General features: G+C 46.8%; 3 protein-coding genes and 1 long non-coding RNA gene across 12 annotated transcripts in view; 2 read left to right on the top strand and 2 right to left on the bottom strand.

Moving 5' to 3' along the window:
* Positions 1-7,222, top strand: part of Gsto1 (glutathione S-transferase omega 1) — an 11,772-nt gene extending 4,550 nt beyond the window's left edge. The window contains exons 3-6 of one of the 2 annotated variants that reach the window (XM_069993997.1): positions 2,252-2,511; positions 3,551-3,649; positions 5,913-6,019; positions 6,758-7,222. In XM_069993997.1, coding sequence (XP_069850098.1) covers positions 2,252-2,511; positions 3,551-3,649; positions 5,913-6,019; positions 6,758-6,911 — 620 coding nt within the window. In that variant the 3' untranslated portion in view covers positions 6,912-7,222. The remainder of the gene's footprint in view (positions 1-2,251; positions 2,512-3,550; positions 3,650-5,912; positions 6,020-6,757) is intronic. The other variant, XM_069993992.1, reaches the window with a different exon arrangement.
* LOC138808078 (uncharacterized) overlaps positions 1-7,656 on the bottom strand; it is an 8,290-nt gene extending 634 nt beyond the window's left edge. The window contains exons 1-2 of the long non-coding RNA XR_011366385.1: positions 7,568-7,656; positions 7,178-7,471 (exon numbers count right to left, since the gene is read on the bottom strand). This is a non-coding gene — a long non-coding RNA (uncharacterized lncRNA). The remainder of the gene's footprint in view (positions 1-7,177; positions 7,472-7,567) is intronic.
* A 512-nt stretch (positions 7,657-8,168) lies between these two features.
* On the top strand, positions 8,169-27,185 carry Gsto2 (glutathione S-transferase omega 2). 2 transcript variants are annotated; one of them, XM_069993979.1, is made up of 7 exons: positions 8,169-8,253; positions 14,981-15,148; positions 15,393-15,501; positions 18,011-18,233; positions 19,060-19,161; positions 25,339-25,445; positions 26,920-27,185. In XM_069993979.1, the coding sequence occupies exons 2-7, from the start codon at positions 15,112-15,114 to the stop codon at positions 27,074-27,076; spliced, it is 735 nt and encodes a 244-aa protein (XP_069850080.1). In that variant the 5' UTR covers positions 8,169-8,253; positions 14,981-15,111; the 3' UTR covers positions 27,077-27,185. The 2 variants fall into 2 exon arrangements, with proteins under 2 accessions (XP_069850080.1, XP_069850073.1); XM_069993972.1 differs by lacking the exon at positions 8,169-8,253 and adding an exon at positions 8,274-8,470.
* An 8,952-nt stretch (positions 27,186-36,137) lies between these two features.
* Itprip (inositol 1,4,5-trisphosphate receptor interacting protein) lies at positions 36,138-69,212 on the bottom strand. 7 transcript variants are annotated; one of them, XR_011366359.1, is made up of 3 exons: positions 69,012-69,212; positions 67,711-67,899; positions 65,260-65,502 (listed from the first exon to the last, which is right to left on the bottom strand). XR_011366359.1 is itself a non-coding variant. In XM_069993875.1 (2 exons), exon 2 carries the CDS (start codon positions 39,992-39,994, stop codon positions 38,336-38,338), a length of 1,659 nt encoding a protein of 552 aa, XP_069849976.1. In that variant the 5' UTR covers positions 39,995-40,007; positions 69,012-69,206; the 3' UTR covers positions 36,138-38,335. The 7 variants fall into 7 exon arrangements, 4 of the variants coding, with proteins under 4 accessions (XP_069849976.1, XP_069849994.1, XP_069849983.1 ...); XM_069993875.1 differs by lacking the exons at positions 65,260-65,502; positions 67,711-67,899 and adding an exon at positions 36,138-40,007 and having other exon boundaries at positions 69,012-69,206; XM_069993893.1 differs by lacking the exons at positions 65,260-65,502; positions 67,711-67,899; positions 69,012-69,212 and adding exons at positions 36,138-40,007; positions 62,783-63,860.
* Between the last annotated feature and the right edge of the window lie 866 nt (positions 69,213-70,078).

Here is a 70,078-nt window from a genome sequence, read left to right as displayed (position 1 = left end):
GACATTTCTTATACTCATGGAATGACAAAGTCCAGGAGTAGGGCAGGGCTGGAGTCAGAGGTACAAAGTCCTAGGTTATGTCCCTCTCTGGAGCTCTGGAGCTCTAGGTTGAAGTTACCAGTCTCACTAGGACAATCTTTTAAAGGAAAATTGAATTTATATTACCATAACAATGCGGAGGGCTTCTGTGGGGGAAGTAGTACCTTTCAGATAATGGCAGTCCTTCTATGTTCATGGATCAGTTTTAACTTTGAACCTCAGAAAACCTTGGTGGATGAAGTACTCTAAGTTTACCACATGTTGTAACCTAGCCAAGCAGTTTTCTGAACATGGTGTGTCTTTTAGCCCTTTGGAGCAGGTATGCTGGTCACTGGCTCCCAATGCTAAACTGCATCAAAATACGTGTGTACTGAGAGGCTTTGATCGAAAAACTCCACAAACTACATTCAGTTTTCAGGCTATAAATTTTCAGAAATGTTGATCATTTGGCAGGGGGAGGTCTTGTGGGTTTTTTTTTTTGTGGTTATTTACTTTTTCTTTTTTTGTAGTGGCCGGGTTGTATCTCGTATTCAAACTGGCTAGCCATTTGTTTCCAGGAGGGATTATGTATTTAAATTCTCAAAGTAAATGTCATAGCTACCATTGTAGATGAGAAATAGGAAAGACCAGGTGTCGGTATAGATTATACGTAAGGAATCTGTTCCATTGGACATTATATACAGCTGCAATTTAAGGATTATGTAACACTCTTGATTTCCTGTGTAATCACCCAGGAAATATACAAGGAAGATATAATTACAGTTGAAGCATAGCCTAACTTCAGTTTTTTTTTTTTTTTTTTTTCCTTTTTTTTGGTCCGGTCATGGGGCCTGCACTCTGGGCCTGGGCGCTGTCCCTCAGCTCTTCAGCTCAAGGCTAGCGCTCTACCACTTGAGCCACAGTGCCACTTCCCGCTTTTTTTCTTTTTGCTTATGTGGTGCTGAGGAATCGAACCCAGGGCCTCATGCATGCAAGGCAAGCACTCTACCACTGAGCCACCTTCCCAGCCCTTTTTTTACTTTTTTGGCTTACTTTGTAATTTTTTTAAAAAAAATTATGCAACACTTAAAGAACACATCAACACACGAGGATTTAATTTGAAACTTTTGTGAATGGCTTTTTGAAAAAAATCTTTTCTTACTATCCTTATGAAAATCTGGGCTTTTTAAAGTCATATTCTCAAAGTCAATCAAATTGAAATAAATTTCACATTGATGTTCATATAGTGGATAAAATTCAATTTGTTGCTTCATATGAACAGCTTATGAGATAATAGCACTCTTGTGTTCAATACAGCAGTGTTTACATTAGTGCAATGTCAATATCCATTGGTGTTAAAGAAACATACTATTTCCCCTATAAAAAGAAAGAAATTCTGGGGCTGGGAAGGTGGCTCAGAGTGCTTGCCTTGCATGCCAGAGTCCCTGGGTTTGATTCCTCAGCACCACATAAGAAAAAAGCCGGAAATGGCGCTGTGGCTCAAGTGGCAGGGCGCTAGCCTTGAGCTGAAGAGCTGAGGGACAGCACCCAGGCCCAGAGTTCAGGCCCCATGACCGGACCAAAAAAAAAAAAAAAAAAAAGAAAGAAATTCTTTGAGAAAGAAATATGTGGCAACATATATGGACTTTGAGGACTTTATGCTAGGTGAAACAATCACACTTGAAATATAAATGTGGGGGGGGAGGGGGGAGGCTGGGAAGGGAGGTGAAGGGTAAACAAAGGAGGAGGCTGCAATGCTTGGTAAGAAATGTATGCATTATCCTGCCCATGTAATTGTAGCCCCTCTGTACAGTATGTTCTCAAATAAAATAAAAAAAAATTAAAAAAAAAGAAATATAAATGTGGCACGATACTAGCGGTATCTAAAATAGTCGAATTCTTAAAATAGAAAACTAATATCGAGAGAAGCAAGGCAGAGGTTCGATTAACTGAGTGGATGATTTCTTCAGAAGTTCAGGCAGTGGACTGGGCATGGTGGTATACACTTATAATCTCAGCACTCAGGAGATGGAGGCAGGAGAATTTTGAATCCATGGCCAACCTAGACTGCATAGCAAGACCTCCTCTCATAACTACAGAAAAAAAATGTACATATCACCCAATGTGGAAAAAATAACTATTGTCAAAGCTCACAGAACTCATAAACTTTATAGACCATGATAAAAAAAAATCTTACTTTCATATAAATCTTTGTTTCTCACAAAAAATACAGAAAAAAAAGAGATGATTCTCTTGTATGTGCCTTTCAGGCATGAAGTCATCAATATCAACCTGAAAAATAAGCCTGAATGGTTCTTCACGAAGAATCCTCTTGGTCTGGTGCCAGTTCTGGAAACCAGTCAGGGTCAATTGATCTATGAGTCTAACATCATTTGTGAGTACCTGGATGAGGCATTTCCTGGGAAGAAGCTGTTGCCAGAAGACCTGTATGAGAAAGCATGCCAAAAGATGACTCTTGAGTTATTTTCCAAGGTGTGTGTGTGTGTGTGTGTGTGTGTGTGTGTGTGTGTGTGTGTGTGTGTGTGTGTGTGTGTGTGTGTGTGTGTGTAAGAAATGTCACTCCTATTTGAAAAAGTTTTTTTTTTTTTTTTTTATCTTCCTGCCACATCTTTTGCTGGGAGAAAAGTCTTGGTCTGATTATCAATGAGGCATAGTTGATATGTCTGTTCTAGTACTGCTATCTTCCAAAAGCTTGCTGGAGCTGGTCAGTGCTCTAGATCTGTGTTCTCAGATGTGGTAGTTTTATATCAATATTCTATATATAATGTACAATATATAATAAGTATGTAATAAATAATTATGCTATGATATATAATTGGATGTTTGAAAAATGAAGCTTATGTAAACATACATTATAAGGGAAAGCAGAAACTACTACAGGGAAAGTAACAAGGAGCGGTACTTAAGCTGGGGTAAGGAACTAGACAAAGATGGAAATGTGCACAGAAGGGCTGCTTGCAAACCTTCAGTTCCATTGAAGGCAAACCATATTGACATGGATGGGTTTTACAAGTACCTGTGAACTTAAGCTGGAATGAATGGTCTTCTCTTACAAAGTGATCTCAAAGACAGAACTATCAGAACACAAAACTACCTCCACCACAGTAATGATGGCGGATGATGATGGTTAGATGATTTAATAATCATCTGACAGCACATCTGTCAGGTCTTCAGGTAGTCAGTCCCTTTTAAATAGTCCTTCTGCAGCTTCTTCAAGGCAGAATTCAGAAAAATTCCCAATCACCCTTTGCAGCTGGGTCCAGGCCTGTGACCTGGGCTTTTGTCATAGCTATGAAAAATTAAGAAACTTTTTGGTTTAAAGATTCCAGTGACTTCTGTTACCACATCTTAGTTCTAAAAGCATTCCATGTCTTCTGTGAATACAGGAACTGGGTGCACCCTGCACTTTGGCAAAAGCTTCATGCCAGTGCTACTACGGTTCTGTCATGTTTCAGTGGAAGTGAGCTGATGTCAGCCTCAAACTACTATATTATGATATTATTCTTTCTAGGTACCATCTTTGATAGTAAGCTTTGTTAGAGGGCAAAATAAAGAAGACTGCTCTGGCCTAAAAGAAGAATTGCGGAAAGAATTCAGCAAGTTAGATGAGGTAAAGTTTTCTCTCCCAGTTTTCATCACAGTAGATGATTTATGTTGACTTACTTTCTTCATCTTCCCATTTCCCAAGTTACTTTATGGCAGTTAAAATTCCTAATGTCTGGGTGTGGTGGCATATGCATGTAATCTCAGGTACTTGAGAGGCACAAGTAAGAGGAGGTCAGAGGCTGCCTGGGCAAAAAAGCAAAACCCTATCTGAAAAATAAAGCAAAAAGGGCTGAGGTGTGAGTCAAGTGGTTATAGCACCTGTCTAGCAAGTGCAAGCTGTCACTATCAAAAACTAAAAAAAATAAGAAATGCCAAACAAAATTTGGACTTACAATAGATTGCTATGAACCATTCTGCTTATGACACAAATTAGAACACTTGGAAGAACTCTATCATGAGCTTGTTTGTATTTATTTTTATTTTGAGACAAGGTCTTGCTGGGGAACTCAAGCAGGCCTCAAACTCTTGATCCTCCTGCCTTAGCCAGTGCTGGGATTCTGTTGTGCACCAACATGCACAGAGCATAGCCTTGTCTTAAAATCTGGTTGCATTACTTAAAATAACGACAAATGAAAATATTATCTATACTTCCACAACTGGTCACCTGTTGAATTTGTTTGGTATCTACTATAGCTATGAACTTTTCCCCTTTAATCCAGATATGGTGTTACTGGTATTTTGGGTGTTGAACTATCCTAAGGTTACTGGCATAAAACCTACTTAATCTCAGTGGACTTTTATATGTATTGTAGAATTAGTTAATAGTTAAAAGATTTCTGGGTGTTTTCCGAAATGAAACTAACACACAATTTCCTGTTCTGATAGCAACTATTTGTTTTGCATCAAGGATTGCCTAATTTCTTAAATGAGTTGGACAAGTTCCCTTATTTTTTGAATCTCCATTTTATAGGGATTGGCTGTTTCTGTAAAACAGTCAATGCTGGTGTCTTTTGCAGATTTTTCATTACCAGTTCAATTTCTTTACTGGTAACTTGATTTTTTTTTTTCCTCGGGGGAAGGTTGTATTTCTTCTTGAATCAACTTTGGTAACATATTTTTTTCTCCTGGACAGTATGGTATCTAGAAAGTAAGATGCACACATATTCTTCCAATGGTAATAAGTTTAGTAGTAGACAGAAAGCCATTAGTCCTGTAGTTATACACAATTAATCTCCAATGCAGAATGTTCCATGAGCCCCGAGGAAAACTATGGAGGTGATGCTTGATGGTCTTCTCCTTCTCTCTTCTTCTCTTTAAGCATTTTTGGGTTCTCTTAATAAAAATATATTTTGGTAATGCATCTGCAAGAAGCTGAAGAATTTGTAATTGCTCTGCAGTATTTTCCAAATCACTGTGAGTCAGTGCTTTCTTTTCAACTGTCAGATCTGCAGGAATTGGTGGCTACATATTAAAGAGATCCATGTGCTTACCTATGAACACCAGAACCTCCCGGTTGGATATGGACCAGCAGTGACACTAGCTGCTGCTATCCACACTTGTCCTTGGCCATAGCCAGGTCCTCAATCTTCTTCTTCCCCCACACTCATCATTTTTCTTATTGATTCCCAGGAATTCTTTGTATATTTGATCCTTTGTATCTTACTTGTCCTTTGTTGCTTATTTATCTTTGTCAATTTCCTAGTTTGTCTATTTGTCAGTCATGGGGCTTGAACTTTGGGCCTGAGCACTGTCCTTCAGCTCTTTAGCTCAAGGCAAGCACTCTACCACTTGAGCCATAGTGCCACTTCTGGTTTTCTGGTGTTTTACTGGAGATAAGAGTTTTGTTTTTGCCAGTCATGGGGCCTGAACTCTGGGCCTGGGACTGTCCCTCAGCTCTTCAGCTCAAGGCTAGAGCTCTACCACTTGAGCCACGGCGCCACTTCTGGCTTTTTCTGCTTATGTGGTGCTGAGGAATTGAACCCAGGGCCTCATGCATGCAAGGCAAGCACTCTACCACTGAGTCACCTTCCCAGCACACTTCTAGCTTTCTCTGCTTATGTAGTACTGAGGAACTGAACCCAGGGCTTCATGCATGCTAGGGAAGCACTCTACCATTAAGCCACATTCCCAGCCCCTTAGTTTATTTCTATTTATTTACTTTATGTTAGTCAAACAGGTTCTGAAGCTGTTTACAATCAACTAGACAAAAGTCCAACTTGAATATGTAAGGATAAAAGCTTTTGCTTATCCCTGTTCTATTAATTGGTTTTCATCATTTCTAACAGTGATTCTTATTACATGCACAAGTTCTGCTGTTTAATGTTCAGGTCCTGATTAACAAGAAGACAACTTTCTTTGGTGGAAATTCTATCTCCATGATTGACTACCTCATCTGGCCCTGGTTTGAACGCCTGGAACCATTGGAACTAACCGAGTGAGACCTCTGAATATTTTTGTGCATAATTTAGGACAATAGGCATGCTACTGTATATTAAATTTTTTTCTGGAGAAAATTGGCATGAATGAAGATAAGCAGATTGGAGAGTCCTGGGCTATCCAGGGCACCATATTCCTCTATTCACAACATCTCTTCCTCCCTGGAGGGGATTTCTATGACATGGATTAAAATGTTTTAAAATTTACTCCTTCTACTGGTTACAAATTTATAATGCTAAATATTTTTTGTAAGTTTCTTGTTATAGAATTCTATGAACAGGATCTCTTCCCATCTACTAGTAAGATTTCCCAGGTCATTTTTGAAAGCTCTGTATTTTAAGTTTGGCAGCTAGTCATCTTGGCTTACTTCCTTTTTCTTTAAAAAAAAAAAAATCAATCTCACAGTTTGCACATTTTTGGTCCCCTCCCCCCCTTACTCAGCAGCTCAGGCTGGCCTCAAACTCACAAGCTCCCTTCCTTAGCTTCCTGAAAGCTGGGGTAATACAGGCCTGCATTATCATACCCCCTTTGATCCCTCTTCTGTAAAACAAATATCTCTATACCTTTCAAATGCAATATTCTATGACTACATGCATATTTTAAAGAAATATTTAAAAAGTAACCCTTTTAAAAAGTTAGGAAAAACAATGAAAACCAGTGATCCGATGATCCGTGGGAGACTTCGCAATGCCATTCTAGTTAATGTAGCTCACAACTGTAATTCTTCCTCCTACAGATGCGTCTCCCACACTCCCAAACTGAAGCTGTGGATGACAGCCACGAGGAAAGATCCCATAGTAACAACCTTCTTCATTGACCCGAAGAGCTATCGAAGCTTCTTCAATCTCTATTTACAGAACAGCATTGAGGCCTGCGACTATGGACTCTGAAGGGCACAGGATTCATTGTGAAGCTATGTCTGATAGTTTCTATCACTGACAGGAATACTGATTTCAGGACGTGATTTCATTTCACCAAGTAGTCTCAATCTCATTGGCTCATCTCTGATTTGATATCCTGGCTTAATAGGGACTCCACAGGTTACTCAAATAACTTTTTAGGTTTTATAGGTTTTGCTGTAACACCCCTACCCCAACATCTCTGCTAAGACCTAGACTCTATTCTAGATGGCTAACTTCTTATAGAAAATACTCACTGTGATATTTTGTGTGATCATTCCATGAAATTAATGTTCTCTCAAGTTCTGTTTTGTTGTTTTCTCTTCTGGCTTTTGAATTGGGAAACTATCCATCATCAAGTGAATCGCACCCTTTGAAGAGGAGGTCGAAATCTCCTTAAAACTTGGTGGCTAGTGATCTACCGTTTGGTATTCCAGCCTCCAATCTCATAATCACTTCAAATATTTCCTCCAAATCTCATGCCAGGCACATTAGTTATCTCTTCTAGATAGTTAAATACTGCGGAGAACAACCACATTCACTATATAAGGCTGGATAAAAAAAAATCGATAATAGCTCAGTGAGAAATATTAGTTATATATATGTATATGTATATATATATATACATACATAATATATATACATACATATATATATACATTAGATCACCTCCACCAAGAGAAGGTAGATCAGAAAGGCTCTTTTCTGATGCGACAGATCCCAAGGTTAGGCGAGGCCTTCGGATGTAGGTAGAAAGTTCTAGAGAACATATCCAAGATGCCATCGGCCAGGTTCAGAGCTTAGAGAATCACACATAGTGATGAGAGTCTGGCTTCCTGGATTTCCAGGGAGGAACAACGTAGCATGATTATTTCTTCAGCGTGCATAACAATCGCCGAAGGCTGGGCCCCAACGCGGGGCTGATTTAGGGGACACCCCCACCCCCACCCGGAATCCTTGGTGATGTGCACGCCCTCCCTGGAGGCAGCCAAGAACCGGTTGACTTCACAAACGGCTTCGTTTGCCCATCCCTGGCTATCCCTCGATGCCCTGGCTTCCCTGGCGAGCCCGTCCGTGAGGCCGTCCGCCCGCCAGCCCCCGGCGGCTCCCGCCGGACTTCCGATTGGGTGCGGGGTCCCGGTGAGGCGGGACCACCGCCAACCCCTACCCAATTCCCTCGTTCTTCCGCTTGCTCGCCATTGACTCAGGCTCGGACTCAGCACTTCGATACACCGGAGCTGTAACGCGGCTGCCCATTGGCTCCGCTCTGAGCAAGCGCTTCCAAACGCCTTGGGGATTGGTTGAAGCTCAGGTCGCGGTGGCCAGTTGCCGGGTAGGATGGAGGGTGGTGGTGGAGCAGGCCCCGCCCCGCCCCGCCCCGCCCTTCCCGGTCCCGCCTCCCTCTGTTGCCCCCACCCTTCACTTCCATGTAAAGGTTCCAAGTGTCCAGACCCTTGGGAGTTCTCCCCGGGACGTCTCTTCTGTCACCTCGGCTGAATGGATCAGTGTGCCCTTGTACTGTATTGGGAGGTGGAAAAGAGGACTCTAAGGTTAATTCTGACTTTGGGGGAAGTTCGTGAAGTCTTGACTTTTGCATTCTAATTTTTACATTTGAAGACAAAGCCCCAATCTTTAACCTAAGTTTCATATAATAATTTAACATTAAAACAAAACAAAACTAGGGGAGTGTGATTCAAATGGTAGAACATTTGCCTAGCAAACTTGAGGCCCTAAATTCAATCTCCAACACTGCCAAGGAGGGGGGTAGGGGGGAAGGTGGTGGAAAACCAAATGGAAATCAAGTCAAACCAATACAAGGGGGCTGGGATGTAGCTCACTGGTGGAACATTTGGCTAGTTTGAGAAAGAGCAATAACCCAACTCTGGGGGGGGGGGGGGGGAGAGGAGGGAGGTGGTGGTGTAGAAGACTTCCTAGAAAGAAAAGGAGAATGGCTACCATATTAATAAAGAATAGGCCTTTAAACTGAAACAAGTCTTTTAACTCAAATTGTTTTAATTTTTCTGATTTGTCTGTGGACAGTCAAGAACCCATCCCTCAGGTCATTAGATATTGGGGTCCCCATGTGGTACTTCCAGCTCCACCACATGATTAGGGCACAGACATCGAGGGGAAGTTGATCTGCTGGAATGTCTTTTCTTTTTGAAGACTGAAAGTCTAACCTGCTGCATTCGTAGTAAAATTAATAGCTAGTGTTGAACATTTACTAGGTGACTGCCAGACACGTACCAGTTGCTTCTCATCTGGGTCTGAATGAAAACTTCCCACACAACGTGATGTACTGGAACTATTACCACCAAATCATCACGGCAGAGAAAGTTTTTATAATTTGCGCAAAGCTGCCCAGCTATTAAATGTTGAGTGAAGCTTCAAATGTATTCCTGCTCTGAATAAGAAAGCTGTGGCCCAGATTATTATTCAACAAATCTTAGTAATTGAAGATTAATCAGCACAGTACAGCATAGTCCTCCTTATGACAAAATAGTTGAAAAAAAGAATTTCATCTGTACTGAAGAAATATAGACTTTCCTTGTCATTATTTCCTAATCCATACGAGAATTATTTAATAGCATTCAAATTGTATTAGGTATTGCAAGTAATCTAGAGATGATTTAATGTATATGGGAGGATACCCTTAGGTTGCAAATGCTACACTGTGTCTATTAAGATTTTTATTAGCATACATTAATTGTCCAAGAGATTTATTGTGACATTTCCCTTCATGCATGCAATGCACCTCAATCAAAATCAGTCTCCTTTTCACACTCTCCCTCATCCCTTCTTCCTTTCTCTTTCTTCCTTTCTTTTTCTTTCCTTCCTTCCTCCTTATCTTCCTTCCTCTCACTTTCTTCCTTTTTTTCTTCCCTTCCTCCTTTCCTTCTTTTTTCTTTCTCTTTCTTTCTTTCCTTCCTTCCTTCTTTCCTTCCCTTCCTTCCTTTCGCTCTCTCTCTTTCTTTCTTTCTTTTCTCTCTCTCTCTCTTTCTCCCCCCCCCCCTTCCTTCCTTTCTTTCATCATTGGGCCTGGGAACTGTCCCTAAGGTCTTTTGCTCAGGGCTAGCACTTCCAGCCACAGCACTGCTTCTGGTTTTCTGGTGGTTGCTTGGAAATACAAGTCTCATGAACTTTCCTACTGGGTCTGGCTTTGAATCACGATCTTCAGATCTCAGCTTCCTGAGTAGCTAGGATTATAGTTCCTTCTCCTTTTCTTAAAATAATTCCAACAAGTTTCTTAGTTCTATTTTCCTATACATTGCTATATATACCATTTTACATTCATGGAGTTGGGTGTACAAAGGGAGTCCTTGAACCAATTCTGAACCAGATGGCTGTATCCCCCTTTTTCTAACCATATCACTATTTTTCGGGGGGGGGTCAGTTGTGGGGTTTGAACTCTAGGCCTGGGTACTGTCCCTCAACTCTTCAGCTCAAGGCAAGCATCACTTCCATTTTCCTGAGTGGTTTATTGGAGATAAGAGTCCTCACTGACTTTCCTGCCTGGGCTGGCTTTGAACTGCGATCCTCAGATCTCAGCTCCTGAGTAGTTAGGATTACAGGTGTGAGCTACTGGTGCCTGGTTTGACCATATCACTATTAAGCCTGGAAATTAACAGGAATTATTGATGCTGCTTTTCTAAACTCAGTGTAATTTATTTGATTTTTATTAATATTTGACTTTGCAGTGTCAGGAGTCTTAACATTTTGCCTTTGTTTATCCATATTCAATTGTGCAGACTTTTTTTTTTATCTTTGATTCCTCAAGTAGTAAATAGAAATGGGGGTAGGAAAACAGAAATAAGTACTTTAAAAGAAACTTTTCTTTGACCCTAGTGGAAAATTGAAATTCCCTCCTCTGGTGATTTTAGAAATTTTATTTAATATGTCTCCCAAACATTTTCATTAAAATGCAAGATTCCCTATGATCTTCAATTGTTGGAAACAAGTCCTAAAAACAGGCTTATTTGAGAATGGAGCATACACCTCCCAATTTATAGTATTCTTTAAATTCAGTGAGCAAAAAAAAAAAATTCAGTGAGCAATAAACAGAACACCCACAAATATAATCTTCGAAATAAAGTGGGTTTCTGAAATATTAAGTCTGATGTAACCAAGGAAAAATTGCAAATAGAAATTTCATTTCCTCTCCTCAACACAAACTTGCATAAATACAGAAAGAAATTACTCTTGTGGTGGGACTGTTTTCCTAAAAAGCTTAGGGCACTAATCACCCAGAACTAAGACCCCTATATTTTCAAAATAGATCCAATTGTAATTCAAGTGACAGGAAACTGATTTGGACTAGTCTCACATGACCTTATTAGAATTTTTGTGCTTGAGCAGGTCAGTATAATAGAGGTATAAACATGAAATAATAACACAGAGGAAAGTTTGTAAAGAGGATTTTAGAAGTACCTCTTGGGCCTTCGAAGGGAAATAGGGATGAGCTTAAAAGGTCATCATTAAAATCTTGCTAAGGAAACCTTAGCATTCAGTGTTAAGCCGTGAAACCACATTACTGAAATGTAGCCTGCAGCATTCAGCTGGCATTTAGCCGGGAACTGGTGGAATCAGTATTTTGAATTGAATTTTATCTAATATGCTTGGTGAAGCTGAACAGCAGTATGTTTCATAGATCGAAAATGAGAATTCACTAGGCTATTAAAAACATGTCTCTATTCACTAGTGGTATTCATCAGTTTTGAGGTACACTGAGTTTTACTATGCTGATGATACCTGAATTATTTTCTTCTGTACTTACAATGAACCCATCAAATAGGTTGTCACTTTACAGAGGAGGAAAACAAAGGTCAGAGAGGTTTAATTTTTGCCTCAGTGACAAAACCAGGTTGCGAAATTAGCCCATCTCTTACCTTTTTTCTAATGTCACCAAATAGACTTGTGTTTTAGAACTTGACTTCTCAACATTCAGATTAACTTATTATTTTGAGACAAGATCTCACTGTCCAAACAGGTCCTCACAAATATAAAACTTTTAATGTATATATTGTTTTGTGCTGGTACTGGGGCTTGAACTCAGAGCCTCACACTCTCTTGGTTAGCTTTTCTTTTTTTCCTCAAAGTTGATGCTGTACCATTTGAGCCACCCCTTTACTTCTAGCTTTTTGCTACTTAATTGGAGAGAAGAGTCTTACGGATTTTTTGGGCCAGGACTGGCTTTGAACTGGGATCCTCAGATGTCAGCCTCCTGAGTAGTTAGGACTACAGGCATGAACCATCAGTGTGCCTGGCAGTTTTTATTTTTTTTAAATGGTTGGGAAAAAAACATCAAAATAGAAATCATAACTGTGACATGAAAATTATCAGGAATTCTTGGGAAATAGAGGCTAATGTAAACGATAAACTTTGTCCATTAATGTGTACAATGTTTGGTGATTGTTAACAAAGATAGCAATCTGCGTTGAGGGTGTAGGGGCATGTGGGAAGTCTCTGTATATTCTGCTCAGTGTTGCTGTGAACCTAAAACAGTCTAACAAGCTATTAAAATATATACAAAATTCAAATTCAGTGTCCATAAATAAAGTTTTATTGTCACACAGTGACATCTATTTCTTTGTATTGGACCCATGGCTATTTTTACCCTATAAGGGTAGAACTGTGCAGTTAAGACCATGAGGCTTGAAAAGACAGGAATTTTTCTATCTGGAGAAAACTTCTGATCTTCAGTCCATTGTATCTGGTGGATGACTGTGACCCTGGAGTCAGACTTCAAAGTTCCTAATCCTCCTGCTTCTTCCTTCTAGGTTGTGAGATAAACATGTTTAATCTTTTTTATTGGTGCTGTTGCTGTTGGCTTGAACTCAGGGCGGCTCTGTCCCTGAGCCTCTTTTGCTCAAGGATAACTAAGGTTCTACCACTTTGAGCCACAGCGCCACTTCCGGGTTTTGAGTGGTTAATTGGAGATAAGAGTCTCATGGGGACTTTTCTTTCTGCTTGGGCTTGCTTCAAACCACAATCCTCAGATCTCAGCCTCCTGAATAGTTAGGATTACAGGTGTGAGCCACTGGTGCCTGGATCATCTTTTAAAGCAGGGATAATAAGTGATTATGTGCAGTACCATTTTACACATAAAGCATCAAATATATGTTAAGTAATACTTTATTGTCATCTTGAGATTCTGCTTTCCTTTAAAGACCTTCCTTTTTAGAATCTGGATTTTTTTTTACAGCTACTTAAATTTGCTTTACTTATGTGTAGGACACATTTGTCTTCCCAGATTCCCTCTCTTTATCTACCAGGAGTTCTAACATGACATGGTTAGGTTCCTTGTTTCTATTTTGCCATTTAGTTTGTTCTTCTCAGTATTAGCTCCAGGGTAGTAGTTAGTTATAGCCTTAGCTTTCAAAATGAAACATGCCAGCATAGCAAGTCAAGAACTGATTTGCCTTTTCCAACACCTAATTTGGCTTTGCAAACTGCCGCCGATGCATTTTTAGGCATCTGTGCCATTAGCCAGACATTTCCATTATTCTCCAATTCATATAAAGCAACCCCAAGTTCTATATTGTTATCTTAGCTTATCACACATGAAACCACTAAATGACTTTGTGAAAAATGTAATCAAGTCACTGTTGTATGTTTTTTTTTTTAAGATTCTTATACTGAAGGGGGAAAAACCCTCACAAAACATTAAGACTATTAACCAAGGCCAAAAGGTGCCCTTTCATAAACCCCATAACAAGCCTCCATTGTTTTAATAAAAGATATTTAAATTCAACTAACCACTTTTGAGCAAACATGATGACAGAGATAGAGAACTTTATGTTCTCTTTCTGTTTCTGGACACACAACCTTTTTTCCACACACATACCAGCTTTAGCAGTCAAAACAATGAGTCAGTCTTAGAACTTTCCAAATTCGTTAGCACTAACTAGCTGTTCGCTCTGGGCACATGATTTTATTTTTCTTGGGGGCAGTTTCTGATTTTGTTCAGTAAGAATGGTACTAGCTGCCTGACTGAGTCGTGTGGGGAGCGAAGGAAGTAATCCATGGGAAGAATTTAGCGTGTGTGAGATCCATAATGCTCTCCTTACTTTTATGACTTTTGTCAATCCCATAAAATGCATTTAGAAGCAATTTTCACTCCAGCTCAATCCTGGAAAATTAAAGAGATTCGGTTGCTACCTGCTGAAAATCCTTGCTTATTAGTGTCAAGGTGAAGGCCAGCTGTGTGTCCCCTCCCCCCACTTCCCTCCTCTCCCCCTCATGCAGATGGAGAAGCTGTGTGAATGGCCTCTAGGTTGCTGGGTTGCTGGGAATGAGTCCTTAGCAAATAGGACATTTTCTTGAGAGTTTAGACAGAGCTCACAGCTTGCTCTCTCCAGATTTCTTGTTGCTATTCACTATTCGTTTTTCAGAACTAAGGTAACAATCTCAGATGTAGTCCAAAAAACCAGGGCAACTCTCAACAAAACTTTTTTGGGTACAGAATTTAAACTGGCCTTCTCTCAGGGTGGTTAGAAGGTCTTAACACTCAAGTTTTTTTCTTCCTATCTGCTATATCATGAGAAAGTTTGATTTTACTGTGGGGTGGGAGGGGGAACAAGTAAACTGTAAAGATATGGGCATTTGTCTAAATAATATAAAAGGGAAAGTTTAGAATGAGAAAGAGAAAAAGTTGGCCTGGTGGAATTTTATTAAACTCTCTTGAGATGCATGCCCAGGGTTTGAGGCCCATACTCCCGTGACTTTTTATTTGCTGCTTTTCTTTTTGGTGTTTTAATAGGTAATCGCAATAGGTAGCCCAGACCAGCCCCAAACTCACTATGGTGGCCCAGGCTGGCTTTGGATGTGTGATCCTCCTACTTCTACCTGATGAGTGCTGGAATTACTGCTTCCAGGGAGTCTCAATGTAGAGGAGGCCGCAATCAAATGCTCTACCCACATGTCCAAAGCAAGGGTGGCTGAGCAGGGCCGGGGGGGGACTTTTCAGGGTTTTATTGGGTTTTGCTTGCCCTTAATTGAGCTTCTGAATCTGGAGCCATGTCTCCGGAAGTTAAGTAACTCTGTCCTGTCTATCCCACCAGAGTCCTGTGTTCAAAACTTGAATCTAGGGCAGGAGGGGTGCCGGAGCACGGTTGTGGTTGGAGCAGGACTTGGTAATGAACCACTAGGACGGTGATCTGAGCTCTGGGCACAGTGCAGACACCTGAAGACCATGTCTTGCAGTGATGCAACGAGGGCATTGGCTAGAGGTGAGTCCCGGGTCCCTGGGCTGGAGTGAGTGGGAGCATCAGAAAGGGATGTTGATTATCTGACTTCAGCCTGTAGATTAGCAAAACAAGGAAGTTAGAGGGCTTCCCTGTATACACTATGTACAAAAGTATCCTGCCTAGGACTTGGGAAGTGGAATGCTAGAATGATGCTGGACTCTCTGGGAGGTGAATGAGACCCTCTCTCAATGGGGCTAACCCAGCCTCTCTGTCCCTACCCTTACAGGATCCTGTCCCCCGGGGCCTGTCCCAGAAGGTGTGATCCGAATTTACAGCATGAGGTTCTGTCCCTACTCCCACAGGACTCGCCTGGTCCTCAGGGCCAAAGGTATCAGGTGAGGAGTTGAGGTGCTGCTCTAGCAAGCCCAGGCTCCAGATTGTGGGAAAGGGTCTCATTTTCTTTCTTCCAAGGCCAAGTCAATAAATAACAAAGGATTTTTTTCCCCACCTCCTGAAATGCAGACCTCTTTTCAGAGTTGTATCTATCCATGAAGCTTTCATTGTGGAGAAAACTAAATGATGACATTGGTGAACTGCTTCCCTCCTTCCCCTCCCCAAAATCTTGTTTAGGATGGTCACAGCCAAAGCTTCCGGCCGCTTCTTCCAATAGAGACCCCTTTCCACCACCCTGGGCATCTTAACACAGCTCTGTCCTATTTTTTTTTTTCCATTGCTCTACTGCCCCCAACAGATGCTGATTAGTCCCCTGTCTTTCTCCTACACCTGTCCCTTCAACGTCCCATCCCCGCCCCCATTCCACCCCCACTCCTGCCAAAAATATGAATTCTCCAAGGCAGGGACTTTTTCTGTTTTGTTCACAGACTAGGAGAGAGCATATGACCTAGGAGCTACTCAAAAAAATTGTTAGATGAACGAATCGTTCCCAACACTACAATACAGTAATATGCACTGCTGTCAAGAGGTGTCAGGAAGTTTCCAACATACCTGAGAAGTGAGCACAAAATTCCTTCCTTCCAGAAGGAACTGGAAGGCTAGCTCCTGCAGGTCTAGATTTCGAAAGCAGAACAGATTTGTTGGCATCTGGACTACAGAATACAACTGAGCTGAGATGGAAGTACATTTGAGAATGTGTCATTGTGACTCTGGTCTTGGAGAGTTCATCATTAACAGTTGCTTCAGAGTCAGACTCATGTCAGAGAAGAGACACCACAATAGAGATATTTTAAATAAAACTATTTTAATTCTGCCTTGTTCAAATCTACTTGGCTGTGCGGTTGGTTACCAATTTTTTAAAGAGAAAAATAACAATAGCCCAATTTGGTTGACCATTTAGGGACAAAGTAGCAGCTTAGGAACTGAGGAGATTATTTCTTTAGCCCAAGGGTTCTATTTGGACCAGATAATTCTTCGTTGGGTGGGAAAGGGGCTGCCTGCACAATGTTTCAGATTTCCCAGTATGAAGTGGGTGAATTCTATGCTACCCCCAGCGGTGACCCAAAAAATGTCTCAAGACATTGTCATATCTTCCTTGGGTTGGGGGAGGGGAGATAACAGTCACTTGAAGTCCACTGCTTTTAAGACAATTGCTTAGACTGAGCAAAGAACCTATTTGTTTCCTTTAGTCTTTTTAATCAGTGTGTATATGTGTGTCTCTAATAACTTTATAGACTTGAACCTCTAGCAATGATAATTATTAATGAGAATTAACAAATACGGTGTACTTATTACATTCCAATGTACTGCATAGTCCCGAATACTTTACACACACTAACTTATTTGATTACCAAAAACATGCCAAGAGATAAGCACAATTATTGCCTCCCCCTTGCAATTAAGGACACTGTGTATAGAGACATAAAGTAATCTGGCTAACGTGTCAAACTAGACTGCCCAGCTGGATGTCAGAACCTGTGCTCAGAACTTAATATGTACCCTATTCTGAAGGCTGGGTATATGGCTCAAGTGATAGAGTACTTGCCTAACAAGAGTGAGGTCCTGAGTTCAAATTTGAGTACTTAGCATTAAAAAAGAAAAAGAAAAAAAGAAAACATATTTATCATATTTTTTAGTGACTGGTAATGCTAGATTTGTATTTATATTGTTGTTATTATTCTTGTTTTTGAGACAGTCTTTCTTTGTATCCCAGTCTGGCCTCCAACTCCAGATCATCTTGCCTCCCTTTCAAGAGTGCTAGGATTTTATGTACTACCATGCCTGGCTAGCTTTGTATTTCCAACCTTTAGGATGTCCTAATGCTCTAATGCCATTGTGACATGTCTGTTTAGGCCTGACTTTGGCTCTGCTGCTTCTCAGCAAAAAGTATTGGATTGGAAGTAATGACATGGACATAATAGAAAACAAGTCATAGAAAACATCTAACATCTCTTATTGCAGGAGTGAAGACAATGATGCCATATATTCTACACAAAACTTAAACTTTAGGGAAAAAGCACTATAATTACAAGTCTGTCTTTCTTTCTTTCTTTCTTTCTTTCTTTCTTTCTTTCTTTCTTTCTTTCTTTCTTTCTTTCTTTCTTTCTTTCTTTCTTTTCTTTCTTTCTTTCTTTCTTTCTTGTTTTTGGTGTTCCTAGGGCTTGAACACTGGGCTTGGGTACTGTCCCTGAGCTTTGGGACAGTATGATCCACCATGTCACTTCTGTATTTCTCTGAGATTAGTTGGAGTCGCATGGACTTTTCTGCCCAGACAGGCTTTGAACCATGATCCTTAGATCTCAGCCTTCTGTAGTTAAGATACAGATGTGAACCATGGGCACCTGCCAGAAGTCTTAACTTTATCAATTGCCTGCTTTTGTTCGGAAGATGAGTATCCGTCTGCTTATGTTCCCTTCTCATTTTTATTTCTTCGTTTCCTTGCTTCTTAAGACATGAAATTATCAATATTAACCTGAGAAACAAGCCTGACTGGTACTACACAAAACACCCTTTTGGCCAAGTTCCTGTGGTGGAGAACAGCAGTTGTCAGTTGGTCTATGAATCAGCCATCGCGTGTGAATACCTAGATGATGCGTTCCCGGGAAGAAAGCTGTTTCCATATGACCCTTATGAACGAGCTCGCCAAAAGATGTTATTAGAGCTATTTGGTAAGGTATGTACAATCATAAAGATTCACTTACATTCCATTTTACTTGGTGTTTTTCCTAAACTTCCACCCATTTTGATGCCCCAAGAGTCTCAACAGAATAAGCTGGCAGAGGAGTAGAATAGGATATGACTACTCCAGCCAGGCTTGGAGGCCTAACAAACCATTCCATGCTTTTCCATTTCAACTAGCATTGATGGAAGGCGTGGTTAACCCCATGAAATGACCATGAGACTTGAAAGGGGAATGTTGCGAATACAGAGCTTCTTTAAAGGGAGTACTTTTCAGGCTTTTGATACAAAATATTGGAATGTGGAGATTGCGCATCGCGGGGAGATTGCCTTCAGGAGGCAGGGCAAGAGAACCAGCTCTTTAGGGAATATGAAGAACAGAGAAAAGGGGAGCAGTGATGGAAAAAGTGACAGAGAAACGTTAGAAAAGAAAATAACATGATGTTATTAATAGCTGACACATATCGAGTGCTCAGGGTGTGCCCAGCACTGCCCTGAATTCTATCCAGAAGAGAACTCACTTCCTCCCATGGCTACCGTTTGACGTGGGACACGATTACCATATCCATTTTTCAGATGAGTACACGGAGGCTTAGGAGGTTAAATGCCCTGACTATGAATGTACAGCCTAGAAGCCGCTAATGAAGAAGCGCCACTAACCCTTGTTTGCTGCAAGATGTAGCAGCACCTAAGGAGGTGGGCATCTGTGTGTGTGTGCTGGCTTGTTAGACTGGAGGGATAAAGCTCTTCACATCTCTAGGCAGAGCAGGATCATGAAGTCCCCACAGACGTCTCTACTAAGCACCCGTGTCTTTGATTAGGTCCCACATTTGACCAAGGAGTGTCTGGTGGCGTTGAGGTGCGGGAGAGAATGTGCCGAGCTGAAGGGGGCCCTGCGACAGGAATTCTGCAACCTGGAAGAGGTACAAAAAGGGGAGCCCCCCTTCTCTTGGGTGGAAGGGACTGAGCCGTGCAGGGTTTCTAACTTATGGTCACTCTCACACCTGCTCTCAGAGCATAATCTTTCTGCTTTGGGGATTTTGGAAGATCTGGCAAAGAGGGGGAACCGGACCTGAAATGAATGTTGCTTCTTCCCAGTTATCACATTCCCTAATTATCTTTGTGTGGCTTCTGTAGCTTTTGTCCACAAGGCTTGAGTTACTGGTGAAGGGCCTTGTGGGATCTAACTGCTGTAAATTTCTCTTGTAAGGGCTTAATTTCTCCTGTAGAAAAGGACAGAGGTGGGCAGCTCAGGGGCTTTCTTTGATGGCTTTCTTGTGAAGTTACCTGACACTGGGGCTTTTTCTCTATGGGTTCTGTCATCTTTGGTATACAGTTAGCATCCTTAAAATGACAAAATAGGGCTGGGGGTATGGCGCAAGTGGTGGAGTACCTGCTTATTATGCCCTAAATTCAAAGCCTAGTACTTCCCCTCTCCCCTCCCCCCAAGGAAAAAAAAGACAACATAGATTCTGGAACTGTAGCCACTGAGCTATGATTTCCTTGTTTCAGGCTGTAGGTTGTGGAAAGAACAGAACAAAACCTGACCAGAATTTAGTTGTAGAGACGTACTATCAGCAGAGAAGGTTGGGAAATTTGTTTCCTAGTTGGGACACCCTGAATAAAATCAGCTTGTGAGGTGGAGAGGAGGTCACCTGGTTCTTGACCAACATGGTAGTAATAGGAACTTACTTATTCCTTACTCTGGAACTATCTGGAAAAGATCTTGGACTTACTTTATCTTTGTTCCAGAAACTGATAAATTGCTTTTTTGTATAGATTGTTGTCCCTCCCTTGGAAGCTGGTAAGATTAGGATGATAATCAGTAGATTGGTAGGTAGTATACATTTCACAACTCTTTGAAAAAAAAGGTGTTGGGTATTTTTTTTTTTTTTTTTTTGCCAGTTGTAGGGCTTGAACTCTGGACCTAGGTGCTGTCCCTGAGCTCAAGGCAAGCACTCTACCACTTGAGCTACAGCACCACTCCCAGTTTTCTGGTGGTTAATTGGAGATAGGAGTCTCATGGACTTTTCTGCCAGGGCTGGCTTTGAACTGTGATCCTCAGATCTCAGCCTCCTGAGTAGTTAGAATTACAGGCTCCAGGCATGAGCCACTGGCACCTGGCTGTTTTCCTGTTTGTTTGTTTTTGCTTTTAAATAAAGAGTCTTGAGCCAGGCATTGGTGGCTTATGCCTATAACCCTAGCTACTCCACAGGCTGGGATCTGAGGATCATGGTTTGGAGCCAACCTGGACAGGAAAGTCTGTGAGATTCTTATCTCTAATAAGCTACTCAGAAAAAGCCGAAAGTGGTGCGATGGCTCAGGTGGTAGAACACTAGCCTTGAGCACAGAGAGGCTTAAGGGCAGCACGCAGGCTCTGGGTTTAAGCCCCAGGACTGGCAAAAAAAAAGTCTTAATTTGTAGTTTGTGGGTTTCAGTGGTATATGATCTTCCACCAACACTGGTTGCCAACCTGCTATCTATAAACTCAGAGATGTGGACCATGGGTCATGTTCTAGACAGGAATTAATAGCACATTTCACCATTTCTGTTAACAGAGGCCCAGAGACACCTCTGTTAACCTGCCCAGGTTTGGATGGCCATCACAGATGCCATTTAGGCATTGAATATTAGGCATTGTCCCAACAGGTTTCAATGTAGCTTTGTCCCATAGATGTGAACAAGAATGTTAACTCTTCGCTAATATGTACTCAACATCAGAAAACATACCCATGGACTTGAATTATTGATTATGTGAATACCAATATACTGACTCTAGAAGGTTCTAGTGAAATTGAAACTTAAATAACTCTTTCACTGGGTTTTATACAATCAGGATTTTATCTGAGCTGAAAGCACATTGTATGCATGTGGTCTCACTGAAACCAAGATTCCAATGCATGAGTTGCCATATTATAGCTGAGCAAAAGGCTCAGTTTACATTTTGTAGCCTTAAACTTGGATACTTTTTTCCCTTTTGAAAATGTGTCCTAATGGACTTCTGACTTTTTTCTTTTAAAATACAGTTTCATTCAGGTTGAGGGCTTCTTTATAGACACATTTTCTACACTATAGTTAATACTTTTTTGAGCTCTGTAGTGTTATTTAACCAGCAACCTGCTCACTTAAGTTTTTTGATTTGAACACTGTGTTTTCAAAAAGTTGGGATGCCCTGGTTTAACCATACTTGAAATCTCTCTGCAGTCAAATCCAGCCCTGTTTGGGGAGAAATTACTTTCTAGACTTGGCCAGACTTCTCTGAGATTGTGGACATCTGCTCTCATTCTGTCTCCTTGCATTTATGCATCCATGCTATATTTTGGCTATTGCTTGACCTTATCTCAGTCATCCACAGACTCAGTAGAGGGAGAGGAGGTGGCATAAATCACCCTAAACTAGCCTGGAAGGAGGGAGGACCTGCCCAGCAAGTGGAGTTTTCATCTTCCTATGACTCGAGATTTGAAATCTTGAGGGCCTCCACTGATCTTTTATGAACTCAAAAATATTTCTGCTCAGGGATGAACACTTTGCTGATGTTTTTGAATAAAGTCTTGTATTATTATGTAGCACTTGCACTGGCAGGTGGCTTTGTATCTTTTTTGTTGGGGTGGTGGCAGGTCGGGGGGGTTCTACTTTGAAATAATTCTGCAAAGATTTACTTCCAAGAAGAAAAAAAAATACTGTCTCCCTTCTCCATTATGTGCAACGGCGCCATTTGGAAGTTAGAGTTTGGAGGCCAGGGATTCTTTGGTGATGATGTAAGCCTTGGTAGTGAAGACCAAGCAGGTGATGGGTATAAAGTTTGAAGCTCAATTATTGAGGCTGAACCTGAGCGTCAGAGACCTTAGATGGAGACTTTGAAAATTCCTGAATAATTGCTAATCTTGCTTTTCCTAGATTTCTTTTTCCTTCTCTTGAATCTCATGGAGGTAGCTATGCCATTGCGCCTTGCAATCATGACCACCAGAGGGAGCCATGGGTACTTCTTCTGTCTGCCCACCTATGCCACTCTAAGTCCTGATTTTCTTCTTTTATCCTTCTGGGGGAGCCAGATAGGGCCTGGAGGAAGAACAGAGGCTTTTCAAGGTCAGGGCAAGAAACAGCATTTCTTCATCATAAAGTAGTCCCTCCTTTATTGGCATTGTTCAGGTCACATGTGTAGGTATTATTTTTCAGAGACTTAGAAAACAACATTTTAAAATAGATTTTCCTAATATTGCAAAACATAAAATGCCTTTCTGCCTGTCTGCCTGCCTTTCTTTCTTCCTTCCTTCCTTCCTTTCTTTTCTTTCTCTCTCTCTCTTTCTTTCTTTCTCTTTCTCTCTTCTCCCTCCCTCCCTCCCTCCCTCCCTCCCTCCCTCCCTCCCTCCCTTCCTTCCTTCCTTCCCCTTCCTTCCTTTCTTCCTTACATTTACTTTGCTATATCTAGGATTACAGTAAATGTCCAAATTGATTTGCTTGGACCAGAAATTTTCAGAGCACTCCTGCTTTGTAAGCACAAGAGTTACAAAGATGTCCTGGAACCCATTGGTTTAGCCTTGGCTCTCCTTGTGTGGTGAAGGCCAATATCAAGCTTCAGGCATATATTCCAAGGTCAGTGATAAAAGTTTGGATAATTACATTGGTTCCTGACTATAACGGACATTTAGAGCTATGAGGATCCATAAAGACTGAATTATTTGTTTCTTTCCCCCCTTTAAAAATAAGACTGAAAAACAGCCACTGTGTTGGGTTAAATCCTTCTCTTTTAATATGATCCTGTTAGTTTCTTTGAACATAGTGATACCACTTGAGCCACAGCTCCACTTTCAGCTTTTTGGTGGTTAACTGGAGATAAGGGTTTCCTGGACTTTCTTGCCTGGATTGGCCTTGAACCATAGTCCTCAGATCTCAGCCTGTGAAGTAGTTAGGATTATACATATAAGCCATTAGTGCCTAGAGGGCGACCATTCTGGGAAACTTGAAGACTTAGACTAGGACAACAAACAAGCTTTCTCCTCTAAGGAGGGGTGGCAAGCTGGTAAGTTTGATGATCCCTTGGACTTGCTTTTTACAGATGCAGCCTTCAGGGGTCTTTGAGTCTTTCACTCATCACAAGAGCACATACTGAGGAGGACCAGACTGTCTCGAGCATGATTCTATTTCTTTGTGTCAGGACCTCTGAGATGGGCACATTGCCACAGTCTTGCAGATGAGAACATTAAGGTGTGGAGGAGGAGGGAGAGGAAAAGCAAGTTGCCCTGGATTTGATGTTGAATCCGAGGTGAAGTTCAGCAAGGCCGGGGTCTGCTGGCTCCAGAGTTCCCCTTCTTGATTACAAAAGCCAAGATCATACTCTAGCCCAAGAGAACAAGCATGTGTGGAGTGTGTCCTTTGCTATTCCATTTCTACCCAGCAACCTAATTACAGGTGGACTCAGTAAACCTCTGTCTCCTGCCAGAGCCCTGGCCTATTATAGTAGCCTACCTTCTCAATACCTGGGCCAGCAATGCACATCTGCAGTGAGGGGGAGGTGGACACAAGTAGTTGGCTTCACTTGACTAGGTAATTCACACCACACTTTTCTTTTGGAGAAGATCTGGCTCTACAATGATTTCTTTTTCTATCATCTCTTTTTCTCTCAGGGGCTTTGTGTTGGCTGTCTTTGGCTTTCAGGCTGTTGAAAGAATATCTATTTTTATTATAGTCCATCTATGTACCTTAGTTAATTTGTACCATTTGAGAAGGAGAAGTTTTATTCTAATGTAAAAAGTATGATGAGGTTGACTGCCAAAAGTGGAATGTTTGATGAATTCAAGGGAAAGAAAAAGATGTGATAGAAAAATAATGCTGGGATTTAGGAAGCTGGGATTTGAATAGTACTTGCTGCTCTGTCTTGCCTTACCTTTGTACTAGTTAAAAAAAATAATCAAGCTGGGCACCAGTGTCTTACCCCTATAAACCTAGCTACTCAGGAGATCTGAGCCTCCAGGCTTGAAGCTAGCGTGGGCAAAAAAGTGTGAGACTCTTATCTCCAATTAATCACAGAAAAACTGGAAGTGGTGCTCCGGCTCAAGTGGTAGAATGCGCTGGTGGCTCACGCCTGTAATCCTAGCTACTCAGGAGGCTGAGATCTGAGGATCGCGGTTCAAAGCCAGCCTGGGCAGGAGAGACCGTGAGACTCCTATCTCCAATAAAACCACCAGAAAACCGGAAGTGGCACTGTAGCTCAAGTGGTAGAGCGCTCGCCTTGAGCTGAAGAGCTAAGGGACAACGCCCAGGCCCAGAGTTCAAGCCCCACGACCGACAAAAAAAAAAAAAAAAAGGAGCTCAGGGACAGCACCCAGGCCCAGAGTTCAAGCCCCGTGACTGGCTACAAACAATCAATAAATCAGAAACCTTAGATATATAGAGAATACAGTATCCTCTTTATTACTGGGAATGTGGGTCACAACTATAGCAAGGGGGGTTCTTAATGCTGGCCTTCGGGATCAGGCTGGGACACCCACAGACAGAAGTCATGGGCAGTGCTGGCCTGGGGCAGGACCATCTACTCCAGGTTGAGCTGATCCACAGAGAGCCTTATGCAAGGTGCATGGAGGAAGCTGAGGAGGGGCTAGGCTCCTTCTGTCTCAGTGTCCTTCCAAATTCTTCAGTCAGATGAGTCACATGTTCATGAGACAGGAGAAAGGAAGGACAGGATGTCATCAGGAGTATGACCCTAACTAAAGGAAGTGGAGAAAACTTCAGGAGGAGAGAAGAAACAGTTTCTTAAAAATAGGAAGAAGAATGGAATGCCTTTGTTCTGTTTTGTTTCATTTTTGCTTTTTTTGCCAGTCATAGGGCTTAAACTCAGGGCCTGGGCACTGTTCCTGAGCTTCATTAGCTCAAGGCTAGCACTCTACCACTTGAGCCACAGCACCACTTCTGGGTTTTTCTGTTTATGTGGTACTGAGGAATCGAACCCAGGGCTTCATGCATGCTAGGTAAGGACTCTACCACTAGGCCATCTGCCCCTGTTCTCGCTGTTTTGGAATGAATCTTATATTTGTCGTTAGCATCTTCTAAATATGTTCACAGATATGTAACTTAACTTGCTGTTGCTCTCTTTACTTTTCTAGATTCTTGACTATCAGAATACTACCTTCTTTGGTGGAGACCGTATAACCATGATTGATTACCTCTTCTGGCCCTGGTTTGAGCGGCTGGATGTCTATGGGATTGCTGAGTAAGACATTTGATCATGTGGTTATTGACTAGTTTGAGTGACAATGATTGAAGTATCTTCTGTGCCATGAAACCCCAGTGTGTACATGGTCCAGAATGTATGGGAAAGAAAATTAGGCCTTAAGCCATGTATTAATGCTTCTTTGTTCAAAATACCCGTCAAGTTGAATATTGGTGGCTCACAACTGTAATTCCAGCTACTCCAGAGGCTGAGATCTGAGAATCAGAGTTCAAAGTCAGCCTAGGCATTAAAGTCCTAGAGACACTTAATTTCCAACTAATCACTGGAAAACCAGAAGTGGGGTTGTGTGTGGCTCCAAGTGGTAAAGTACTAGCCTGGAGCAAAAGTACTAGCCTGGAGCAAAAGAGCTCAGGGACAGTGCCCAGGCCCTGAGATCAAGCCTACAACTGAAAAAAAAAGATTTTGAAATTAATATATACTTACTATTCACAGTGGCAGCCACCCCCTCATGGCAGGGCAGGGACATTTACAGCAGGACACCACAGTGCTCAGGGGACTCGCTGGACGTGTGCTGTGGCCATTCTTTTTTTTTTTTTTTTGGTCCAGTTGTGGGGCCTGAACTCTGGGCCTGGCTGCTGTCCCTCAGCTCTTCAGCTCAAGGCTAGCGCTCTACCACTTGAGCCACAGCGCCACTTCCGGCTTTTTTCTTTTTGCTTATGTGGTGCTGAGGAATCGAACCCAGGGCCTCATGCATGCAAGGCAAGCGCTCTACCACTGAGCCATACTTCCCAGCCCATGCTGTGGCCATTCTAATCCCCACTGTACCCATGGTGGGCACTGCACAATCCCAGTGTTTGGAAGTTGGTTCTGAAGATCAGACACCACTTACTAGGACATCTAAACTCACTACAAAAACTCACTGAATTCTAGATTAAGAATCCCCATCATCTGCTCCAGATTCCTACCTGCCACCAGCGGTCACCCTGCAGCCCTTACACCTGAAGTCCCTGATCCAACCTCAATATTGCTTTATCCATTAAAACACACACACACACACACAACACGCACGCACACACACACACACACACACACACACACACACACACACACACACACACACACACACACACACACACACACACACACACACACACACAGAGCTTGGAAACAACTTGTTTTTAATCTGTCTCAGATCCCTGGAAGTATAATCCGCAAATGACCAGTACTGTTAGCTTTCTGCCAGTAAATAAGGAAGGGCAGATTATCTAATGGCCAAAGCCTCAGATAACACATATTTAATGCTTGAAATACCAGTGACTACAATTTACACATACATACAGCTGTTGCCCAAATAAGTTTCCTCCAGTAAAGTCATGCTCACTTGGTAACTAAGATCACTGTATTTCTCCTGGATAAACCCATTTTGAGTTTCCTGCAAATCTAAAAGGCAGTCAGTGTCTGGTTCCCCATCCCTTCTTCCCTGATATGCTGACGTCTCTGTCTTGTCTTGCAGCTGTGTGAATCACACCCCGTCCCTACGGCTCTGGATAGCCGCCATGAAGCAGGACCCCATCGTTTGTGCCCTACTCGTGGACAAGAACACCTTCCTGGGCTTCTTGAATCTCTATTTCCAAAACAACCCTAATGCCTTTGATTTTGGGCTAATATGAGCCTCATAATCCTCTCTCCCTCCCCACCCCAAACGCATCCCAAATTTTCAGCTTGTCATGATTCTGCATCAAGTTATTTGAGGGGTCAGTCTGCCTCTCCTCTGTTTCTTTGAGGTTCTAAATAAAAATGGAAACAGAAAATAGATTGGTAGCCCCTTGCCCGACTCTTATACCCCAGAGCTTCTAGAAAGTGCCCAGTGCTAAAGTCCAAAAGCATTTTGAGAGCTTGGGCCTCCTTGGCCTCTGGCCAGATTTGGTCCTCAGATTATTCCTGATGGCAGTGGTGTTGGGGTTTGAGGTCTGCCTGTAAGAGATGTTTGTCGGGGCTGGGAAGGTGGCTCAGTGGTAGAGTGCTTGCCTTGCATGCCTGAGGCCCTGGGTTCGATTCCTCAGCACCACATAAGAAAAAAGAAAAAAGCCGGAAGTGGTACTGTGGCTCACGTGGTAGAGCGCTAGCCTTGAGCTAAAGAGCTGAGGGACAGCGCCCAGGCCCAGAGTTCAGGCCCCATGACCGGACCCAAAGAAGAAAAAAAAAGAGAGATGTTTGTCACTCTAGATCAGCACCCTCCAAAACAGTCCCTGGTAAGAGGAAAGCTTGGAGGAGGGAAAAGAAAGTAGAAACACCCCAAGCCCAGATACCTTCCTTTTGGCAAAACAGTGCTGCTGCCCACTTGGGGAGGCCTGAGTGTCATTGCATTGCAAGCCTTGGCCAGGCGCCCAGGCGACCCTGAGGGTCTTGTGACTGGAAAGAATTCCAAAGCAGGAAATGAAACACCCATTTATCATCCTGGACTAACTACGTCAGAGTTTCACTGGTGCTGTCAGGGCTCAGGATATCTCACAAAATGTTCTACAGCCAGCATCCTGCCTTTACACACACACACACACACACACACACACACACACACACACACACACACACACACACACACACACACACACACACACACAGAGTCACAGTCAAAGGTCACTCTGCTGGATTGGTGTCATGCATCCTTTTAATTCATCTGGGTGGACTGTTGTAAACCAAGCCCAAGCCAATGGGAGATACAACAAGAGCTATGTGCCACTCATCTTTTGAGCATCTTGGTCTAGGTTTTAGACCTGGTGGTTCAGGGCTTGTCTTGCTAGACTTGGGGTCTATGCTGTCCTTCAGCTAGCACAGCAGGCCGTGCTGCATCACCAGTGGGCATGAAGACACCAAGAGCCAAGAGTAGCCAGTGAACCAGCAAGTTGCCGTCGCCTCTCTTAGAGACTTTCCCATGCTCTTTTATCTCAGTGACTCAGGACCAGCCTGTGATCCAGTGCCGAGCATCCAGACAGCAGCAGAGTACGATGGTTTGGTTTTTGTTTTTGACCTGTCCGTGCCCACTGAAGTACTGCCTGCTGCTGCCTCTGCCTTGGCCTTAGTTCAAACCACACTTCCTTTCTCTGCACATGACAGCCTGGCCCTGCCATCTGCTGGCTCTGGGTATATTTTGCCCCATATAAATAGTTACCAGGTGTTACTCTCTGCCAGTTGGACAGAGGCATGCCTCCTTGGTGAGGTGGTCTGGCCTGGGGGAAGTGCTATGTGATGGACAGTCTGCAGTACCATCTGTTCCCTCCGGATGTGGTGATCTGCTGCCATGGCAACAATGCAGAGTGGAGTGTGTGAATCAGAGTTCCCCTGGGAGCCGGGCTGGGCAGAAGGGAGTCATCTCCCTCGGCCTCTCCTGGGGCTGAGGGGACAGATCAGCCCTTGCAGGCAAAAGCCTTGCCTTCTAGCCAGGCTTTGCTAGTAAATCCTCACTGCTGTCACTGCGCTAGAAAATGGCATATCTCACAAATGAAGGTATTTTATTTTAGAGCTGAGGAAATGGAGTTGTCTTCTACTCTGGTTGAAAGCAGGACTCAGCCTGCTAGAAAAAAAAAAACTGAAAAACTCACACTGGAGATCTAAGAGTAGAGATAATACATACAGGTTAAAAAATACAATAGTCGGGGGGAGCAGGAAAGATATGATCTTGTATCTCATATATATATGTATATATAAATATATACATATATATATATATATATATGTACTGTGTGTACTCATACTAGGGCTTGAACTCAGAGCCTTGATGGTCCTTTAGCTTTATTTTTTTATTTTTTGGGGTCCGGTCGTGGGCCTGAACTCTGGGCCTGGGCGCTGTCCCTCAGCTCTTCAGCTCAAGGCTAGTGCTCTACCACTTGAGCCACAGTGCCACTTCCGGCTTTTTTTCTTTCTGCTTATGTGGTGCTGAGGAATCGAACCCAGGGTCTCATGCATGCAAGGCAAGTGCTCTACCACTGAGCCACCTTCCCAGCCCGGTCCTTTAGCTTTTATGCTTATGGCTGATGTAATACTTGTCATAGCTCCACTTCCTGCTTTTCAATCTATCATTGGGTGTATTTCTTGTAAGTAGTTTTTGTTTTTTAGGCCAGGATTTCAAGTGAGAGCTGTGTCTCCTGAGGCCTGGAAAAGAAGACACAAGTTGAAATCACAGCATTTGAAAGACCTCACTGTACAGATGATGTGAACATCAGAACGGACTGGAGGAGGCCAGGTACTGTTCCCTTCCTTAGAGGTTTTGGAGTAAATCCCAGTCTGGACTGTTGCCAGGTTACATCCTCACAGAACTCGGGTCGGGGAGAGGGGACTACAATGACTGGAATTAGTGGTAGTGGGATGGTGACTAAATGTTACTTGAAATTCCTTCCAGCTTGCAACTTCTGGTGTCAGCCAACAGATGCAGTTGCAGGTGGTAAAGTGGGTTCATCTAATGGTAAGGCATGAGTTGGAGCATCCAAGAAGAAACTGCCTGTATGTGGCTTCCACATCCCTCCTTCCTCTCTGTTGCCTGCCAGCGGGTAGGAGGATGGTCCCTCTCTTGATTTCTCACCTTTAAGCCTCTTCTTTCTACCTTGCCCATGTGTCCTTTGTCAAAGTTACTGGTAGAAGATAGAGTGGGACTGCTCTGTCAAGAATCAACCCTGAGCCGGGTAGCTCATGCCTGTAATCCTAACTACTCAGGAGGCTGAGATCTGAGGATTGAGGTTCAAAGCCAGCCTGGATAGGAAAGTCTGTGAGACTCTGATCTCCAATTAACCACCAGAAAATTGGAAGTGGCACTGTGGCCTAAGTGGTAGAGCACTTGCCTTGAGCTGAAATGCTCAGGGACAGCACCCAGGCCCAGAGTTTAAACCCCACAACCGACAAAAAAAAAGAAAAGAAAAAAAATTACCCCTGGTCCCTTGTAGTTTGTATCAATCTAGTGTTTATTATCTGAAGTCTTCACAGGCAGCCAAGCAATATAACCTTTATTCCTCCCTCCCCATACTAAGCACTGTGCCCACCCAGGAGACCCACCTCCAGCTCTTCTTCATCCTTGTGACTCCACAGCACTGGGAGTCCATCCTGTAACCAAATGTTGAGTCTTCCCAAACATTTAGATTAGGTCCAGGAAGTGGCGCTGTAGCTCAAGTGGTAGAGTGCTTGCTTTGAGCTGAAGAGCTGAGGGACAGTGCCCAGGCCCAGAGTTCAAGCCCCACGACCGACAAAAAAAAAAAAAAAAAAAAAAAAAGAATTAAAAAAAAATAGATTAGGTCCAGCTTGTTGGAGCTCTTGCATCTCTACAAACACCATTTCCAACATGTGTTCATCTCCTCTGGAGCAGCCGCCTAGCTTTTGTCAAAATGCTTTTTTTTTACTTGCAGCTCCAAATAGATCTTCACCATAGTAGTGAAGAACAAGACCGAGGGATGAGACATTCTGGGTTCAAATCCTGCCTCTGCCACTCAAGTAACTTCCCTGGGCAAGCAATATTACCACTATGGGCCTTAGTTTCTCATATGTAACTGTGACTATCTTAACTGGAATTGCTGAAAACGATTCCACATGGCTGTTACAGAATGACCAGGTCATCCTGTTGGCCTTAATACTTGAGTGCATGCTCAGTACATGACAACATCAGCATGGTAGGCAATGATGATCAGTTATCAATGATTATTGACTGTTGTGCAGTCTGTTAATGAATGATCAAACTTGAACTCGGTGTCCATGCTCCCATCACCTTGTAGAACGAGATGACTCCGATTTCACTGGCTTCATTCATGGTCTGGGCTGTTTTCTGATTGTTTCAGATGTTCGGATTTAACCTCAATCATCTATGTGGCTTCAGAAGCTAAAATTATCCACATGCCTCAACCATCACCTCTCACTCTAAAGCCTAGTTTACTACTGAAATTCTGAAGCCTGGTTGATGATAAATTACCCTCTCCCACATTACAAAGGAGTGTTCAGGATCTTCTTCCTCCACCTCCTCTGAACAGAGGAAATGACTCAAGGACACTTGTCAATGCACAATTAAGGAAGCCTTTATTCAGGACCATCCTGATAGATATAGAGATTACAGCAGTGAGATTTTGCAGTCGGGGAAAAGATTGGACTCAATGCCAGCATAACCTGGGCAAGTAGGAAATTTAAGGCCTAGGAGTAGATCCGGGTGGTGGGGGTGAGTGGGTGACAGATATTAAGAGGGATAGGGGAGGAATTACACTGATCATGAACAGGAACTGTGGGATACTGTTACTTCCTCCCACAAATCCACCCTGACCACGAATCCTCTTAGACCAGGGTCCTTAGCCCACTTGTGCCCTGGCACACAGCCTCCCTCTCAGAGGGCACTATTGTTAGTTCCCTACCATAGGAATAAGCAGTAAAGAACTCTTTCTAGGCCTGTCCTGGGGATGAGGAGATCAAAGCAGCAGATCAGAGGTCAGCTTAGTGAGAGTAATGCTCCCAGGGCAACACCTCGCCTCCTTCTCAGCCCCACCTGACTTGACTGGGGCATGAAGAGGAAGAACTGCTAAGAGGTTCAGCCTTTGCTAAATCTGGGTTTAAAACCCAGATGTGCTCAGGGGTGGAAATCTGTGTGTCCGTGTATGTACACACAGGTGCTTGCACGTTTCTGTGCAATTTTGCCATAAAAGGCAGGTCAATGGCCACTTATTTGCTAAACAGAAGGGCCTTCATTGGAGGCTTCAGTAGAGATTCTGTCCCAGAAAGCCTGAAGACAGCAGGGAGGTAGAAAATGGTGGTGGATCCAGGGATATCCTCCTCCAGTGAAGACCTAGCCCTGAGTAGGGGTCTGGTCTCACTGGAGAGATAGGGGACACGTTCTGCTTGGGCTGAAGTTGAGGGGGAGCAAGAAAAGAGGTACACATGTGGGAGGGGCTGGAGAGCACTGCTGACACCCCTAGGGGAGCCAGAAAGTAGGAATGGAGGAATCAGGAACTGTCCTCAAAGTGACCGGACGATGGCTGCTGATTTTGTGGCTGTTGAGCTGTGCATAGCACACGCCTTTCCCTTAATCTTAGTAGCAGCATAACCCGGGCCTTACAGTCGAGGAAACAGAGGCCTACAGAAATGCTTGAGAATTGCTGTACTGGGATGGTACATGGCTGGGTCTGAACAGAGTCCCAGCTATTAGTAAATAGGGTGTTGGCACCTATGTGGAGCCTGTCTCACTGGGAGACCAGGGTACCTAATGGGCGTCCTAACTGAGTGGTGCATGGAGGTAGGAGCCTCTTCTGTCTTGAAGCTCTTTGGGTCATTAACGCTCAGCCTGCTGGCCTCAATGAGTGGTGACCTGTTGTCTTATGCTGGCTGCTTGGGCTTCCAGCTCTCAGCGGGGCTGGAGCTGAATCTGGTTCTCCTCAGCATCTGGCTTGATCCCAATTCCTGGGGTGGGGGGTCTGAGGGAATATATAGAGGACTCATTTGTACTCTTTGCTGTGGGATCCTGGGGCTGCTGCAGCCTCCGGACCCCTGGAGTCTGCATGAGTTCTTGTCTTTTGGAAGCTATCCATGGTCACGGTCAGCTGTCCAGCAGCACTGGACCTCATCACACCCCAGAAGGCAGGCAGGCTGTGGGGGCAGGGAGTCATCTCTGTCCCACGGGGGATTCAGCCAGGCGTGGCTGGTAGAGAGGAAACAGGAAGTGGGTCTTTGCTTTCTATTTCTATTTAAATGCAGTTACCCTAAGAGAAACTAAAAATACCCCTGGCCCTGAGGTCAGGAACAGATGGGACCAAACTCCTTCCCTCTCTTCGCATTCAAACTAGGGTTTGAACTCAGGGGTTCATAATTGTCAAGCAGGTGTTCTACCACTTAAGTAAGACCTTTTAGCCTTTTGGGGTTTGGTTACTTTTGAGATAAAGGCTTGATTTTTGCTCAAGCCAGTTTGGCCAGTGATGCCATCTATGCTTCCCATGTAGCCGGAAGGGCAGTTGAACACCACCATGCCAGGGCTTTTCTGTTGGGATGGGGGTCTTAGCAAGCTTTTGTAAAAAAGCTGGCTGATGTGGAATATCAACTCTCCAGATTTCAGTCTCCCGGGTAGCTAAGGACTGCAGTCACTTCGCACTTCTGAGGCCTACCTTTTCCCATGGAGCAAAAGGGAAATGTCTTTGAACACCGCTGAAGTGTACGTGGTTCTCTCGTGCTGGGAGATAATTTGTTGCTGACAGTTTTATTTTCAGGTTTCTTTGTCCAGCTGGAGAAGAATATCAGAAGGATGGCAAAAGCTATTTCCACTTATAAAGCTAGGCCCACAGGCCAGAAGGAAATAAACTAGTGCAGGCTCAGATAAATGGAGTACAAGCATTTGAAACACACCGGTAACTGGGTCAATTTGCTTTTCTTTGGAGAGGTGCCCTTGGTTTTTTTTTTTTTTTTTTTTTTTTAAACTTGGGAACGTTTGCTCGTGCTTGGCTTTTTCTGCTCAAGGCTGGTACCCTACCACTGATGTCACGTGACCACTCCCAGCTTTTTCCTAGTTAACTGGGGACAGGATTCTCTGGGATTTGTCAGCCCAGCGGATGGATGCTCAAATCTCAGCCAGATCTCGAGTAGCTAGGATTACGGGTATGAGCCACCTGCCTGCAGCTTGGAAAGGAACTTTGCTTACTCAAAAGGAGAATGAAGGGATTAGAGCTCCAACTGAAAGCCTATCTGTCTGTTTCCCCCAGGCTGACCTCAAAAATCATACTCTTGCACTTACCACTATAGTCACTAGGTCCCAGAACTTGGTGACAGAGAGCCCTTGGCTTACGCTTTTGTTCTCACACTGCACTGATCCAGGTGGAGCACATCTGTCACTCACTGCAGGTTAACTGCACTTTCCTTACTCTTCTGTCATGATGACTGAATAGATCTGGCAATTGTTCCTTTTTATGGGACAATGCTTGGTGATGAATCCACATATTGCAAGTTGCTACGAGCCAAATACAGTTCTGAATATAGTGATTGTGAAGAAAGGCTTGTTTCAAAACAGGTTTAGTGCTCAGAGGTGCTCATTCTGGAGTTGTTTATAGTGCGTGTGTGTGCACACGCACACGGAGACAACTTGAGTGTTCTTTGGGAGGGGAAGATGAGCAAATTGGGGCACATTTATACAAGACAGTAAGATAGTGAGGTTATTTTAAGGAATAAGGTAGAACGTGTTGGAAAAGGTGTCCAAGAAAAGTTAGAAGCTATGAGGCCATTCATGCACAAAAGAACGAGAGTGGGGGAGGGAGGAAAACACAAACATGTTGCACATAGCTAGGAAAATTCTAGGATACACAGTGCTGGTTAAGTTCACTCTGAGGAGTATACTTGAAAGACGGGGGTAGAAAGCTTTTGTGCTGTTGGAGTCAGGGTTAAATTTTTTTCTTTAGTATGACTGTATTGCTTTCACACACACACACACACACACACACACACACACACACACACACACACACACACACACACACACACACACACACACACACACACACGGTAAGGGAACAAGCTATCTTTAGACAGCAATGAGAAAGGTTAACTGGAGGGCGGGGTGAAGGGAGATGGGGCCCAAGCAAAGGCAGTGGCTCTTGGCTCTCTGTATGGGTCTCCCAGCTGGTCAGACCAAACCACCCATTGACTGGATGGGACATGGGATGGTTCTGAATCACAGCCTTGGAGAGACTGCTCACAAACAGCTTCCACCAACCCTACTCTGGATGGCCACAGCCTCCCAGCACCTCATGTGACACTCATCGTGTGTAAAATCACTCTATGGCTCTGGGGTGATTGGAGTTACTCAAGAATCGCTCCTGGCTCCCTACTGTTGGACTACCGTTGTAGTCCAAATTCACCTCAGATTAGAGTCCAAAGTTTTCTGGGTTCAGTCCACTCCACATTCTCAACCTATTTAGTTTGACTTGCCAACATCTATCTCCTAACTCCGCCTGGCTGGAAACCTGACTGCTACTTCTGCCTGCATGATCTTCACCAAGGACCTCAGTTTCCTCATCTGGAAAACGGAGGAGACAGTACCAGCAGCCTCATCTCGACTGACATGGGCATTACTCCCTGGACACAGGTGGCTTGCCCGCTGTCATCCACTCTCTGGCTGCAGTGTTTTCTCCGGCTCACTGACCTGGGTCTGCGATGGAGGTCTCCAGATGATGAACTGGCCAGGCTAGCTGGCTCTGAGTTCTCAGTTGGGTGGTACTTCAGCATGGTCCTTTATGGAGTTGGGGAGCCTGGTGAGAGCGCCTCAGCTCACTTGGGGGTATGCTCTTGAAAGGGATTAAGGTAGCTCCCGTGGGACTCTGGTTAGTTCTCACCCAGACTGTCATAAAAGCCACATCATGGCCGCACCTGGCTCTCTACTATGAGTGCTTGCTCCTCACAAGTTCCCATTATCTTCTGCCCTCACCTGCGGTCCAATAAACAGGACCATTCCATCTTCAACTTGGAGCCTTCCATACTATGGGCTAAGTAAACCTCTTCCTAAGCAGCCCCTTGGGTATTACCAGAAGCATGAAGAGGGGTTGGGCTGGGTTTTTTGAGGGTCCCCTCCCCTAAGCTGACTAGTTGCTGACTCCATTCAGTTGGTTTGTCCCTTATCAAGAGGTGCAGAAACAGTGTCCTGGAATTCTCTTTGGGAAGGGAGAATCTTGAGGGAAAGAGGACAGAGAGTGTCTCTGTGGAAAGCCCATCCATCTAGAGGACTACAGCTCCTCTAGTTCCTCTTTTTTCCAACACCAAAAGTTTCCTGATACTTCCTATGTCTGTGTCTGACTTTACACATAGCAGCTTTGTGCTGGAATCCTTCCTACAGCTGCTTTCAAAGGACTTTTCTGGAACTCTGTGGGCAGCACAGAAGCTGCCTCAAAGGCAGATATATTCCATGTTATTCCTTCAAGTTTCCTGAAAGTGTTAGAATAAAAGGGGAGTGAATGCTTCTGCCTGAGGAAATCTATCTCTGTCCCCAACTTTGCCCTGGGAACCCCACAGATTTCCTGAAGTTAAACAAAAACACTGGGTCCTGTTTCTACTCCTTGTGAGAATTTAATTTTTCCTTTAGTATAAATAAGGCAGCATGAAACACCAAGAGCCCCGCTGTTTTCTGCTTCAGAAGCAGCTTTGGTTCCAAACAGGACCTTGTGATCCCACTGAGTTCTGTATTTTTCCAGAAAACTTCCTCCCGGAAGCAATGGGGAGTGGATGGAGATCCAGGCTTGAGGCTTGGCTTCTGAGAGGCCGCTTCTTGTTTGCTGGTCTCTCCTTTCAAAACACAACAGGATATGGTTGACGGATGATGAGGGGAAAGGCACAGACAATAAATAAGGCTATCTGCCATGATTGTGGAACGGGTCCCTCTGGGATGAGTGGCTCAGGGCTGCTGTGAGAGCCACCCTTGAGCAGCCTGGGAGCCCGGCAGCTGCAGTGAGCCTGGGAGAGGCCAGCCACGCATGCTCAGTCGAACTTAATTCCTGCATGCCCAGGGAGCTTCCCACGGGCTTCATTGCCCTGAAGCAAGCTGAGCCCCTCCACCGTGAATTAAACCTGGGTAATTTCCTGCAGCCAGGTGAGGGCATGCCGGGGCTGCTAGCAAAGGAGGCCCCATCTTTGGGTGAGAGCAACCCTCCCTCCTCCTTGACACGTGACAAAGGATGGTGAGGGGATGCTGAGGAAATCCCAAAGGGCCAGTGAAACCCAAGTGGAGGAGAAGAGGCTCCTGGACCTCTGATTCTGGCCTGAAGCAGCTTTGGTGCCTGCCTGAGGCCCACGGCCTCCAGCAGTGCAGAGATGGCCTCAGTCCTGGGGCTGTATCCACAGGATGCACCTGATCCCTGGTCATCCCAGCCTGTACCCAGCTCTCTAGGCGTGGGTCATCCTTATGAGTACTAAGGCTCCCCAGTAAAGGGAAGGGTGTGTGCAGTGAACACAGTGAGTGAGGAAAGGGATGGGGAGGGCACAGCAGCCCCCCTTGCCCCAGAACTGTGTCCCAAGGACAACTCAAAGACACGGTAGTATTCACCTCAGGTTGGCTCTGAACTGAGTCAGGCTGCAACCAAGACCCCAGCATGCCTGGACTCAGCCTCTGTCCTTTGCCCCAGTCACCCTGTGCCTCTCTTTCTCTAGATAGGCCTCCACCTTTGGCATTTGCCTCCCCACACCATGCGAAGGTCAGAGACCAGCCGTGGAGAGAACAGCGTGGGGTCAGTGGCTGAGTCTACTCTTAGCTTGGTGAATGGCAGCCACGGTGCTGGAACATGGCGCACTGGTGTACCTGACTGAGAAGTGTGGCCAGAAACACCACCAAGTACCCATTTCTGTGTAATAGGAAACACCAGCCATCTGGGGCCTAGAATCTCTCCCAGTTCTGCTGTCTAATAGTATGAAAAGCATTGGCTATGTGGAACCCTCTGTCTGGCAGGGTATAAGGCCATGAATTGTTATTCCTGTCCCTATCAGTGCTTTGCAACTAGGTTGCTGGATCTTAACCTGAAAGCATTAACCTGAAAGCATTCTTAACCTGAAAGCATTCCTACAATCCTCTGTGGACAGGACAAACATAGATCGGACCTGGGATGCAAAACAGATTACACTCAAATCAGTATTTTCATTCTCTCCAACCCCGCGTCCAATAAGAGTGTCCAGTGCCATTTGTCTTGGCTCCTCCTGGTGATCCAAAAATAAGCTGCAAAAAGATCTATCCGCAGACCCAAGCAGCAGCTTTACCAACAGGCCTCCAAGGCAGGAAAGCAAACCAGAGTCCAGTTGGAATTCTGTTTCCTCCACTCTGTAGGACCTGGCTTCCTGGCAGGCTGAGCTCTAGCTCCCTTCCAAGCTGCTGCGTTCCCATCCTGGGGATGCAGAACACCAGTGATGCGTCCATGTGGGATGCTCTCCCTTCTGGCCTTCAAATCCCATGCGCTCTATGGGATGGCAGCTTTAGGGGGCAGGCCGGCGTGGTCATTGGGGACGTGGAGGGAATACTCGCTGATGAGCGTCGGGGCGTTCTTGAGCATCTCATAGAAGGAGTCCAGTGTGGTGCGGTAGAGACTTCGCTGCAGGACAAAGGGCCGGAAGAGGTTGAGGGGCTCGGCTTTGCGCACAGCCTCGGGGAGTCCCATGGCCTCGGGTACCTTACGGTTGCCCACGAAGAAGTGATGGAGCTTCTTCTCCAGGAGGCTCTTCTCCAGGAAGCACAGCAGGTCGTGCAGGCGTGCATCGAGCTGGGAGGTCTTCCAGTCATTGGCTCTCCGGGAAAGCAAGAGGTGCAGCAGTGCGGTCTTCAGGTGGTAGTTGTTCAACCCATTGGGGCCCGTCAGGCAGCTCTGCTTGGAGAGCAGGAAGGAGGCGATCTGCAAGCAGCTGAGGTGGCAAGCCCCCTCGGGCAGTGTCTTCGCTGTCATCCGCAGGAAGTGTCGCTCGTAAACAGCAAAGGACAGGAGCCATTCAGTGCTGGAGATGGGGATCCTACCGCAAGGCTCCCTGGGAAGGTGGGACACAAAGTACAAGTCCGAGTCATCGCACTGGATCACAGGAGTCAAGGTGAAAGGCATGAACTTCCCTGAGCGGAACTTGATTTTGAGAGACCCTGGGGTGTTGAGCTGACCAAAGGCGAGATCGAACTCGTACTTGTGGGCGATGCGGTGCCAGGCTTTGGTGAGGGCTTTCTGGAACCACTTCATGACCTGCATGGTGTCAAGGTAGGGACGCTCTTTGGCACACAGTAGGTCTTCCACCTCACCACTGGGCCGGACCCCGCTCTTCTTGCTGTGGAGGAGACACAGCATGTCTTCTCCAAGCTTGGTCTTGCCACAGATACAGCCTGGAGGGTCTCCGTCAGTCCGGCCCACCTTGATCTGCCCATAACCCTGGCGGTCCAGGGGCACCGAGCGGTTGGAGCACCAGAGTTCTGGATAGAAGCAATAGGGCTCTGGCGGCGTGAAGGGTACAAACAGGTGGCACATCAGGGGCCTGTCCACCTGCCAGTTCTCATACATGCTGTCCACACCGATGAAGTCTTCCAGCTCCACGTCGGTGTCCCGATTACAGAGGCTCCTCAGGGCTTCCAGGAGGTCATCCACAAAACCTTCCACAAATTCCCGGGTTCGGGCGACATCAGCCGTGGAGGCCCGAATACACCGCTCATAAAAGTGGCCCAGAGTAGCCTTATCGGGCAAAGTGAGACCCTGCAGTGGGGTACCGCCCAGGCCGGGGAGCTCGTCCTCATCGCTGGCCAGGCACTCCGATGAGGGTCCGTCCTGGTGGTCCTGCCTCCACACCTCGATGATCAGGAAGAGAATCATACAGAGAGTGCTCCAGAGGTCCCAGGCTGAGTGGGCCTCGGGCGGCTGCTGACCCTCCTCCACCATCTGCTCCAGGGCCTCCTTCTCAGCCACCAACCGGGCTACCTCCTCCTCTAGGCGGAGCTGCTCTAGTTGTAGCTTCTCATGGTGTTCCTGCATCTTACGGATGATCTCCTCTTCGTTCTCAGGGACGGTGGCATTCTCCCGGGGGAAGAGCAGTGGGTGGTTGATGATGGCTGTCACCACCACCAAACACACCCGGAAGAGCCCCATAGCCATGGCAGGAACTTTTCTGAGAGAGAGAGAGAGAGAGAGATGCTGGTCACACCCGTGCTTCCCTCAAGCCCACGTCTCCCTGGACCCTTGCACCAATCTTTGCTCCACAAAAGCAATGACTGCCTTGTTCTTCTCCCAGCCAACGCTGTTGACCCCTGTTCACCCCTTCTCCTGCTTCAGGTCTGCATCTGTGCTGGACATGGGGACAAGCACTCCACTGATGCTGGGGGCCAACCTTTTCTTCCTCCAGGTTCTTATTTTCAGCATGTAGGGTAATACTAGAACTAGCTTTAAGGGTAATAATACTAGAACACAGGCTCAAAACAATCAGACTACTGTATTCCTCACAGCAACTGGTTCTGTGATGAACATATAACCTAATGTGAGCCAACAGGAGACAGATGTAGGATGTGCTAGGGCCAATGGGAAGAAAGACTCAGCCTGTTCTTAGAAGATTGTCAGACAATAGGACCTGCCTTGCTGGTGGCTCTCTAGTTGTGTGGGAGAGAAGTCTGCCTGAGAAAGAGGCCAGCACACAAGAAAGTAGAATTCTAGATCTTCTATGCATGAAGCCATTACTTTTGGGCTTTTGAAGGTATCTGAGTAAAGTTCTTTTTCTGTAAGTTAGGGTTTAAAAGCTCTATCACTCAAAATCAAATTAGCTGTGAATCCCCTTCTGTTTCCATTGAATTCTGCCCAGTCAACATGTCTTTCTTTCTTTGATAGAGAAGTGGTAGGTAAGAATGAAAGGTTATAAGTAGGTAACAGTAGCTCATAACTGTAATCCCAGACACTCAGTGGGCGGATATTGGGAGGATCATGGTTCAAGGTCAGCCCAAGAGAAAAAGTTAGCAAGATGTCATCTTAATGAATAAGTTGGGCATAGTGGTACTTGTTTTTGATCACATTTACTTGGGAGGCTAGAAGACAGAAGGCTCTCAGTCTAAGGCCTACCTTGGACAAAAATCTTGAGATGGTACCTGAAAAACAACCGAAACAAGAAAGGGCTGGGGGGTGAGTCTCAAATGGTAGAGTACTAGCAAGTGCAAGGCTCTGAGTTCACACTCCCAATACAGAGATGAGGGGGGGAAGGGCGGAGAAAAAGAGGTTCTGAAGCTAACTCTGAGCCTCTCTGAGCTCAGGTTTCCAGACAGGAGAGGAGAGCCATGCATTTCACAGGGTGGTGGTGGTGGTGCAAGCACTAACTTCTCACCAGGCATCAGAACTTCAACTCTGACATTCTGCTTTGAGGCAGAATGGCTCCAGCTGGCCTTAAACTTGGGAACCTCAACTTAGGCCTCAAGTGACTTTTGAGGGAACACTTTTGCAATTCAAACGATGGCGCTCCCAGACCACTGGCTGTAGAAGTTCCTGAAAGTTTGATAGAAATGCAGAATTTTGAACACACCCCTGACCTACTCAGTCAGAACCTGCATTTTAATACCACCCACCTTCAATGTCTTATATATTACAAATAGTTTTCTCAACCTCACCTCTGAGTTTCATTCACATTACCTGAGGTCAACTGTGGTCTGAAAAGTATTAACTTAAACTTTTCAGGAGTAAGTTGGAAGTGTTAAATTGTCACTACTTTGAGTAGTATATTGAAGTCTCACACTCTTCTAGTCCTTCCTGTCTGGGACATGAACCACACATCTATCTGTCATCATATCTGCCATGTATATGGCTCCTCTCCCATTAGTCACTTAGTAGCCAGCTTGGTTATCAGATTGACTGTCACAACATCACAGTGCTTGTGGTCAGATCCTACTTATTTTGTTTAATTATAGCCCTAAAGTGCAAAACAGTGGTGTTGGCAGCTTGGATTTGCCAACATGAAGCAATAAAGTGCTTCCTGGATAGGAAAAGATAAATGTCTTTTCATTCATTCATTCATTCATTCATTCATTCATTGTGTGTGTGTGTGTGTGTGTGTGTGTGTGTGTGTTGGTACTAGGGCTTGAATTCAGGGCCTGGGAGCTGTCCCTTAGCTTTTTTGCTTATGGTTGATGCTCTATCACTTGAGCCACAGCTCCACTTGTGGCTTTTTGCTGGTTAACTGGAGATAAGAGTGTTACAGACTTTCCTGTCTGGGCTGACTCCAAACCCTAATCCTCAAATCTCAGCTTCCTGAGTAGCTAGGATTACAGACGTGAACCACTAGCGCCTGGCTAAGATGAAAGTTTGTAAGGGGGGAAAAAAATCACATGCCAAGGTAGCTAATATTGTACATTAAGAAACAATCTTCTACCTGTGAAATTGTGAAGACAGAAAGGAAGTTTGTTAGCCGTGTTGCACCCCAAACTACAAAAGTGATAGCCAGCGTGTGTGATCAGTGGAGGATGTTGAAGTGGAAAAGCATTAAAGCTATGTACACATGCACAGGAAAAACAGCGCATACAGAGTTCAGAACTACCAGGGGAGTCTAAGAAACATCCCTCCTCAGATAAGAGGGCACTTACCTATAAGGCTTGCATATACCCAGGATCTCCTCCCCCCATTCCAGGCAGGAACCTCAGGGATTAACAACCAGCCCTATCCATTTGTCCAGCCTGGGGTCTCAACAGAGAGAGCAAAAGAACAAATGCTCATCAGTGAGGCCCTAAAATGATCAGACAAAGGGAACCCACAGCACCCCTAAAGCACACCAACACTTGCTGATAGGAGCCCTACTACCTGTGGCTTGAACCCCTGACCTTAGATTTGTACAATGAAATTCTTGCCCAAATGGTAAGTAGAAGCAGAGGTCTCTCGCTAGGCAAGGATACCTCAGCAAGGTGTCCCCAGCAAGAAGCATGATGCAGACACCTGAGGTGGTTGCCAGCTATTCTTGGGCAAGGCTGCTGCTGGCATGTGACTCATCCAGCCCCACCCATCCACAGCTGGATGTGTCAGCAGGATCCACAAGAGTTGGAAGAGGTCTAGCGGCTGGGGAATTCAAGCAGAGACAAGTTCAGGCTCAGAGGTGAGCTCTGAAGAGCTCACAGGAACAGGAAATGGGGTAAAGGGAGAAAGTGGAAGAGGGAGGGGTGTGTGTGGAAAAAGCTCAGGGGCAGCTAGCCAGCTTTCCATCCTCAAGCCAAGGAGTGGTGTGCTTGGTAATTGCTGAAACAAGGCAAGCCCTGGTTTCTACATTAGAGAAACAGCCAAGTAGGTTTAGTCAGGGTGGTCTGAGGCAAAGCAGAGAGGGCAGATAAACATGGATCTCAGGTTTAAGCTGTAAATGGACAGTGACAGAGTGCCGGTTAGGAGACTATTTGTGGGGCTGGAAGTCTTTTAGGGCAACCTCCTTTTGCACAGCAGGTCTTGACCAGTCATAGGGCATCCTTGGCAATTCATCCTAGGAGCAAGTCAGTTTCCATGACAACCAGTAGAGAAGATACCCACACCAAGCCTCAGACTTGGATGCCTTTCTCTTTACCCAGTGGCTTTCAGAGATGTGCGACTTGTGTGTCCCCATGTCTGCTGGAGGTGGACAGGCCCCTTGTGCTGGGGTAAGCAAGGGTCAGGACTCAGAACCAGGGGTTAAAAAGGACTGGGAAGAGATAGACTAGGCTAGAACCTCGAGTATGCACCTTCTGCATATCACCTTGGACAAATCAGTCAATTCCAAACTGCAGTCTCTCTAACAGTCAAATAGGAAGAATAATATCTGTAGGCTGAAAAAGTCCAATCAGATACTGCACATGAAGCCTTAGTGATTGCTCCCCTCTCCTTAGCCTTCCTTAAGGAAATTTTCTTAGCAAAGGGTAGCTGTGATGGGGTCTTGCCTGCTGAGGTCTGCAGGAATCCCCTACAAGGAACTCTGGCAGGACCCAGGAAAATACTAATGATGGGGTTATAGACAAGGCTAGTCAGGAACACCAAAGATACACAGCATCCAGCTATGGACCCGGCAGACCTGGCCTGGAACGCTGCCTCTTGCTGCATGATCTCAGGGGATCACTTAGCTTCTCTTCCTTATTGGGAGAAGGTGTTCAGATCATTCCTTCCTCCACAAGGATGCTTGGAAGGTCAAGTGGGAGAATGCCCTGCAGGTACTTTACACAGTGCTTGGCCCACACAAATGTCAGCTCCTTTCCCCTCAGCCCTGCCCAAGTCTCGGGGCGTGGAGGAACCGATGCTCAGAAGTGCTTTGAGTGCACAAAATGCTCCACTGTTGTTGTTCCTTGGCACGTTGCTCTTTCCGCCCTGCCCCCCAGCCTTGGGAGCCTGGCCAGGAGAGCCTTCTGCAGGTTGGGAGTTCCCACTGACTCACCTCCACTAAACTATCATCTGCTTCCCAGGTGTCACCTTACTCCTGGCTAAACTCTTCATAGGCTGGCTGGCTGCAGTAAGCCTGGGGATAGGGGAGGAGGGCCAAGCTGAAATCAAGAACAGATGATAGCCACGGAGTGCCCACTACAAGGAGGGCTGCGGACTAACTTCCCAACCCGGTTCAGATGGAACATGGTGGCCTTGGGCAGAAGAGGGTGGGGTATAAGGGTGTTCTGATATGTGGAAATCAGGAGATGGCACAGGAAACCTCTCAGGAGCTAGGGTGATGTGTATGTGCATGGCCCCCACCCCAATTCCAAGGACATCTGCCTCTGCCTTGGCCCGAAGCGCTGCCCTCTGGCCTAGGACATCAGGTGATAGCGTTGAAGATAAATTTGGGTCACTGGCAGGTTTTTGTCTGACTTGCTAGGAAACAGACAGGAAGTCGGTTGAATTCCTCTCCACACCTACCTCGCCCCCAAAGAGGGTAGTTCATACAGTTCACAGCTAAACTTAGCCTGGGCAAAGGGCCAGCCCACAGGGCTGCTGGCGGCCTCTGGGTGCCCAGGAGGAGGATTGCAGGGGGTGGCCAGGAGCATGGCTTTATCGGATTTGACCATGAGGCTGGACAGAAGTTGTAGGCCCTAGAGAAGAAATCCCAGATGGCTCTTTACTGGGGTCCCTTACCCCTGCGCCATCCCCCTCCCCCTCGTTCCCTCTGAGCACCCTTCACTACAGCTTCCTCTAAGAGTTGTCTAACTACCACACACAGCCATCTTTTCTCTCACTGAAGATGCAGTGGGCATAGTTCATAGTGACCACGGAAGCCTTTCAAGAAGTGTTTATGATCCTTGTTTTGGGTTAACCAAAGATCACTTTCTAGTCACACGACCGGGAAGGTCACGGCCTGTCCTCCCATCTGCCCCTGGCTGCAAAGGCCAGGTTTCCCATGGCAGGGCCATAGTAGCAGAGCACCTAAAGGGCTCAAGGAAAAGGTCAGATGCCTTAGGACCACAGTCGGCAGTACGTGGCCTGAACCCTGGCAGTAAAAGCTTTATAGTCCATGTGGGGAGCCATCGAGCCACAAGCGGTGCCACAAGACAGAATGAACACTGGGGCATAAGAGGCAAAGGAGGGAGAGCGTTATTTCCCTTTCCTGGCTTGCTGAATTGCCCTTTTGGATCCATTCTCAGCGGGATGGTTCTCAAAATGCTCAAAGCAACTAGCACTACCTGGGAACTTTGTGATGTGTGCATGTGCGTGCACTACGGCTTGAAATCAGCTCCTAGGCACCATCTTTGAGCTTTTTCTGCTCAAGGCTTATGCTCTACCACTTGAGCCATACCTCCACTTCCAGCATTTTGGTGGTTAACTGGAGATAAGAGTTTCATTGACTTTTCTGCCTGGGTTCGCTTTGAACCAAGATGCTCTGATCTCAGCCTACTGGGTAGCTAGGATCACAGGCAAGAGCCACCAGCACTGAGCTCTGGGAACTGGTTAGAAATGTAGATTTGCAGGTGCAACCCTAAGCTTAGGGATCAGCAATTCCAGGGATGGGGCCCAGTATCTGTGTTGTAGGAAGGCCTCCAGGTGGCTCTTGAGCTCACCGCTAAATCTGAGGATCATCCAGTCTACAGCCAGGTTCATAAGCTGTGGGCCCTCTGGGTGGGAAAGGAGGCGGGGCTCCTGCAAGGTCACAGCCTAAATCCAGAGCATGCCAGCCTGTCAGATACAATTAACTCTGCTAATTACACCTGAAACACAGCCCCAGCTCTGGCATTACCTTCAGAGCCTAAAGGAGCAGCGGACAGTTTCCTTCCTGAAATGAAATAAAGGTGGCTGATGGCCAAGGGAGGCTTTGAACCCAGGTCCAGGAGGGTGACTCAGATCCCCTTCCCATGGACACCTACTGACACCTGGCCTTGTGCTGAAATTTCCCATCTCAGATACTGAGGTTCAGAGGTATTTGGGTGAAGTAAAGCCACAGATTCAAGAAAATCAGAGTTCAGAGTTGCTGGAATCGAAGCTCCAATTGCACATAAGGAAACCGAGGCAGGGCTGCCCTGAAGGGTGAGGCAGAGGAGGCTGAGACAGGCTGGGAATCCGTCAACATCCAGGGTTGTCTGCTCCCTCCTCTGTATCACTCCGGCAGGCAGAAGGGAAGAGAGCAAGCCCCAGTATCTCTCACCACCTGCGGGCAATCTCCTGGTGATCACTGTTAATGATGACCATCAAAGCCATCAAGACTGTTGCTTCCCTAAGCTACTCATCTTCCTAGCAAAGCCCACACCCCACACTGGTGTCAGACCATCTTCCTTGCCGAGTCCAATGGCACTACTGTCCCAGAGTAGCTCAGCTTGGCCCTGGGAGCAGGACTGTGCAGGTCAGGCTACCTTCCTGTGCTTCATTCAACTGCAGAATGTCCTCCTGCAGCCCCCAAACCAATCTATGAGGGATGGACACAGCAGAGGCTCTTCCCACATTGGGAAGAGACATCCAGGACACACAGGGCTGTAGCTGAGCACAGTGGGACCCAGTGTCAGGTTCTTGCTCTGTTCTGAAAGCAGGGCGTGGGCGAGGAGAAACGCTTGCCAGAGCTGGCCCTAGTGCCTGCACAGCGCCAACCATGGCATCTCTGGGTGGGACCTCTTGCACCCAAATGGGAACAGGGGAGGCTGTGGGGGCTGGGAAACCTTCAGTGTGAGGGTTGGGCCCCACAGGCCACAGGGCCTAGTAGGAGAGGGAGGGGCAGACAAAGAAAGGAAGTGAGGAAAGAGGAAGGAAGAGGCTGACACAAAATGATTGAGAAAGTAGTGAGGGTGCGGGTCTGGGCCCCTGGGCACCACTTCCACTCAGCATCCTTGTGCCATGGGTACCCTCTACCTTGCCCAGCCCGTGCCTTCTCATGTTCTCTTCCCGTTCCCCTTCCTAGGAAACCAAGCACCTGAGGAGGCTGGGCCTCCAGGGAAGATGAGTGAGGCTGTGTGGAGCACAGCGGGCTGCCAAGTAGTGGGGACCTGGTCACCCAGATGGCACACACCATCACCTGGAGTTGACAGCCACATCATCACACATAGCCAAAATGATAACATCTTCCCCCCACTTCCCACCCAAGAGAAGCCAGTAAAATCCACGGATTAGCAGAACTCCTCCTTTTAAAAGCACCAGCAGCTATTGCAAAAAATTCTTCCAAAAAACCATGTTAGCCTAATAAGATACAGCCTTGTGTCACCCAGAGCCTGTGAGCCTCTCGCATGGCAGTGCCAGCCTTTCCTCTCCAGACCACTGCCTCCGCCTCCAGAAAGCATTCCTCCAGACTCTTCTCACTCCTACCCACTCTGAAACCACCCAGCAAAGCCACTACTACTTCCAGTGTCCTGGACTCCCTGCAACACCCTGGCTCTTCGCCCCAAGTCCTGGCTCTATCTCAGAGCCTCCCAACTCAGTCAGCAGCCATCCTGAAAAGGGTGCTCACAACCAGCATGTGAGGCCTGACTGGGTGCCAGGTCTGTGTAAATGCCAAGATGGTTTCTGCTCACCCATGGCTTATGCAGGGATTACAAGAGCAGAGTTATGTACCAAAGAGAGCTTGGCACTACAGGGTAAGTCCTGTGGTCCCAAGGATGGAGCCCTTTGTCCCTCCGTATGCCAGAGGGAAGGGGGATGCTAGACTGAGTGGGACAGAAAACAGAGAGAGGAGGGTGGGAGAGAGAGAGGGAGGGAGCACACAGGGAGACCCCTGCCTGCCATCCCCTTCATGCCACAAGCTAGCAGGAAGTACACGCTGGTGGGAGGTGGCCTCTGGGCACATGTGGAAATTGGCCAGACGCCCAGGAGCTGCCTGTCACACTGTCCAAAGAACTCTCAGACAAGGGAGGGGTTTCAAAAAAGTCACCAGAATGCCAACCTCTGCTCTGGACTGGGGTCATGAGAGTGGCCAGGCAGCCAAGTCACAGGAAGGACAGCTGCTTGGACTCCGGTGACTTTCGAAGGGAAGAGCCATGTCCTTCCTGTTCTGGCTGATGTGCGTCCCAGTGAGGACTGAGGACGGCAGGTGAGCCATCGGTCTCCCAGAAGGACAGGGTGTCCCTTTGTCAGGTGACCTGCTTGACTGTCCAGCAGCCGGAGACCATAGACATCACAGACCTCAAAGGGACGACAGACTGAGGATGGTGTTCATAGATGGGTGTGGGGAAAGGAGACAGGAGGGAAACAAGGTGTAAACCAGACAGATGGACAACCATTGCAACCGGCTCAGTCCTAGCCCACATCCCCATTCCTCTCGCACGGAGGAGGGGAAAGGTGCTGGGAGACAGGAGGCAGATGGACAGCAATGCTGCTACAATTATCTGGAAGGATCCTTTGAGAGCGTTCAGGGGTGTGTGGTGCTGTGGATACCCTCATTTCAGACTTCGGGCTTCCAGAATTGCAAGAACAGTTTGTTTGTTTGTTTGTTTGCCAGTCCTGGGTCTTGAACTCAGGGCCTGGGCACTGTCCCTGAGCTGCTTTTGCTCTAGGCTTAGTACTCTACCACTTGAGCCGTAGTGTCACTTCTGGCTTTTTCTGTTTATGTGGTACTGAGGAATCGAAGCCAGGGCTTCATGTATGCTTGGGAAGCACTCTGCCACTAAGCCACATTCCCAAAGCTTGGTTGTTTTAGGCCTGGTTTGTGGTGATGTGTTCCAACATTCTCAGAAAATGGATTTGGTCTCCAGGTACAATGCACTTCCTCTTCCAGGCAGCAAATCCTGACTTCCCCTTTTCCTGGGGTTTCTCTAGTCTCCCCAGCTATCTCCACTCAGGCCTTTGCTGTGCACTGAAGCCTTGGGATTTCCATGCAAGATGGAGCCCTTATATCCTAGCCAGCTGTTTCTGAGTCACTTTGGAATCAGAGACTCTATGCTCTGGTACCCAGTTCTGTCCACCCCCTTCCTCCCCCAACTTTACCATCCAGACTCTCCCTTCCCCACTTCAATGGAGTTATAAGTTTGCCGTTCAGGTCAGAGCCTGCCTCTAAGTAGCCTCAGAGAGCCCTTGGTTCCCCTTCTTAACGAGTCATCTCTGTCCTCTGAACACCTTCCCCAACATCTCCACTGTCCCCTGTACCATCTATGCTTCACTCTCTGCTGGCTCAAATTTCCACTTGAGTGGTTTCATTGTAAGCCCCTCCTAGAAACCATTTGGCACTGGGCTTTCTGGGGTCCCCTCATCATCTTCTAGCTTCTGAGACAAACACAGCTTTCTTGAAAGGGACAGAAGAACAAGGGGAGAGGGAGGAAGACATTCTTATGAAGATTGCATGTCTGGTGCCTTCCCAGTGTCCCTGTGAATGAAGGCATCCTGTCGATTTGCCTAGCTGGTTCCCTGAGTAGTTATATCCCGGTCTTGGTTGGGGGCATGGGCCCCATCTCAAAAGCAGGAGGAACCCCAGATGCTGACAGACTAAGCAACTTGCTCAAGATCACAGGACCCATCATGCCCCAGGTCCCACTGTCTCCTCTGTGCCCATCCTGGTTCTTCAGCTAGATGCTGTCAGCTCCTCCAGGAAAAGGGCCGGACTTTCTTTATCTCATATTCCCTGGCGTATACCTGCTCATTGTGCCAAGGATGGCCCACGGTTCATACCAAAACATCATTCGCTGAGCGATGGCTTTTCCTATAGAGCTGGCCAGGATCTCTAAACCTAAAACCACAGGCGGCTGTGAATCAAGGGCACACCCCCATTCACCATTTTCCAGACAGGTTCTGGCTTGGAATCCTGCAGTCTGTGGGTCCCACCCTACCCACAAGCTGCTGGTATAACAGGACCATTACGACCCACTTTGGGGCAAGGCATACCAGGAGTCCCAGTACTGGTGCCCTGCCTCTTCACCCTGTGTTCTGCACACACCCTGTCTCAGAGCAGATCACCAGCACTCAGGAAAACCACAGACCCAGGAAAACCACAGATGGGGCATGTTGAGCAAGATCCAAAGGGGTGTGTGTGAGCAGAACCAGGGAGTAAACACAAGAGAAAATAAAGCCTTCCTGGATACCTCCCCCTCCTCTCCCTTCTCCAGTGAGCTAGGGATGGATAGAATTAAAGGAACTGCCAGTGCCAGACAGCCACTTTCCTTTTCTTGTGCCCTCTAGGGCTCAAGGGAGGCTGTGAGCCCCACCACAGATCTGTGGGCCCCTAAAGGCCACCCCCTCCCCCTGACTACTGCCAAACCATCCCCCTAGCTCATCATTTCTTACCAAAGCAAAGCAAAATCTCCAATGGGTCTTTTACTCTAGCTCTGCTCCATCCCCCTGCGGCTTAGCCCAACTTCAGTTGGGCTGGGGAGAGTCGGGGAGAGGAGTAGAGGAAACATACACACACACACACACACACACACACACACACACACACACACACACACACACACACACACACACACACACACACACACACACACACACACACACACACACACACACACACACACACACACACTGTTCTGTGTCTGCACAGATCTAAATCCCCTTTCATCTTAATAAAGGGGAACAGCATAAAAAGGCGAAAGGCCAATCCAATTGTGGAAAAAAAATTAAGAGCTTTTCTGGATGCCAGTGGCTCTTGCTAGTAAGCCTAGCTACTCAGGAAGCTGACATCTGGGGTTTGCAATTCAAAGACAGCCTGAGCATGCTCTTATTCCAATTAACCACCCAAAGGCTGGAAGTGGAGTTGTGGTTCAATTGGTAGAGCACCAGCCTTGAGTGCAAAAGCTAAGGGACAATGCCAAGACTCTGAGTTCAAGCCTCAGTACTGGCACCACAAAAAAAAAAAAAAAAAAAAAGGAAAAAGAGATCTATGTTCAGCCTTTTTGCCTGGCTCTGCTATAGGGACCCAGGCTGAACAACAGGATCACTGGCTACTGTCCTCTCACACCTAGTTCTCATCCCTAGAAAGCAGAGAGCCAGGACTGGAAGGCTTGTAACAGTTAGCAAAATTGCTCCCAGACTTATCTATGATTACATACAGAGTCCCACTCCATGTGAGTTCCCCCAAACAAAACAATGACAACCACCTACAACCCTATCATTTTCCAGCCACTGCGATGCGCGTGCTCTGCCATGACTCAGCCTGGCACATGAACGCATGGACTCAGGACTGGTCAACAAGCAGCCATGGTCAGGATCAAGTTCACAGGTTCACTTGAACATCCTCCTGCTATCCTCAAGGCTGCCCAGAAAGAAACAGCCCAAAGTTCTTCAGCTAAGAGTTTGAGAGGCTGTGAGAGTTAGAGTACAGAAGTTAAGGGATCAGACTCTTCAGTCAGATGTCTGGGGTTTGAGTCCTAGCTCTGCCCCCAGCTATAGCACACGTAACTCACTTCATGGCTCTGTGCATACCAGTGAGGTAGGACACACTGTTGTACAGTGCATTTCTGCTGCTGGCACTGGTGTCTCTTTCAATAAAGAGATAATCCTGGTTACAATAAAGATTTCCCTGAGAAGGGGGGGGGTGACCAATATTCCAGAAGCCCCTCAAGAATTCTGAAGACAAGCTGGGCACATGGTTCATGTCTGTAATCCCGGGCTCCCCAAGAGAATGAGATCTGAGGATCTGGGTTTGAAGCCAGGCCATGCAGAAAAGTCCATGAGATTCTTATCTCAGAGTGGAAGAGTATCTCAAGTGGTGCAGTGCCAGCCTTGGGTGGAAAAAACAACAAGCAAGAGCTTAAGGCCCTGAGTTCAAGCCCCAGTCTGCAAGGAGGAAACAAAAAGAATGGCAACAGTGGCTCATACCTGTAATCTTAGTCACTCAGGAGGCTGAGATCTGAGGGTGGCAGCTCGAAGCCAGCCTGGGCAGAAACAGCTGGGAGACTCTTATCTCCAATTAATCAGAAAAAAGCTGGAAGAAGAGGTGAGGTGAAAGGAGTAGAGCACCAGACTTGGAGGAAAAAGCCAAACAAAGCAGTACAAGGTCCTGAGTTCAAGCCTCAGCCTGGCACACATAAATAAAGAATCCTGGGGACAAATGACTAAGTTGTCTGTCTCTTCTACCTCCTTGATTTCTTACGAAGGTCACAGGAGGAAGTATGGTAACACAGGCTGCTCCGCCCTCCAGCTGTACCAGCATCCTGCAAGGGGCTCTTACATCTGATGCAGTCTGGGCCTCCATGAATGTTTGCTGAGTGAAGGAAAGACTCACTGCTGTAACTCCCACCAGTGGAAAGTCCAGGACCTGGGAATGAAACTCAGGGCCTTGAGCTTACTGGGCGGGCACTTGAGCCATGCCTTTAGGTCTTTTTAACTAATTTTTGAGGTGAGGTCTCGTTCTATACCCAGGCCATCCTGGGCTGTGATCCTTCTATTTATACATCCCTTCTGTGCTGACCGGTGCACACTACTGTGCCTAGCCATTGTGCCTCTCCCATAGCCAGGACGACAGGTGTGCACCACCATGCCCAGCCACTGGTTGAGATGGAATCACATGAATTTCAAGCTGGTCTTGAACTGCAATGCCCAAGTCTCTACCTCCCAAATAACTAGGTACAGGATTACCATGCCCAGTAGTATGCTCGATGCTTTATGTGTATTAATCCAGGTGCTTATCTCAATTTACAGATAAGGAAACCCAGTGAGGCCACTCTTCACCATCCCAGAGCTGAGATTCAAACCTGGAGAATGTCTGGCTCTCTAGCCTACTAGTTTCCCATGCTGCTGTGAACTCAATGACCTCGCTTCTATGGAACAGATGTATGCCTATGGTCTCACTCGCTTCTATGGAACAGATGTATGCCTGTGGTCTTGACTTCCCTGGACTGTGTCCGGAAAGGTAAGGGACAATCTAGATAAAACTTGGCATGAAGAAGGGAGTAGATGGAATGAACTTACGACGTTACATCTACCTGGAGCTACGTGCCGTGGCTTCTCAGACAACAGGAAAGGCCAAACTAGTCTGTAGCTGATTAGGAAAGAAGACTAGTTCTTTTGACATTGGGGGAGCTTGCCACTTTGAAATGAGGCATCCCAGAGGAACTAGGAGGGATAAACTTAGGGTTTGTGGAGGCAGAACCCAGGGGTGGGGCTCAAACACAAAGCCCTCCTTCCTTCCCAGCCACTCTACCTCCGGAACTAAGTCTCAACAAACAAAGGCCCCTTTTATGAACTTTAGGCGGGTCTCCTGCCTGCCAGAAGCTAAGATGGCTATTGAAACTGCTCCTGTGAGAACCACAAACCAGGAGTACACAGGTCTGCACCAACAGGCAAGGCTCAAGGATAACCACCTCCCCTTCCCACTTTGATCCAGGTTAGGGACCTGTTTTCGCCTTTTGGTATGTCAACTGTGGGGATCCTTAAACAGTCACTGGCTGTGAAGTCTAAGATGCCCAAGGCGGCAGACAGCAGATCTGGGCTTAAAGCTTGTCTCTGCTGCTTTGAGATGCTGGATAGTTCATATCCTTTGGCTTTTCTGAGCTTGCACAAAACTGGGGCAATATGTACCTTGAGGGGCTGTTGTGAGCCAATGGGACAACGTATGTGAAGACCTGAGGGTGGGGTCTGCCCAGAACACACTGGCAGTAATGAAGCTGGGTGTTGTTCTTTAGATAAAAGCTCTGAAGGGATCTGGGGACCACTTTTGTCAAAGAACACATAATCTACATAGTCTTCACTGTGAAGGGCACTCCATCTTTCACTTGTAACCTCAAAAATGCTGTGTGCATATCAAAGTCTGGGCAATTACTTTAGCTAGAGGTCTGCAGGATAAGAAACAATGCTCAGTCACACCAAGCAAAGAACTTGACTCAAGTTAGAAGATAAGGTGGTTTCCATTCTGATACTGTGTAAAGAAAGATCTGCCATGTAATCTTGTTTTTTCACCCCTCTGGGGATGGACTACTTCTGCCCCTGAACTTTTATCCCTGTGGTGGTTCATGGAAGCTCTTGCTTGGAAATCTAGTAGCAGATAATTAGATGTGGCTGGAGTCATGGGCTGCCAAATCAGAGCACCAGAATTGTCCAGTAGTTTCAGCCTTGTGTCCAGTGCCATTCTCAAGATAATTCCTTTGGATGGGATGCATGGCTATCCTTTCTAATACCACTTCCACAATGCTGAGTACATCTCAACCCCATCCGACTTCCTGGATGTACTACCAGAGATGGATCTAGACATGTAGTTTGCCTCATGTAGAACGGAAAGGGGGCCACTCTGCGCACTCAGTCATAAAGCTCATCACAGGGGTCCTGCTCATCATAGGTGCACAATCTGATAAAGAGCCCCCAAAGGAAGCATGCGGACACATTGCCTTTCCATGGGGACATCTGAGAAAAATCCTTTGAGGGTCAGGCCTCAACTGCTTCAGCCTGCCCTTCCCGTGACCCTTCTCATACATTCAGGCTACAGAAGACCCACACCTGGCTCAGAGAACTGAAGAGACTATAGTTGTCAGCATGGTGCTCTTGCCCTCTGCCAAGCCCAAGGTGGGAAGATCCTATTAACTGACCCCCAGCCCAAACCTGGTGACGGAGACCCACCCCATGGCCTATCCTCTCTCGGCTGCTGACCAACCCACCAGGGAAGGCTATACCTTCCATGTCCCTTTCCCTCAACAGGTACCTTACAGTTGGGGCTGATCAATCCTTCCCTTCTGTCTTTAGTTGGGGTGTTGCATGGGGCAACAGTGGAGCTTCTGTTCTGATGATGTCACAGAGTGGGCCACATGGATGGGGGGGGAGGGCTCTCTAAAAGGAAGCCATCAGGAGTCCTGTCCCATTTAAGAGGATCCTAGAGACCTTTTGAGGACTCTCCAATGACCTCTGTCCTCCCCAGAAGCCTCCTCCAACCTGTGTTCTACTCTGTGTATCTGTTCCAGAATCCTATTTCTATTCAGACTCCCCCCTCCCTGAGTGGGCTGAGCTGGGAAGAGCAGCAGCTTTGTCCTCAGCAGTGATTCAACCCTGAACTGCTTCAAGGGGCACAGAGGATCTTCTTTTGCTCTTTGGGCACATCCCAGGTCTCTGTGGCCTTTTTCTTTGTCGAGACCTCAGAGGACAAGGCGCTGACCCAACTTGACAAAAGATGCAAATACTTGACTGATGTCTGAGTGCTGAAGAGCTCAGACACGAGGCAGCCTGAGGTCTGGGCCAGGCACTATCCTCAGGGCTTTCCACAAGTCATCTACATTCAACCCTCTAACAGCCCTAGGATAAGTCATTTTCATTTTAATGAAGATGAAATGGAAGAGAGGAAAAATCTGGGGCACGTTCTCACCTACAGAAAATACCCAATTATTAGACAAAGAGAGCCAAGTCTCAATCCTAGACTCAGATGCATCACACCCCCTTGGCTTGGTGGAATTGAGATTCACTAAAAATGAACTTTCAGGCTGCTTAGTCAGAGACAGGAAGAACCCTTCAAATCTCAAGTCTAGCTAGCCAGCGGGTGGCCTGAAGCAAGGAAAGCAGACACAGCCAGAGGCCTGCTTCATTCAAGGCTTTATGGGAGCTTGACCTAGCAGTCCTGGCCTTTCTCCCTAGACCTGCAGGGCTTATTAAGGACCATAGGTCTTGACTCTGAGCTTGGCTTCCTATGAACCCATCCTGGTCACCTGGACAGCTTCTTGATTTGCATATCCCATTGACCTGGCTCTACAATCCTATAATTATGCCCCAAATGCAAAGAACACAGATGGGAGCTGATGCTTGCAAAGCAACAAACAAGCAACACAAATTGAAAAAAACAGTCTACATTATAAAAGAGCAAAGGGCGGGTGGGCAAACACCCACTGCCCTGAGTCATGAGCCAAAAGGAGATGCACACAGCCGGGGTGATCATGGCACTGGTCTCCTTTGAAGGGAGCGCTCCACTGGTGGCCAGAGCCTGTAGCAGTGGACACCAGCACCCCTCACCTCCTGCCTGATGGCTCTGACCCAGGCTCTGCTAAGCACCTTTTTCCCATGAAGCTGGCCCAGGATGCAGAGAACAGATGAGGAGATGAAATCAATCTGGGGGAAGTTCACAAAACCTCCTTGCAGATGAATGAACTAGCACTCTGACTTACTCGTACACCTCTTCTGGAAGTTTTCTCAGGGTGATCTTTTAGCCTGTGTCTAAACTTAACACTTCAGAAGAAACTGAGTTTACACGTGATGAGATCCATCCAGGGAAAGAGAGACAGAGACAGAGACAGAGAGACACAGAGAGGGAGGGAGAGAGGGAGGGAGGAAGGAAGGAAGGAAGGAATCAATCAATCAATCAATCAATCAATCACCTCCTAGGCAACCTGCTGGTACCAGTTGCCTTTTCAGAGGCCTTCTGACTGTTGGTGAGAAATCTGTGGAGTTTAAAGTATCTATGGGCAGCATGTGGTGGTGGTTCAAGCCTGTAATCTCAGCTACTTGTGAAACAGAAGGATCATGGCCTGAGGTCAGTCTAGGTAAAAGCATGAGACCCAATCTGAAAGATAACTAAAGCAAGAGTTGGAGTGTGGCTCAAGTAATAGAGTGCTTGCCTAGCAAAGCATCGGGCCCTGAGTTCAAAACTCCAGTACCAGCCCCACCAAAATAAATAAATGTTCATTGCAGCTCATTAAGTATAACGTGAGAGGAGATATAGATTGGAAGCAAGTGGATTGTCTATTTGGAGCTGTAAAGGGATTGTTGGGAAAGGTTTCCTAGTCATCTTGGGAAGTGCGCTGGCTGAGGAGCGGACTTGAACAAGGAAGGAAGTGGGTAGAAGGGTGTGTTGTCCTTCCTAGTGCTTTGGCTCCCAGTGGAGACTCTGCCTAGGTCAGGACCATGCATGTAGCTGCCACTGATTCTCTGTGAACCACACCCAGGTAGAACTTACTCATCACCCGTATGCCACACAGTAATTAAGAAGGACAGGCATTTTAGGATTAGGCTAGGCCTCCCCATTAGCCATCAAGGCCTGACTTCTCTTCCCTTATCTCCTCCAGCAAGGCCAGCTCCCCATCCTTACACTGACTGGGCTGAAAGCAGTTATTTCCCTTTCTGACAGCAAAAGTACCAGGTGATAGCTTTTTCCTCTTTCCCATATGGGTCACTCAATCATCTCTTAAGCTTAACCAGCATCTTGCTCTGTGAATACCGGTGACTGGGACTTGACTTCTAGTCTCCAAAACTTTATTTCCCTAAGCCTCAGTTTCCTCATCTGTAAAATGAAGCTAATAATATCTTATGGGCAACTATAAAGACTAATGAGTTACTAAAAGTGGAGTGCGCTTTGTGGGAGGGGAGGGTGAAGAAAGGAAAATGGTAAGCACACAATAATTGATTATCAGGACCCCTACAAATGTTCAGCCAGTGCTCAAGGGCATAGGAGGGATGGGAGAGTGAGGATGAATCTCAACTACCTCACTTCAGGGATTCTCTGGCACAAAATGTCATCATCTTGCTAAGAGGGAGTATGTTATTCCAATTCACAGGAGGGACTGGGAAAGCTACAAGCAGCCCTGGAGGTTATCAGCAGTGCTCTCATTCTCATAGCTCCAGCAAGACTGGCCTAAGCCAGATGGACTTGCATTCTTTGGAGCACTTGACTGTCTCTTTGCACACTTCTTCAAGACAGCCCTGCAGGCTTGGGCCCTTCAGGCACTTTCTCCTACATGCTTATAGATGGCACCTGTCTCTGCTGATATAGATAGCTAATTCATTACCCACAGACAGGTTCTAGTGGTTGAAACTTCCTTCTTGTGCTACTCTGAGACTGGTTTTTCTTAACCAGTGAGTCAGTCTCTGAGGCCAGATCTTGCAGATCTTTTTCTTTTTCTAATTTCTACCTGAAGGTTACTATTGTGCTCGGACTCGAGACCCCCGAAAGACCACCAGAGACCATGATCAATGCAAACAGCAAGAGAGTCGTTTATTCGCAAGCTCGAGCTTGGTTCTCTGAGCACTCGGCAACTGGTGGTGCTAAGAGGACCTGAGCACCAAGTCAGTGTAGCTGATACAGCATTGAACAATTTTAGGGGATTGCCACACGAGCAGTTACATGATTGGTTGACATTGTACCATTAGTTCATGTTTAAGGGTTCGAGCCCTGCGAAACTGCACTGTCCTGTCCCCAGAACATCTGGCACTCGGGCAGTTTGTCTATTTTCTCCTGATTGGCTATGGCTAGGGGTTATATTTGTTTGGCAAGAACTTCTGTGGTTTTTCCAAGAATTGTTTTTCTCCCAAGGTTATTTTGGGGACAGTCTCTAGCAAGATGGTGGTGACAGCTCAAAATGGAGTTACCTTAGTTCCTCATTCCCTCCTCTTCTAGGACCACAGGGGCCAATCATGGGCCCCATAGTTGTAATTTTATGTCCGGATGGGACCCTATTTGGTTCTCATTCTGCAAGGGCTGATATTGGGCTTGTAAAATCATCAATTGCACAGTTTACTTGATCCTTGACGAAGGTCACCAGTCTGTTTATCACACAGGGGCCTATAGTTAGCACAAGCAGTAATATGATAAGTGGGCCCAATAAAGCAGAAATTAGGGTTGTCATCCACGGGGAGACACTGAACGACCGTGCAAACTAGTCCTTATTTTGTTCTCCTTACTTTTTCCTTTTGGCCAGGTTTTCTCTAACTTTTGCCATGGACTCCCATACTATTCCTGTGTGATCGGCATAGAAGCAATACTCCTCCCCAAGAGCTGCGCACAAACCTCCTTGTTGCATAAAAACTAGGTCTAGTCTGCAGCGATTTTGTAATAGCACCTCTGTCAGGGAAGTTAAGAACTTTTCCGGATGACTAATGGAGTTTTCCAATTCGGCTATATCAGCATCAATAGTGGCTTTTAGGGCAGCCAGATTTTTGGGTTGTAGGGCTAATGAGGTAGCCCCCATTGCCACACTTGTAGCGCCTAGCCGAAGCAAAGTGGACAAGGGTAAGGCAGTAACTACAGACCTCTTTTCCCAATTCCTTCTGGCTCCTTCAAGCCCTTTTTCCAAATGTTGATATATTTCTACATCAGAATGGTACAAGATTTTGGGTACAGCAATACTAACACACAAAACTCTGAGGTCCGACTAAGAACCTTGCCATGCATGCAAGAAGACAATCTGGACTTAGAGTAGACCCACCAGCTAGATTCCGGCGGAAAGAACCAGAGGGAGCTATTGGTAACTGTTACGGGGAGAATACGGGTGCAAATCTGTTGTTTTTTCTTATCACTGGGCACTGAGCTGATGCAGACTCCTTTTCCTGAAACTTCCTGAACTGTTAGTCCTTTTTCCCGTCCTTCCTGAGTTTTCCACTTACAGTCTGAGGAAGTATTAGATGTGGTGAAATTCTGATCTATTCCCACTGCCTCATAGAAGGGTGGCCAAACATCATAACAAAGCCAACAGGCTTGGGTCACATTTAGGCTGGTAGTGTTAAGTAGCAGATATGAAGTAACAAGCAAAGACCATAAGGGGTCACTGTTTGTAGAAGGAAGTTGGACTGGTTTAGGGGATGGTAATATGGATGGTGGTTGGAGTGAGGGCTTCAGTCAGGTGGTTTTTCCCACCAGCACCATATTGGGCCCTATGGGGACACGGGGTGTGGTTATTGTTAGCCTTATTCCAAATAATCCCCCTTGATCATGTGGGGAGAGTCTATTGTGGTCATAGATCCCCATACCAACCCACCTAACCATCGCCAGTCCGCTCTGCCCATGTTGGTGAAAGTTACTTGAACTGGGTTACAGTTTCCTTCAGTTCGACTCCACTTAAGGCTACTGCCACACTGGGTGGCCAGTGGGTTTTTGACAAGGAGGTTTTAGCGGTCTTCGGATGGTTATAAGGTCTCCTTTCATGCGGTGGGGGGCTCCACCGAATATGTCCTGTGGAGACACAGTCCCAAGAAGAACAGTAGAACTCATCTGCCCCCTGCTCCCACTGCTGTCGGTGGGACCATCCAGTTTTGCGTCCAGGGCAGACATAATACCAGTGACCTTGGAGAACATTATCTTCCATGTAAAAAGGATCCCAGATCGAATGTTAGATCTGGGAACCAGGTCCACAAGGGGGTGACTTTACTAGTGGCATTTAAAATTTCCTGAGACATCAAGTTGTATACCTCCCAGGTCTGATTTTCAGGTTGATGAGGGTTTTCAAGGCTCCCCTCGACACTTGTTTCCAGGTAAAACAAAACAATAAGCAAGGCATTTAAAACATTCATGCTTAAAGCCAGCGCTGCAATTTAAGCTTAAGATCATCAGTTCGTACTACTTGCCACTGCGGGTCAGTTGTGGATAAGGGGTCTTTCAGGATTGCATGAGGTCCTACTAGCTTGACATGCATATGGTGAATCCAGGAGGCGACCTTGAGGGCAGTGGGAATGGTGATGATTACTACATAAGGGCCTTTCCAGCTCTAGCTACTCCTGCCAATGGCTTCTTATGTAGACCCAGTCTCCTGGTTGGAAGCGATGAGGAGCCTGAGGGGTCCAGTTTCATACACCACCTTCAGGAGAGGCCACACCTCCTGGTTTGCCTGCTGCAGGGCTTGGAGGGAAACTGAGAGTCCACATTTATCAGTCTTTGCAAGCAAATGCTCAGACAAGTTTGGGATAATAGGCGGAGGAACTCCAAACATAATCTCATAGGGGGTTAGTCCTAGTTTGTAAGAGTTCCATACCCTATAAAGTGCAAAGGGAAGGAGAGCCACCCAGTACCCGCCAGTCTCCATGGTCAATTTAGTTAGGGTCTCTTTTAGAGTTCTATTCATTCTCTCTACCTGTCCTGAGCTCTGGGGTCTGTAAGCACAATGTAATTACCAACCCGCCCCCAGTAAGGAAACTAGTTCCTGAGTTACCTTAGATACAAAGGCTGGTCTGTTGTCTGAACCTATCATAGTGGGGAGGCCATACCTGGGTAGGATGTCTTCCAGCAGCTTCTTGGTTACCACCTAGGCAGTCTCATGCTTGGTTGGGAAGACCTCCACCCATCCTGAAAAAAGTATCTACAAACACTAGCGAATAACTATACCCATATTTTCTGGGCTTTACCTCTGTGAAATCTATCTCCCCTTGTCCTGACCCCTGGGTTGGTCGAGTACCGGGTGGCCCTGGTCAGTAGGCAGGCTTTGCAGTTGGCTACGATCTGTTCAATCTTTGGGTTTGCGCCCTGGATTTTGATATTGGCCGTAGAAGGCCTCCCATCTTCCTAGCCCCCCTGTGAGTTGAGTGAAGAATCTTGAGCAGGACTTGATTCCCCAACTTTTTGGGTAGGATTATCCTGAACTTCGAATCCCTCCACCACCCATTCAGTAACTGGGTCATAGGCAGTTTCTTGATCCACTGCAAGTCCTGACCCAAGTAGTTTGGTGTCTGTGGGAGGTCTTGAGGGCCTGGGTCTGGTAATTTTGCTGTCATAACCTGATCCACCTGGAAGGCAACTTCCCATGCAGTTTGGTTGGCCAAGTTGTTTCCCCGGGCCACTGGGTTACTGGACTTTTGATGTCCAGGACAATGAACTATTGCTAATTGTTTTGGGAGTCACAGGGCTGCCAATAGGGCTAACATTTCTTCCTTCTTTTTAATTGTTTTTCCTTCTGCAGTCAACAAACTTCGCTCCTGATATATGGCTGCATGCACATGTGCAGTGGCAAAGGCATAGCGACTGTCAGTGTACAGTTTCTTGTCTTTACCCAGTGTTAATGCTTGGGTCAGTGCCACTAGTTCAGCTCATTGGGCAGACATCCCAGCTGGCAAGGGCTCAGCCCATATCACTTCTTTTTCAACTACTACTGCTGCCCCAGCATACCTTTTCCCTTCCTGTACGAAACTGCTCCCATCTGTGTACCAGATATAGTCCACATCCCGCAGGGGCTGGTCCTGAAGGTCTTTCCGTATACCATGCAGGGCGGCCAGGATTTCCATACAATCATGGAATGGAGTCTCCAAGTCAGGGTGGGTTAATAGGGTAGCTGGGTTCAGGGCAGATGGAGCTGGGAAGGTGATTCTAGGTGGGTTAATTAAGAGTCCTTGATAATGGGTGAGCCAGGCATTGCTGAGCCAATGGTCTGGGGGTTGTTTCAGAACCCCTTCAATTGCATGGGGAGTGGTAACCGTCAGCTTCTGTCCCAAAGTTATGTTGTCGGCATCCTTTACCAACAAGGCTGTGGCTGCTATCATTTGCAGACAAGGTGGTCAGCCAGCTGCCACAGGATCTAGTTTTTTTTTGATAAATATGCCACGGGGCAGCGCCATGGCCCTAGGTACTGGATCAATACCCCCTTAGCCACTCCTTTCCTTTCGTCCATGCACAAGTGGAAAGGCTTGGTAATGTCAGGTAATCCCAGAGCGAGGGCTGTTAGCAGAGCCTTTTTAACCTGTTGAAAGGCGTTCCCCATCTCCTGCGTCCATTGCCAGGGTTGTCTTTAGTGGCCTCGTATAGGGGTTTGGCCAATTCTGCAAAGCCTGGGACCCACAGCCTACAGAATCCCATAGACCCAGAAACTCTCGGACCTGGCGGGGGTTCTGGGGGGTTGGTATCTTAAGTACTCTCTCTTTCCTGGCCTCTGACAACCACCTCTGGCCCTCTTTCAGGGTATATCCCAGGTAACTTACTTCTTGTCTGCAGATCTGGGCTTTCTTAGCTGAGGCTGATATCCTAGTTCCCCCAAGGTTTGGAGCAATGCCTTGGTTCCCTGTAGGCAGTCTTCCTTATCTTGGGTGGCAACCAGGAGGTCGTCCACGTACTGCAGGATGGTTAACTCAGGGTCGTTAGAGAGGAACTCACATAGGTCTTCATGCTTCACTGAAGATCGTGGGGGAGTTCTTAAACCCCTGTGGCAACCTGGTCCATGTTAGCTGGCCACTGATTCCTTCCTCTGGGTCACTCCACTCAAAGGCAAACAGATCTTGGCTCTTCGGAGCCAAGGGTAGGCAAAAGAAAGCATCTTTCAAATCCAATACTGTGTACCACTGCTGCTGAGTTGAGAGGGAAGGAAGAAGCGTGTATGGATTAGAACAGTGGGATGAATGTCCATTATTCTCTTGTTTAACTCTTGAAGTCCTGCACCAGATGGTAATCATTGGAGTGAGGCTTTCGGACAGGCAGCAGAGGGGTGTTCCACAATGACTGACAGGGTCTCAGTATCCCTAATTCCCGAAGTCATTAGATGTAAGGGGTTATTCCCATCCGTGCCTCTTGGGTCATGGAGTACTGTGGAACCCTGACAGGGTCCACTCCAGGTTTCAGCTCAACATAGATTGGTGGTTTATGTCTGGCTAACCCCATTCCCCCAGTCTTTGCCCAAACCTCAGGAAATTCTCATAGTCACTGGTCTAGGTCATCGTTGGGGTCCAGGGCAGTTGGTACTCATTCTCCAACTTGAGAGTGAGGACTTAAGATTGGGTGTCCTTTGGGGTCCATTACTAAGGCCCTGACTGAAAATGTATCTGAGCTCCAACTTTTGTGAGGAGGGTCCCTACCCAGCAATGGAGATGGGCATTCAGGGATGACCAGGAACGAGTGGGTTACCTGGCCCACGCCTAGGTCCACTGTTCTTCGGGTAGTCCATTGACATTTATTCATCCCAGTGGCCCTTTGCACCCAGGATGCCTTTTCAGAGAGCTTGCCAAGGGGTTCAAGGAGCATGGAGTGCTGGGCTCCCGTATCCACCAGGAAGTCCACTGGGGTCCCTTCCACCCTAAGTGTTACCCTGGGCTCGGGGAAGGGAGCCGAACCCTGACCTCCCTATTTGTGGTCTGAATCTTTAATGGTCAGAACAGCGGGAGGCTTTGGCAGGCAGCCATCCTTCCTGGAGTCTTTCCTGGGGTCCCTCCTCTTCTTTGGACAGTCTTTGGCCCAGTGTCCCTTCTCCTTGCAATAGGCACACATCCTTGCCCACGATTATATGGCTACGGGGTCTGGGGTCAGACCCCATTCCTTCCAGTTGCAGCAACTAACACTGGGGCCATGGCCTTTGCCTGTCTCTCCTCTGGGGGATCCCTGTAGTTAAATACATGCTGGGCTATATGTAGTAACCCAGGGATTTTCTGGCTTTCTAAATCTTCTATTTTCTGTAACTTTTTCTTGATTTCTGGAGCTGCCTGGTTAACAAAGGCCATGACTACTACTGCCTGATTCTTGGGTGCCTCTGGGTTCATAGGAGTAAACTGCCTGAAGGCCTCCATTAACCTCTCCAAATAAGCTGGGGGGGGCGGTGTCTTCCCTTCCTTGTAATACTTCATAAACTTTGGACAAATTAGTAGGTTTTTGGGCTGCGGGCCCAGAGACCTGCCATTAGAGTCTGGCGATAGACCCAGTGCCTCTCCCGACCTTGAGGGGTGATGTAATTTCACTGGTCATCGGTGGGCACTCCACGGAGAAGGCGGTGTTAATCAGGGCAGGATTAATCGTAGGGCGACCGTCCTCCCCAGGTACTAGTTTCCTAGCTTCCACCTGGATCCACTCTCTCTCCTCAGTAGTGAAGAGAATGCGGAGCAACTGCTGACAGTCATCCCAAGTGGGCTGGTGGGTAAACATAACACTATCTGAAAGGGTAGTTAAGTCCTTAAGGTTCTCAGAAAACTGGGCATTTTGATTTTTCCAGTCATACAAATCACTAGTGGCAAAGGTGGATACTGGGGTCTCAGGAGTCCAGTGTTATCGAGGGGCCCAAACTCCCGAAGTGGGAGAGCTACCGTAATACTGGGTTGTTGGGCACTCACAGTGCGTGCCCATCCTTGTGTCCCTCTCGCTGGTCCCTCCAGTCCCCCACCTCCCACTGCTCCCTTGTCCAGCATTGCTGGGGCTTCAGGGGCAATGGGGGGGGGCGCGGTCGGCAAGAAGATCATCTGCCAATTCCTGCTGCAGGACCCGATATAGAGGGGCCGAGGGGGATTGCGCAGGTCCTTTAGGCTCTTCTTTTACAGTAAGAACCCTATGGGATACTGTTTCTGGGGGAGGCAAGAAAAGAGTTAATCAGGAAGGGGGAGAGGCGTTTCTATTAAGTATCTCCAAACTAGAATATGGGGGATCTGGTCAGGGTGTCTGCTGAGACCTGGAAGAAAAATTTTGGTTTGAACCTACTGAATTAGGTGCAGATGAAAGGACCCCTTTGGGGGCCACCCCAAACCAAAGGTCAACCATTCGGAGGAACAGAAAGTTATTAATTTGCCTTTCTTAATTTCAGCACTCAAGGAGTGGTCCCGGTCTTTAACGTCCTTGAAATGTTCAGTCCAAATGGTCAGGGGAGTGGTATGAGTCTGTCCAAATGGTCAGGGGAGTGGTATGAGTCTGTCCCATCTCGGAAAGTGGTGTCTCTCTATTCAACCAGACACTGGAAACAAGGACAGGAAGAGAAGGTTAAAAAGGAAAAACAAAAAAGAAATGTAAGTTCAGAGGACCTAGCTCAAGAGTTTTCCTGAGTGAATTCCTTTCTCTTTGGATAGCAGATTCCGATGATGGGTAAAAGGATAAGAGGAAAGTTTTAAACAGGAAGCATTCAACAGAAAATTCTCAATCAGCGAACAGGAAGTAAAAAAAGGACAGACAACAGATTCCTCCTGGAGATCCAAAGAGATAAGAGCCGGTCTCCAGCAGTCTCCAGCAGTGTGGTGGGTTTCCCGTGATCTGAGATTTCTGCCCTTCCATGGCCAGTTAGAACGGCGAGAGGAATAATTTCTCCTGCCAGGATGCTGGATAAGTTGAAGATGTTACTGACAAATAAAACACTTAAGACAGACACGCTGCATGCTGTAAATTGCCAAACCGAAAGTACCAACTATGGACGGGGAAACTCCCCAAAGAGTGTTCGTACCAAACAGCAATTTACTAAGAGGGGGGTCTGAGGGACATCTCCACAGACCCCCGTTGGCAGTCCTTTTAGGGCATCCACCAAAACTCTTTGCCAACCAGAATACAGAACCTGCAGGTACAAAAATATAGATAAAATACAGAATGGCAATGCCTTAACTTACTGGCTGGGTTCGCAACTCTGTGGTCAGGTGTCTGGGTGAGCTTATGAGGGGGATCCCGGACGAGCCCCCAAGATGTTGTGCTCGTACTCGAGTCCCTCCTACCCTCCCGCCAGACCACCAGAGACCAAGACCAATGTAAAAGGCAAAAATGTAAATGTAAAAGGCTTGGTCCTCCGCGTCTTGGTAACCGGAAACTCTAGGAGGCCCCAAGCACAAAGTCAGCATAGCTTTTATAGCATTGAACAAACAATTTTAGGGGATTTCCACACAAGCAGTTACATGATTGGTTGATATTTACAGAAATTGTATCATTGGTCCACGTTTAACAGTTTGAGCCCTGCGAAACCGCACTGTCCTGTCCCCGGAACATCTGGCACTCTGGCAGTTTGTCTATTTTCTCCTGATTGGCTGTTGCTAGGGGTTATGTGGGGCTTATTTGTCTGGCTAGAACTGCATGTTTTCCGAGAATTGTTTTCTCCCGAGGTTCTTTTGGGGATAGCCTGTCACAAGATGGTGGTGTCAGCTCAAAATGGAGTTACCTTAGTTCCTCAATCATACTCTGTGAATATCAGTGACTGGGTCTTGACTTATAGTCTCTAAAACTTTATTTCCCTAAGCCTCAGTTTCCTCATCTGTAAAATAAATGAAGCTAATAATACCTTATGGGCAACTATAAAGACTAATGAGTTACTAAAAGTGGAGTGGTTTGGGGGTGTGTGGGGGTATGGTAAGCACACAATAATTGATTATCAGGACCCCTACAAATGTTCAGCCAGTGCTCAAGGGCATAGGAGGGATGGGAGAGTGAGGATGAATCTCAACTACCTCACTTCAGGGATCCTCTGGCACAAAATGTCATCATCTTGCTAAGAGGGAGTACGTTATTCCAATTCACAGGAGGGACTGGGAAAGCTACAAGCAGCCCTGGAGGTTATCAGCAGTGCTCATCATCTTCATAGCTCCAGCAAGACTGGCCTAAGCCAGATGGACTTTCATTCTTTGGAGCACTTGACTGTCTCTTTGTACACTTCTTCAAGACAGCCCTGCAGGCTTGGGCCCTTCAGGCACTTTCTCCTGCATGCTTATAGATGGCACCTGTCTCTGGTGACATAGATAGCTAATACATTGCCCACAGACAGGCTCCAGTGGTTGAAACTTCCTTCTTGTGCTACTCTGAGACTGCTTTTTCTTAACCAATGAGTCAGTCTCTGAGGCCAGATCTTGCAGGTCTTTTTCTTTTTCTAGTTTCTACCTAAAGGTCACAACCTTGTCCCTTGTTCCCTGTGCTTCTCATCCCTGGGGTACACATGACCTGTTTCTCCATTTTCCCACACATGCTATACTTTCTAGATCTTCCATGCCTTCTCTCTGGACAAGTTCCACTTGGTGATGGTTGTCCTCCAAGAAGTAACATTGAGAACCAGCTACTGTACCCCCCTGATGCAACCTTGCTCTTGTGGAGTGCCAGGCTCACCACTGAGTATGTGTACCTCCTTCTTATCCCCAACCCTTTTCTCTCTCTTTACCCCAAAGGTCCCAGAAATAGAAAAAAATACAAAACCAGGTACCTTCAGCCAACACCTCCTCAGTGGGCAATTATCTCCCCAGCTTTTGAGATGCCTCCTGGCCTTCTGATCAAAAGTTCATTCACACACTCTCTTTGTTTCTCTCCAGCAAGGGCAGAGAGGCAACAACTTCAGGGATGATAGTATCAGGTTAAAAGTTCAAGTCGTAGCTTCCTCCGCTCCCCTGCCCCTCTGAGAAAGCAAGATTTTGAGTTTGCTGCATCTTTGAAAATTACCCAGCTACAAGATAGCACCAGAGGAAAAACCTTCTCATCCGTTCAGGGAAAACAGAGTGAGTGAAACTGCATCTCGGTTACCCACAAGTGGAAAATCTGAGGGCAGAATGGCCCGGAGCAAAGGCATGCACACAGGGAATTAGCAAACAATGAAAGCCACTTAGGCACAAGGGCTGGACCAGGCAATACAATCTATTGTTATCAAGGAGGTGGAGAGGCCCCAAGGAGCAATCCCAGCTGGGCCTGCCACCCCCTTCCCACAGCGAATCTAGGCAGGTGAGTAGCTGGCAGTCTCTTAGAGGCAGAACTTACAGGAGCCTTGGCCAAATGGAAAGAGAAACAAGAACACACACAGAACACTCACACCACCACCACCAACAACAACCTAAAGGGCTTCAGATGCTACCAGTGTTTGGTCCTTCAATGCTAGTTTGAAGGGGGGGGGTCCCCTCCCTAAATGACACTCATGCTGGCATCAAGCAAATATTTTCCTTTCCTGCTGGCATTTTTGGTTGAAGACCGAGGCGGTTTGGATGGCCTGGTCCCTTCCACCTGGCAGCCAGGACGTGGATGCCTGTGGCTCAGGGATGCCTGAGAATGGGGTGAGAAGCCCCGGGCAGAGACTAAAGGCGGGCACCGCATGGGGTCTGGCTCCAAGAACAGACTAGAAAGAGGAAGTGGTGGGGGTTCCTCTGGGCCCCCGAAGACACCTTCCTTCCCCATCACCCGAGAAGACGCAAACTTCCCCAGTCCTAGTCCTGTCCCGCAAGAGGGGAGCGGCGGCTGGGGGTGGGGAGGGCGATCCGGCGTGGGTAACCTCGGATTACCTGCGATCTGGCCCGCGTGGGGCTCCGAGGCCCGCGGCGCGGGGCCGCAGCGCGCGCCGGCCCGGGCTGGAGGGACGCGCGCCCATCCCGGGGCGCAAAGCCAGGCGCGGAGAGAAACCGCGCCGCGCCCCGCGCGCGCACGTAAAACGAGTCCCCGAAGTCCCCCGATCCCCACCTCGCCCTTCTGCCCACCCGCGGGGGACCCGCACGGCCGGCCCCGCCATTCCCGCCCTGCACTTACTTCACGCCCGGCCTGGGTGGCGGAGCGCGCGCGTGCGCGCGGGCCGGGGTCCGGGGCGCCGTGGGTGGCCGGAGGCTGCGGAGGGCCGGCGGCGAGAGACGCGCGCAGGGACGGAGGCCGGATCCCGCCTCCTGGCCGCCCGCCGCCGTCTACCGAGCTCCGCAGTTACTCATTTCCTGGAGGTCACGGAAACTTTTTCCTCCTTATAAGAACAAAACACCCGCCTCCACTGGCGGCCGCCGCCGGAGCTGCTTAAGGACGACCGTGCGGAGGGGCGGAGCCGGGCCTGGGGTCCGCGGTGGAGATCGGCCTCGGTGCCCCCCCCCCGCCCCGAAACTGCAGAGGAGACGGCAGAATGAGGGAGCTGCCTGGCGGAAAGCGACGGGCCCGCGGGTGGGTGGGCGGTGGGGTGGGGGGACGGGGAGGCGGGATGGACGCCCTTAAAAGCCGGGCTGGGCCGCGGGGCGGAGGGGGTTAAGTCGCGGCTAGCCCCGGTGGCGCGGTGTACGAGAGCCGGGATTCCTGGGGCCACTTCTTTTGTCCCTTGGAAGAAAGTTCAATTGAGGCACCTAGCTGGCCGTTCGCTTTTGTGCAGAGAAAATGAATTTAAACCCTTTATGGTTCCTGAGTTGTCCTAGAGCAGCCAGATGCAGAAAGACGCTTACTTTAGTATATATATTATAATATGTAATATAATTTATAGTATATATAACATACATAAGATAATATAAAATATATCTCTACGTTTACTTTAGTATATATATTATTATATGTAATATCATATATCACATATGCAATATAATATATTATATATTATATATATTTTTTCTATGCCTGAACCCAAGGCCTGGGAGGTGTCCCTTTGCATTTTTACTCAAGGCTGGTGCTCTACTATGTGAGCACCACTTTCAGCATTTTTGGCTGTTCATTGGAGGTAGAGTCCCACAGACTTTCTTGCCCAGGCTGGCTTTGGAACTCGATCCTCAGATATCAGCCTCCTGAGAGTTTAGGATTACAGGCATGAGCCACTAGTGGCAGGCAGTACTTCCTTTCCAAAGCCTGGTTAA

Source organism: Dipodomys merriami, unplaced genomic scaffold, assembly GCF_024711535.1.
Source record: "Dipodomys merriami isolate MVZ:Mamm:240054 unplaced genomic scaffold, mDipMer1.0.p SCAF_102, whole genome shotgun sequence".
NCBI lineage: Eukaryota > Metazoa > Chordata > Mammalia > Rodentia > Heteromyidae > Dipodomys > Dipodomys merriami.
The sequence above is the reverse complement of the archived record's forward strand: the minus strand, read 5'-3'. Positions and strand labels throughout refer to the sequence as shown.

Coding starts and splice junctions, on each gene's coding strand:
- Gsto2 (XM_069993979.1), top strand. CDS start 15,112: ATGTCTTGCAGTGATGCAACGAGGGCATTGGCTAGAG. Junction 15,502..18,010: donor CTCAGGGCCAAAGGTATCAG/GTGAGGAGTTGA, acceptor TTGCTTCTTAAG/ACATGAAATTATCAATATTA. Junction 19,162..25,338: donor AATTCTGCAACCTGGAAGAG/GTACAAAAAGGG, acceptor TTACTTTTCTAG/ATTCTTGACTATCAGAATAC.
- Itprip (XM_069993875.1), bottom strand. CDS start 39,994: ATGGCTATGGGGCTCTTCCGGGTGTGTTTGGTGGTGGTGACAGCCATC.